The sequence below is a fragment of the Coregonus clupeaformis genome, chromosome 24 (assembly GCF_020615455.1).
Source record: "Coregonus clupeaformis isolate EN_2021a chromosome 24, ASM2061545v1, whole genome shotgun sequence".
Taxonomy (NCBI): Eukaryota; Metazoa; Chordata; class Actinopteri; order Salmoniformes; family Salmonidae; genus Coregonus; species Coregonus clupeaformis.
Window position 1 is genome coordinate 19420472 of NC_059215.1, and position 51616 is coordinate 19472087.

At 42.2% G+C, this 51616-nt stretch overlaps 1 protein-coding gene across 2 annotated transcripts; it reads right to left on the bottom strand.

Annotated features, from left to right (window-relative positions):
• Positions 1–13210: 13210 nt before the first annotated feature.
• LOC121537964 (nuclear factor of activated T-cells, cytoplasmic 2) lies at positions 13211–51406 on the bottom strand. 2 transcript variants are annotated; one of them, XM_041845646.1, is made up of 10 exons: positions 50973–51406; positions 49064–49997; positions 48670–48838; positions 40462–40664; positions 39958–40130; positions 37523–37663; positions 30134–30189; positions 29792–29924; positions 28841–29557; positions 13211–13791 (listed from the first exon to the last, which is right to left on the bottom strand). In XM_041845646.1, the coding sequence occupies exons 1-10, from the start codon at positions 51115–51117 to the stop codon at positions 13736–13738; spliced, it is 2727 nt and encodes a 908-aa protein (XP_041701580.1). In that variant the 5' UTR covers positions 51118–51406; the 3' UTR covers positions 13211–13735. The 2 variants fall into 2 exon arrangements, with proteins under 2 accessions (XP_041701580.1, XP_041701579.1); XM_041845645.1 differs by having other exon boundaries at positions 28835–29557.
• Between the last annotated feature and the right edge of the window lie 210 nt (positions 51407–51616).

Genomic DNA, 51616 nt, shown 5'->3' on the forward strand with positions numbered 1-51616 from the left:
GAAAATCTGTCTCCCCTTCTATTGTTCCTGTTGAAGTGCTAAGTCAATAGTAGCCAATTCAATTCAAACACAATTTGGATCAAAGGGTTCTACTCTTTCTCCCTCAAGGATTAGTCACGCCTTATCTTCCTCACGCTCAAAGCTGGGACATAGACGTCTGTTAGGCTTCTCTCTCTTTTCTTTATTTCCTCCTACCCTGGGTCTGCATTGAAAAGAGTTATGGCCTGTCTTACCACAGTATCTGCATGGGGCCTCACACTCTCTTGCGAAATGCCCTCCTTTGTTACAGTTGAAGCAATTTCCTCCCCCGCTGTAGCATTCACTTTTCCCTGCCTTATACCCGCTATTTCCCCAAGAGTGACCATTAGGTACTCTGCTCCTTTCTGCTCTTTCTTGGCTCTGTCCTGTCTGTTTTTCTGCTCATGATGGATTGCATGTCTCTCTGAGGCTATTACACAATTCAGTTATTTTTACCTTTATATTCCCAATTTACTATTACTTTAATCATTGCAACCTGTTGCATTGATGTTCTTAAAATATAAACCTATTGTTTAATAACTTCATACTTATAACCAATGTTTATTCAATCCATCATCCTAATAGTAAAAACGATATCCCATTGTTCACGTAACAAAACCAAATTATTTTTTCAGAATTCACCACTTATTTTCATACACCACTCGTGCTACCCAACCTATACAATAAAGTAATAACCATTTTAATTCATCAAAGCACTTCCTTCCAGTCAAGTCTTTAGACCTCTACCTGCCTATTTCCTTCTGTAAAACTTCCCCCTATTTGTTCTCTTTACTGGCCTCCCTACTCTGCCCCCCCTCTTCCCGCCCTTCCAACATTCCGGCTTGGCCGTCATATGGTGGGGGAGGGGCGGGGATCACTCCTAATTTTCTCCTACTCATGACAACGTTATCATCTGGGCTTTCTTTCCAAGCCTGCTCTACCAAAACTGGATATAACCTTTCTGCTCTCTGCTCTGGGGGAGGCACTGAAACCTCAATTTTTACGTCCCTTTCTCTTTGCATATCTAAAAAAAAAATCCTCTCCTTCGCGCTTCCAAAAGCCATACCCTCGCTGTCTCTAGCCCCTCCCCTCGCTGTTTCTTCAAATCCGTTCCACAGTTTACATGCATCTGCCTAATCATAACCTCTAACTTCTCCACATCGAGATGCCCAATAAATCCATACCTCTTCTCCCAAATGGATCCATAAAACATATTTCTTCGATCCCTCCCTAACATATATCTTTCATCCCCCGTTAATTCTCGGACCTCTTTAGAATATTTATTCCCCATGGTAGCAAAATAAGAAATCCCCCCCTTTAGTAATAATTCAATCCAGAATTATTTCCTTTGGGACTTATTAATAGTGCGACTTTTGAAAAATGTTATGATCTGCTTTTGTAATCAACCATTTAAATTATTCAACCCGTAACCCAGAGTTTTTTAAGACAATTATCACGTATTTCGATGGATCATTAGGTCACACATTTATACAACCTTATACGATTTTTTGCTAACACTATCCGTAACCTAGAGGTCGTAACTGCTCCAGTTTTATGAAATAGACAGAGTTAGAGCAAATCCCCAGCTGTATATGACTCTCGACTTGTTTCTATCTATCTCACACGACGATAATTATCCCCCTTCCTGTTTATATTGTAAAGACTGTATCTCGTACAATCTCAATATTAACTAGATTATTTTGGTAATAGCTATTCACCTAGGGTCAATTTCGGACCCCCCTTCCTTCCTTTATAATAATTATTATTTCCTTTGAGATTTTGGTAACTATTCTCTGCCCTTCACAAGAATTACTATTCTTATACAAGTTCAAATAATTACACCAAAATCCATGAATAAAAATTATTGACCTCCTCCTTGCAGTCGGGATTAAATGCTTTTTCAATCTCGTTAACGTCTTTATCGTTCATAAGATTCATCACCGGCCTGTTTATAACCTTAACGTCGAAGGCCAGGACTATTCTCCACGGATGCTATCATCCACCCGTGCACGGTTTCGGTGTCCTTAGAACGACAAAGACGTATTTTTGAGATCCGGCTCGAAGGACCACTTGTCATGAGAATGTATATCTCTAATTCAACCTAAGCTTGAATCATTACCAGGGGTTGTAAAGCTCTGGTTTTAATCATAAATTATTCAAGGTCCACAACCAGCAAGAATAATCTGTATTTTTTATCATGGAGAGCTTTATACCCCTTGACACACAAAGGCACTTTGCTCCGCCCACCTTTAGGAGGCTTTTTTTAACCCGTTTTCTCAGTCCCCTTCACCCTGGAATGTTTAGTCCCGCCCCCCTCTGTTAGTGGGTTGCCACTACATTATAACTCTAACACCGTTCACACATTTATACTGTATTTGGGGTGAAATCCTTTAGTCATTATTCTTAAAATACAAATTAATCTATCATGAACCCGAATAGTATTAGACTGAAACTCAGGCAGTAAAGCATGAATAGTATTAGACTGAAACTCAGGCAGTAAAGCAGGAGTAGTATTAGACTGAAACTCAGGCAGTAAAGCATGAGTAGTATTAGACTGAAACTCAGGCAGTAAAGCATGAGTAGTATTAGACTGAAACTCAGGCAGTAAAGCATGAGTAGTATTAGACTGAAACTCAGGCAGTAAAGCATGAGTAGGATTAGACTGAAACTCGGGCAGTAAAGCATGAGTAGTATTAGACTGAAACTCAGGCAGTAAAGCATGAATAGTATTAGACTGAAACTCAGGCAGTAAAGCATGAATAGTATTAGACTGAAACTCAGGCAGTAAAGCATGAGTAGGATTAGACTGAAACTCAGGCAGTAAAGCATGAGTAGGATTAGACTGAAACTCAGGCAGTAAAGCATGAGTAGGATTAGACTACTATAGGGCTATAAACGTGGGTAAAGCAACGTTTTAAAAATGTTATGTCATTGGCTTTGATACTCAGATTGGCTAGAGACGATCCAATCGGCGATGACTTTTTTGGACATCACCACAAACGACTTCAACGATGGCAGTCTCAGACTGAAGTACGTAGCGGACATAGAGCAGCGGATGAGTTCATTTTGAGTCGTAAGGTAACTATATTTCCGCAATAAGAATAGAATCCAGCCATAAGTTAGCACTTCAAAACTACTGTCAACTCTGACCTTGAAGGGAATGAGACTACTGAATGGTAATAATAATGAACCATTCTAACAGCATACCTACAGTACAGTTATAAAGCACATAATGTGACCAATAGATAGGACAAATGCAATTGCTCAAAGGAAAATAATTGAGTGAACAGTCTCAATTCGTCGGGGCATGGATTCTACAAGGTGTCCACAGGGATGCTGGCCCATGTTGACTCCAATGCTTCCCACCACAGCTGTGTCAAGTTGGCTGTATGTCCTTTGCGTGGTGGACCATTCTTGATACACATGGGAAACTGTTGAGTGTGAGAAACCCAGCAGCGTTGCAGTTCTTGACACACTCAAACCGGTGCGCCTGGCACCTACTACCATACCCCGTTCAAAGGCACTTAAATATTTTGTCTTGCCCATTCACCCTCTGAATGGCACACATACACAATCCATGTCTCAATCCTCCCCTTCATCTACACTGATAGAAGTGGATTTAACAAGTGACATCAATAAGGGATCATAGCTTTCACCTGGTCAGACTATGTCATTGAAAGAGCAGGTGTTCTTAATGTTTTGCATACTCAGTGTGTAGTAAACTGTACAAATGGGGCTTCTGTGAAGGGTTTCAGTATTTGAATAGGCCTACTTATTCTTGTCTTACAGATTATACAGTGCAATTGTATGTTCTCATACAACATTCATAATTTCTTCACAAGAGAAAATGTTCACGGTAAATACATTTTGCAACTTGCAAAATTCCATTCAGACAGATAATAGCATATTACAACAGGACATCACAAAAATAATGTCACCAGGCAATCCTTTTTCTGTTTATTCCATAGAAATGAATGTTGTGCATATGGGAGAGGCTATAAGGACATTGGTGATCTGCAAAACGACTAACCAAAATCTAAAACTGACCCTTACCTTAACCAATTCTGAAATTAAATATCGGTTTTCAGGTCAGGAGTGTCCTATAGCCTTTTCCTGTGAATACAGCCCCGTTGCACAAGTTAACATCTCCCTCTACTGGGCATGTTCAGAATATCAGGCCTCAGGTTAGTCTTCTCAGTATTCTACTCTAGTTTTTTTTTTACATTTTAGTCATTTTAGCAGACACTCTTATCCAGAGCAACTTACAGTTAGTGAGTGCATACATTATTATTTTTTTCCCCCGTGGGAAACAAACCCACAACCCTGGCGTTGCAAACTGCCAGGTCGCAGTTGTAAATGAGAACTTGTTCTCAACTGGCTTACCTGGTTAAATAAAGGTTAAATAAATAAAAAAAGTCTGAATCTGCATTCGAAGAGTTCATTGAGGAAGTACTCTACATGACTGTATGTTAGAAGTCTTCATAGTAAAGTTCTTTTTCAATTCGATTTGACATCCCATTGGTAAACTCTTGGGATGTTCATTGATGGGCTGCCATGGAGACCTGACAGCAGAAATTCACATATTTTAGTTTTCAAAGTAACAAAAAAATAAAAAAAATCTATATATACAGTGGGGAGAACAAGTATTTGATACACTGCCGATTTTGCAGGTTTTCCTACTTACAAAGCATGTAGAGGTCTGTAATCGTTATCATAGGTACACTTCAACTGTGAGAGACGGGATTCAAAACAAAAATCCAGAAAATCTTATAGTATGATTTTTAAGTAATTAATTTGCATTTTATTGCATGACATAAGTATTTGATACATCAGAAAAGCAGAACTTAATATTTGGTACAGAAACCTTTGTTTGTAATTACAGAGATCATACGTTTCCTGTAGGTCTTGACCAGGTTTGCACACACTGCAGCAGGGATTTTGGCCCACTCCTCCATACAGACCTTCTCCAGATCCTTCAGGTTTCGGGGCTGTCGCTGGGCAATATGGACTTTCAGCTCCCTCCAAATATTTTCTATTGGGTTCAGGTCTGGAGACTGGCTAGGCCACTCCAGGACCTTGAGATGCTTCTTACGGAGCCACTCCTTAGTTGCCCTGGCTGTGTGTTTCGGGTCGTTGTCATGCTGGAAGACCCAGCCACGACCCATCTTCAATGCTTTTACTGAGGGAAGGAGGTTGTTGGCCAAGATCTCGCGATACATGGCCCCATCCATCCTCCCCTCAATACGGTGCAATCGTCCTGTCCCCTTTGCAGAAAAGCATCCCCAAAGAATGATGTTTCCACCTCCATGCTTCACGGTTGGGATGGTGTTCTTGGGGTTGTACTCATCCTTCTTCTTCCTCCAAACACGGTGAGTGGAGTTTAGACCAAAAAGCTCTATTTTTGTCTCATCAGACCACATTACCTTCTCCCATTCCTCCTCTGGATCATCCAGATGGTCATTGGCAAACTTCAGACGGGCCTGGACATGCGCTGGCTTGAGCAGGGGAACCTTGCGTGCGCTGCAGGATTTTAATCCATGACAGCGTAGTGTGTTACTAATGGTTTTCTTTGAGACTGTGGTCCCAGCTCTCTTCAGGTCATTGACCAGGTCCTGCCGTGTAGTTCTGGGCTGATCCCTCACCTTTCTCATGATCATTGTTGCCCTACGAGGTGAGATCTTGCATGGAGCCCCAGACCGAGGGTGATTGACCGTCATCTTGAACATCTTCCATTTTCTAATAATTGCGCCAACAGTTGTTGCCTTCTCACCAAGCTGTTTGCCTATTGTCCTGTAGCCCCTGATGTCCTTACACAGCTCTCTGGTATTGGCCATTGTGGAGAGGTTGGAGTCTGTTTGATTGAGTGTGTGGACAGGTGTCTTTTATACAGGTAACGAGTTCAAACAGGTGCAGTTAATACAGGTAATGAGTGGAGAACATGAGGGCTTCTTAAATAAAAACTAACAGGTCTGTGAGAGCCGGAATTCTTACTGGTTGGTAGGTGATCAAATACTTATGTCATGCAATAAAATGCAAATCAATTACTTAAAATCATACAATGTGATTTTCTGGATTTTTGTTTTAGATTCCGTCTCTCACAGTTGAAGTGTACCTATGATAAAAATTACAGACCTCTACATGCTTTGTAAGTAGGAAAACCTGCAAAATCGGCAGTGTATCAAATACTTGTTCTCCCCACTGTATATATTACTTATTCAAGGCGAATGAAAGTATTAATCAATGGTGGAAAAAGTACCCAATTGTCATACTTAAAGTAAAGATACCTTAATAGAAAATTACTCAAGTAAAAGTGAAAGTCACTCAATAAAATGCTACTTGAGTAAAATTCTAAAAGTATTTGATTTTAAATATACTTACGTATCAAAAGTAAATTTATAAATAATTTCAAATTCCTTATATTAAGCAAACCAGACGGCACCATTTTCTAGTTTGTATTTATTTACGGACAGCCAGGGGCACACTCAGACATAATTTACAAACAAAGTGTGTGTGTTTAGTGAGTCCACCAGATCAGAGGCAGTAGGGATGACCAGGGATGTTCCCTTGATAAGTATGTGAATTGGACCATTTTCCTGTCCTGCTAAGTATTAAAAATGTAACGAGTACTTTTGGGTGTCAGGAAAAATGTATGGAGTAAAAAGTACATTATTTTCTTTAGGAATATAGTGAAGTAAAAGTAAAAGACAAATGGTAAAGTAAAGTACAAATACCCCCAAAACTACTTAAGTAGTACTTCAAAGTATTTGTACTGAAGTACTTTACACCACTGGAATTCATACTGGATAATTTTTGTCAATTAAATCAGTTGTGAAGGCTAACTAACTTCTCCACAGTTTAGTGTTTTTTTTGTTTTGTTTGTTTTTTGTCATTTTTAGCAGACGCTCTTATCCAGAGCGACTTACAGTTAGTGAGTGCATACATTTTCATACTGGCCCCCCGTGGGAAAAGAACCCACAACCCTGGCGTCGCAAGCGCCATGCTCTACCAACTGAGCTACAGGGGACTTGTATGTGTACACATCTTACGTACGTGTGTATGCCTGTAAGCCATGCAGGAAACTGACTCTGTCTGTCTCTGAGGGAGAACATGATGCAGGTATGTGAGGGTTGTGTTTGGCAAGGGCACTGCCATTTTTATAGACAGAAATTCTGGCCACTGAGTTTTGTCTGAGTAGTAACATACCTGACCCGTCGTACATGACCAAGCTCGGATATGAACTGAAAATGTACTATTGATGGTCATTGACACTCAACTAATGTAAAAACAAAAGTTTATATCTTAATTACTTACATTTCTATTACATTTACTGTATCATACCAGGCACACGAATCAGATACATATTTTCTTAAAAATTTGATTTATACTGAAAGTCACATTGATACCCATATGGAAAAGATATAGAAGTATGTAACATGTTATTTTATTTTACAATGGTAGACAGTGACAAATATCAAAGTTAAGCAGGGATGGGCTTGGTTAAAACCCTGGATGGGAGACAAAGGCATAGCTGTAGATAAATCAACTGTCCAGAAGGAGGTGCTGCCCAGCCTTAACCATGAAAACTCATACATGAAAATGAAAATGCACACTGAGTTTACAAAACATGAAGACCACCTGCTCTTTCCATGACATAGACTGACCAGGTTAATCCAGGTGGAAGCTATGATCCATAATTGATGGTCACCTGTTAAATCCACTTTAATCATTGTAGATGAAGGGGTGGAGACAGGTTAAAGAAGGATTTGTAAGCCTTGAGACAATTGAGGGGGGCGGTGAAACTCAATATTAGGAAAGTATTCTTAATGTTTGGTATACTCGATGTGTATACAAATATTGTATTTTTCTTATAGTATACAAATACACCACTGACATTTTAACGAAAAACATACAAAATCATACCAGATCCTTATTAGCTTAATTATTAGATTTTTGTCAAAATCTTCTTCTGCCATACAAGATTCTTATCTGATTTTCATGATTATTTTCCATGTGGGTAATGGTGATGTACACTGCTCAAAAAAATAAAGGGAACACTAAAATAACACATCCTGGATCTGAATGAATGAAATAATCTTATTAAATACTTTTTTCTTTACATAGTTGAATGTGCTGACAACAAAATCACACAAAAATTATCAATGGAAATCAAATTGATCAACCCATGGAGGTCTGGATTTGGAGTCACCCTCAAAATTAAAGTGGAAAACCACACTACAGGCTGATCCAACTTTGATGTAATGTCCTTAAAACAAGTCAAAATGAGGCTCAGTAGTGTGTGTGGCCTCCACGTGCCTGTAAGACCTCCCTACAACGCCTGGGCATGCTCCTGATGAGGTGGCGGATGGTCTCCTGAGGGATCTCCTCCCAGACAGTCTGTGGTGCAACGTGGCGTTGGTGGATGGAGCGAGACATGATGTCCCAGATGTGCTCAATTGGATTCAGGTCTGGGGAACGGGCGGGCCAGTCCATAGCATCAATGCCTTCCTCTTGCAGGAACTGCTGACACACTCCAGCCACATGAGGTCTAGCATTGTCTTGCATTAGGATGGACCCAGGGCCAACCGCACCAGCATATGGTCTCACAAGGGGTCTGAGGATCTCATCTCGGTACCTAATGGCAGTCAGGCTACCTCTGGCGAGCACATGGAGGGCTGTGCGGCCCCCCCAAAGAAATGCCACCCCACACCATGACTGACCCACCGCCAAACCGGTCATGCTGGAGGATGTTGCAGGCAGCAGAACGTTCTCCACGGCATCTCCAGACTCTGTCACGTCTGTCACGTGCTCAGTGTGAACCTGCTTTCATCTGTGAAGAGCACATGGCGCCAGTGGCGAATTTGCCAATCTTGGTGTTCTCTGGCAAATGCCAAATGTCCTGCACGGTGTTGGGCTGTAAGCACAACCCCCACCTGTGGACGTCGGGCCCTCATACCACCCTCATGGAGTCTGTTTCTGACCGTTTGAGCAGACACATGCACATTTGTGGCCTGCTGGAGGTCGTTTTGCAGGGCTCTGGCAGTGCTCCTCCTGCTCCTACTTGCACAAAGGCGGAGGTAGCAGTCCTGCTGCTGGGTTGTTTCCCTCCTACGGCCTCCTCCACGTCTCCTGATGTACTGGCCTGTCTCCTGGTAGCGCCTCCATGCTCTGGACACTACGCTGACAGACACAGCAAACCTTCTTGCCACAGCTCGCATTGATGTGCCATCCTGGATGAGCTGCACTACCTGAGCCACTTGTGTGGGTTGTAGACTCCGTCTCATGCTACCACTAGAGTGAAAGCACCGCCAGCATTCAAAAGTGACCAAAACATCAGCCAGGAAGCATAGGAACTGAGAAGTGGTCTGTGGTCACCACCTGCAAAACCAGTCCTTTATTGGGGGTGTCTTGCTAATTGATTATAATTTCCACCTGTTGTCTATTACATTTGCACAACAGCATGTGAAATGTATTGTCAATCAGTGTTGCTTCCTAAGTGGACAGTTTGATTTCACAGAAGTGTGATTGACTTGGAGTTACATTGTGTTGTTTAAGTGTACCCTTTATTTTTTTGAGCAGTGTATTATCAATTTTGCGTAAGGCTAACTCAGTATAGTCTACTGAGTTTAGTAATGACATCAGAGTGTAATGAATTAAATTCCAATCGCTTTAAGGCTCTCATGATTCTTTTGTCAATCTCACATAGTCAATCAGTACTATAGCGGTCGGATCTCATTATTGACCCATTTGGAGAGAAAGGGTACATGAGTCACACGGCATATCTCTAAGAGTGGGGGTGAAAAACGCTCATTCAGCTAGCGAGCCCATCTAGTCCACATGCTGTGTTTTCTCACACGTGTTATGATGTCATAGGCAGAGACTTCCTGAACTCAGAGTGCATTTACAGAGTCCTCCTCCAGCGGCAACTCCAGCCACCAAAATGAGGCTTCAAACATGCTGTCTCCTGGCAACAGGGCTTACAGGGCTATAGTGAAGCCCTTTGTTGTTATTTGTTTGAGGGAAGGGTGGGGTTATGTGTGTGTGTGTGTGTGTGTGAGTGCGTGCGTGCGTGCGTTTTTAACTATAGTTGTGGGGACCAGAAATCCCCACAAGAATAGTAAACAAACCTCAATTTAACCAACTGGGGACACTTTGTTAGTCCCCACAAGGTCAAATGCTATTTCTAGGGGGGTTAGGGTTAGAATTAGAAACTAGGGTTAGGAGCTAGGGTTAGGTTTAGGGCTAAGGTTAGGGTTAGGGGTTAGGGAAAATAGGATTTTGAATGGGACTGAATTGTGTGTCCCCACAAGGTTAGTTATACAATAAAGTGTGTGTGTGTGTGAGGTGTCACTGAGTTTGTCTAATAGGTGAAGCTGTGGTAAAAATGTACACAAAGAAAGGATAACAGAAACGGTAACCTCATTGATGTGCCAGGCAGGAGGAGAGGGGGAGAGGAGAGGAAAGGAAGGAGAGAGGGTTGGGCCTAGGTTAAGATATTTCTTCAACCTACTGTAGTATGAGTCACAGATTTTTAGTGTCTGCTGATTTCTATGTTCCCCTCACGGTCTAAAGAGAGACATCAGTGACTATTACCTAGCTAGCCAACAACCAATAGAGGAAGCAAACATAAGAAAAATAATGAAACTGATGTTAAACTGATGTTCTGGAATTGCAGAAAAACTGTACACAAAAATGACAAGAACTGTAGAATTCTTTGTTTGTGATTTATTGCTAGTTTAAAAATACAAGTTTTGCCTGGAAAAATAGAGATGAATATGCCAGAGTTTTAAGGAAACATACATCTGATATATAACAGAAAACGTACAGTACGGATCGTCAAGCTGCATAAAGACTATGGGGAATATGATTGCCTTCACTCAAGATGCACAGATTTGTTTATAAACCTTGTAAGACATCTGAAACAAAAATATAATCTGTTTCTCTAAAGCAAACGTTATTTCAACATCACTTTGAACATAAACAGAGTATAATGCTAAGTTTTGACAGCTATATATGGCTTTTTGCATATTACTAAGACACTGGATTAACAAAACTAATGAAAAGACAGAAAACAACTGATGCAGTTCATAAAACACATTTTTCTACTATACGCTATAACTACAAATAAAAAAAGAGGACTACCAGAAGCATTTATACAGTTGTAAGCAATTATCTATTTACAATTAAGGGGGGAAAAAGCTGTTAAGTTTACATTCAGGATATTTCAAACATACTGTTTTCAGTACATTGAGAGAATGGCTCAATTAAAAAAGTTAGATATATTAGCTATTAACTATTACTATCTATAACTTTTCATTGCACATAAAAAAAATGAATATAAAATCTGTTGTATGAAATTAGTTAAAATGACATATTGAGCAGGCAGATTCAGTCTCTGGATCATTAACGTTTAAATCTTTGTACATGGTCAGGTTTACACTTTTTAAACAATTTGTAAAGCGTATTTTGTGGGGTGGGGGGGAGGGACGACGACGACATTGAACATATTTTATTTGATATGTAACAAAACACCTACTTTCTGCACCAATCTAAGCTATCCCCTCTTACAATATAAAAGCAATTTGAGCACTTGGGAAAGTGGTAGTCTATATACATGCAGTACATCATATTGATTATTATGCAACACCGATCATTTAGCTCCAAAAAGCCTTTTCATGTTTGAATGTACATCAAATACACATATAATGACAGTTACACTGAACAAAGAAAGCATAGCTCGTCTTAGAAATGTGGGATGATCTTGGAAATGTAAGGCACAGTATGTAAAGTACAAGTAAGAATATCTGCATATATAGCATGTTGTTCATTGTCATTACGGAAAAACTCAATTATATTAATTACACCCAATAGAAATAGGTAGGTTATAATATGTTATACACATATTATGAACATTTTGCTCTCTGTTGTAACCAAACATGCCACAGATTTGGATAAATGTTACAATCAAATAGGCTACTAATAAATTGGGCACCCATGAGCAAGCATAGAAAGACTATCCCTTTTAAGACCTGAATGTAGTCAAATGCATTGTAGGCATGCAACACTCAAAAAAATTGCCTGCTTAGACATCTTCAGAACCTGCTAATTTTGTAATTTGTAATTGCATTTCCCACTGATATTTTCCTGTGTAAGGATTTAGCATATCATTATTTGAATGTAAGCCTTTTGAGGCTAATTCAATATCCAATAATTCATTGAGAAAGGAGAAATATTTTTTTCTCTAAGCAGTATCATCTCTGGCCCAGATGACGCCTCTGGCAAATCAACTGCTTATACTGTAATATACATTTTAGTTACATTAAGTTCATCACATGACCCAAACACAATTAGGAAAACATTTAAACAATGGAATAAAGACAACACACCATGTAGGTATACACATACATAAAGATTCCCCTACTAAACAGTGCATATAACACTCAAATTCAAATAACTTTTATTTCCTGGGAGGGAACATCATTTGTGGTGACGAATTGATACATAACAACATAGAACACAAAAACATGTAGGCAAGAAAAACAAAAATATGGAGAGGTGAAATTACAAGCCAATATTTATTTGGTTATTAGCATGGCAGTGTTCGTCTCCTTTAGAGTAGCGAGATGATCAAAGTAAGCTCAAATTGCATAACACAATACACATATCACAGTGAAGTGTTGACATGTTGGCATATTTTATTAATGGTGTCATTGGTAGAAGTGTCAACAAGATGGGTAAGAGAGTTACAATTATTTGAAAGGTTTGCATATAGGCAGTGGTGTAAAGTACTTAAGTAAAAATACCTTAAAGTACTACTTAAGTCGTTTTGGGGGGGTATCTGTACTTTACTATTTATATTTTTGACAACTTTTACTTTTACTTCACTACATTTGTAAAGAAAATAATGTACTTTTTACGACATACATTTTCCCAGACACCCAAAAGTACTTGCTACATTTTGAATGCTTAGCAGGACAGGAAAATTGTCCAATTCACACACTTATCAAGAGACTCACACATGCTGTAAATGATGTCTGAGTGTTGGAGTGTGCCTCTGGCTAACCATAAATAAAATAAAAAAACAAGAAAATGGTGCCATCTGGATTGCTTAATATAAGGAATTTTAAATTATTTATACTTTTACTTTTGATACTTAAGCATATTTTAGCAATTACATTTACTTTTGATGCTTAAGTATATTTAAAATCAAATACTTTTAGACTTTTACTCAAGTAATATTTTACTGGGTGACTTTCACTTTTACTTGAGTGATTTTATATTAAGGTACAGTATCTTTACCTTTACTTAAGTATGACATGGGTACTTTTTCCACCATTGGTTTAACACCAAGTATTGTTACAGCTACTGCCATGATTGTGACTTGTTTCTGAATTTTCACCCTCTCTTATTCATTGTACAAAAAAACATCCCTTTGAATCCCATAAACCTAAGTAGTAATAAAACAAGGCACAATCTAGTTTCTGTTGGGCCTGAAAACTAAGAAGATTGTCTTTGGCAGAACATTCTTTGGCATTGGGTAAAAGGCAGAGAATATTTTAGCTGAGAAACAGTTATTTGAAGGAAACGGGCAGAGCAGCCAAACTGCTGGTGGCTGGGGTTGATATAGGGTTGCTATGGAGATGGGCACACAGGGAAGAGGAAGAGGTTCTCATGGCGACGAAGAGTGAGCTGCAGCTGTCCACTTCCTGTTTCCTGTCGTCTAAGTCTGACCTCTGGCCTGCACGCCGGTCAGATCCTTCCTTATAATCTCGTTTACTGCCGGGAGGAGAAGAGAAACAAGTACAGGCTGTTAGTTAATCAGAGCATCAAAAGTGTTTGATGTAATACTGTACTGTCGTCTGTTCTTCCCAGGCAGCATTTCACAGCTCCAGGGAGGGCAATTTTCACTTCTGGCCTTTTCATATCTTCCTTTCTCTTTCAACAAACACTTACAAAAGGTACAGTATATTACACAGTAGAAAAGGGCATAACATCTTGACAAAAACATACTGATCCTACAGTAAAACATCACCAAGGGAAACATAACACTAAGAACTGCTGATTACTCTGTGTGCAAGTTGGCTGTAGTAGCGATACCAGAAGATGTCACTACAGTGAGCTGCATTGGCACTGAGTGTCCACTAGGTGGACCTTAGTGTTCCATTTCTACAGCTCTTTTTATATCCCCATCACTTCCTGTTGTTCTTCTGACAGCCAGGTGACACAGCACAGCGGGTATAAATGGAAACTTTTACAGCTTCAGCGTTCTAAAAATAGACTCAGTCAAGGTGTGTGGAGTGCTTACACAGTGCACACACCACGTCATGTATAAGGTGGGGGAAACACGTTTTAGACACATTGTGATGAGATTAAACCTGTCCAAAGTTAAAATGTCAAGGAGTTCTTGTCTGGGACCTCTGTGATAAGGCTAAATATAGACTGTATTAAATTAAATTCAAATTACCATCATGAAGTAATTCAGATATATTACTATTTGAAAAGTCTACATACATTGAATGTAGGGTTTCCTGTTTAGCTTTCCATGATCCGTGTTTTAATGTATGGGGACTATAACAACATATGTATAGGCCTATTGTGAATGATAAAAAATGATGCCTATACTGGCAAGGTGTCAAACGGAATAATGTCTCTCATTCATTACTAGAGCCAGATGTTTACATGAAAATTAACAGTGATTATATGACCTCACAAAAGCAATGAGAGTGCTACTGTAGCCATAACTTACACTGCAACAGACGATGGGGGAAACCTGCAGTAAGCTTAAAGGAATGTCCAGTATGTTGAACATGTACTGCACTGTAGTCTGTCCACATCATCCGTACTGCAGACGGTCTGTCTTTATCAGTAACTAACAGCTCCAACAGGCCTGGAAGCACACTGTGTATACTGGCACTATGACATAAGAGCCTATGGTTTCTTGTTGTGACTTTTAGGGAACACATACATTTTAAGACATGCCCAAAATGGAGGGAATGTGAAAAAAAGTGTGAGAATGACAATGACATCAATTGAGTCAAAATGCCTTTTATTCATTGATGTAGTATATAAAAGCTAACCATATTCATGTTTACGTGCTGCATACTATAGCAGCATGTTTTAAACATTCACAGGGAGGTTGTGTCTCACTTAATACAGTAGTTTCACAGAGCAAACTCTGCTGATATGAAGCATCCTAAAATATATTAAAATATGATCAATCTTTTCACTTCAAAGGGATGAATGAGTTAAGATAGAATGAGTGAGATAGTAAGCAGCACCATGGTATGTATTGTGTGTTGTTTTAGAGTCTGGTTTAGGGGAACTCAATATCCAACAGGCTTTTAGGAGGCCTATTTAAAGGTCCAATGCAGCTGTTTTTATCTCAATATCAAATAATTTCCAGGTAACAATTACGTACCTTACTGTAATTATTTTAAATTAAAATGGTCAAAAAGAAACAAAAATAGCTTCTTAGCAAAGAGGAATTTCTCAAGCAAGAATTTTGCTAGGACAGTATGGGAGTGGTGTGACTTGGGAGGGCAAAACTGAAAACTTGCTATTATTGGCAGAGAGGTTTGGAACTCTCTTTCTTAATGGTCTATTAACTCATTTAAGGATCTATATTGTGGGACAAGGGAAATGGTGTCACCTTTAAACAGCAAGTTAAGCGAACAGACACACTGATCCATGGCTGAGCATTATATATACTATTTATGTGTGTACCAAAGTAACCCCCTCAGAGATGGACATAACAGCCCTCACCCCAAACATCTCCAGTTCAACAGATACAAAGATGCAGAGGGATACTCAGTGAAACTGCTATCCACTAATACTGGCACCCTGTTTTTTAGGTACAGTTGGAATGAGATAAAACATTCTAAGTTATTGCAAGTCACTGAGTTATTTATCAGATGTGGGAGTTAGAAAGTATTTTGCCTGATAAACAACCCATAAACTGAGCTAAACCATTGGCAGCTCAGCAAGCTGCAGACCTTTTTCTATCATTAAGAGTAGCAGCAAGTCTATCCTCCTCCTCCTTTTGACTCCCTCTGTCTCTGATCATCTGCAGATGTGAAAGAGAAATAAACCTTGGCCTTTTATAACAGCTCAAAACCAAGCACACTCTATAGAGCAGAGCAGAGCAGAGCTGCATCTGAAACAGGGAGGGAGGCAAACCAACTAGTGGCCAAACAGGTCCGGGTGCTCCAGCTCTCTCTGCTGTCGTCAAAACCACAATCTAAACGTCCATATTTATTTTAGTCTCTAGTGGAATTCCCTTTGACACCTAATGCCTTAAATAAACGTTCATCTCCCCAATGGTGCCACAGGATTTTCCTGAGTATAAAAAAGGGGTTTAGAGAGGCGAGTGGTGCTCCAGAGCAGTTATACAGTAGAGAGCTTTAACGGAGCCTCATGAAGGGTTGGCATGGCCATTTGAGGCTGGCCCAGGGAACACTCAGACTTGACCATACAATAGGTGAGTGTCTGCCTTTAGCGTCCTGCACCAATGAACGTGTTTGTTTACCAACCAGCGGTGGGAGAGAGAGAGACACACACTCATACACACACAGTACAGTACTGTAGCTGATTCAGTCACTTCACATTGCCTACTGTGAGGTGGTGGAGTAATGTGTGTGTGTGTCTGAGAGGTGTTGCCTGGGGGACTCTGTTGGCAACATGAGAAGAATCAACCCACAGAGCAAGTGGCATGGGTAGACAGACAGACAGACAGACAGACAGACACCAGACCTGACCACCAGACCTGACCACTAGACCTGACCACTAGATCTTCTACCTTCAACTGCCAGAGAGCAAATAAAGTATATGATGTTATACAAGTTTCCATTACACTTGAGTATCAATCATAGCCATTCAAAAGTGTTGCTATAGTTGCCTTTCCTCTGCTCGCTGGTAAGTGGGACATCAGTGACCTGAAACTAATGTGTGTTCAACAAGCTGTTTTCCTGTGTGCTTTATCTCTGAACGGGAGCTCTCTCTCTCTCCTTCTGCCCGCTGGAATAATTTCACCTGCTCTACTGCCTTCACCTGCTCCACTGCCTCTGGGGTTAATTCCAGTCAGTTTCACTACAGCTACAACATGGAAAGCTGCAGGTAATAGAGTGTGTCCCGACTCCCATCCTTCACAAGGAAATCACTTTCTAGGTTGTAGACAGCACCCTTACAGTATAAGAACGTTGTAGGCCTATATACACACAAAGACCCTAGCTTCTGATAAAGGCCTTTTGAGTACAGTATGAACTGTGAAGCCCATTCCATGTTTTGGTTTTACTCATAGTGAAATACATTACTTTCTTCTGTTGTCCTTTACCTCGGTGATGCCACAGAGAGCAGCGCTACCCCGATGACACTTTTCAAAATGAGCAAAGTGTGAAAGGTACTCAAGAGTGACTCATTTGATAATTGTATTTCTCGGAAAAGATAGTTCTGATGTTGAAATAAATGAATGTTTTGGTCATAAAACACAACTTGACATCTTAGTAGAGAAAGACCAATGGGGCTTTCTGCATTGCTCTGTCTTCCTGTGCTGTGTTTGAACTTTGAAGAGAAGGTTTGAAGGTGAGGTGAGGAGGCATGTCCTATCCCACTTCTACAGCGACAGTACATAACTACCACTTGTATTGGGTGGGTGGATTCACACCCTATACAACATAACTGACAAATGTTTCTGAGTAAAAAGATTATTCTGATGCTCTGTCTCAAAGTGCACCTATAGCTGTACCTTTTTGAAATATGATATAGGGTGTCCTCCCACTCTGCCTAGAGTGGCTGAAAATGTGCTAGGGTGATGAAATCTCACTTCCTTATGTTATAAAATACATTTTACCAAGGCAAATATGATTATTCATGAATTTCTCTAACAAAAGTATTCATCCCCCTTGGCGTTTTTCCTATTTTGTTGCATTACAACCTGTATTTTAAATGGATTTTTATTTTTATTTCATGTAATGGACATACACAAAATAGTACAAATTGGAGAAGTGAAATGAAAAAATAAAATAACGGAAAAGTGGTGCGTGCGTATGTATTCACCCACTTTGCTATGAAGCCGCTAAATAAGATCTGGTGCAACCAATTACCTTCAGAAGTCACATAATTAGGTAAATAAAGTCCACCTGTGTGCAATCTAAGTGTCACATGATCAGTCACATTATCTCAGTATATATAAACCTGTTCTGAAAGGCCCCAGAGTCTGCACCATTTAAATCCATTATAAAAAAATGGAAAGAATATGGCACCACAACAAACCTGCCAAGAGAGGGCCGCCCACCAAAACTCACGGACCAGGCAAGCAGGTCATTAATCAGAGAGGCAACAAAGAGACCAAAGATAACCCTGAAGGAGCTGCAAAGCTCCACAGCGGAGATTGGAGTATCTGTCCATAGGACCACTTTAAGCCGTACACTCCACAGAGCTGGGCTTTATGGAAGAGTGGCCAGAAAAAAGATATTGCTTAAAGAAAAAAATAGGCAAACACGTTTGGTGTTCGCCAAAAGGCATGTGGGAGACTCCCCAAACATATGGAAGAAGGTACTCTGGTCAGATGAGACTAAAATTGAGCTTTTTGGCCATCAAGGAAAACACTATGTCTAGCACAAACCCAACACCTCTCATCACCCGGAGAACACCATCCCCACAGTGAAGCATGGTGGTGGCAACATCATGCTGTGGGATGTTTTTTATCGGCAGGGACTGGGAAACTGTTCAGAATTGAAGGAATGATGGATGGCGCTAAATACAGGGAAATTCTTGAGGAACCTGCTTCAGACTTCCAGAGATTTGAGACTGGGACGGAGGTTAACCTTCCAGCAGGACAATGACCCTAAGCATACTGCTAAAGCAACACTTGAGTGGTTTAAGGGAAACATTTAAATGCATTGGCATGGCCTAGTCAAAGCCCAGACCTCAATCCAATTGAGAATCTGTGGTATGACTTAAAGATTGCTGTACACCAGCGGAACCCATCCAACTTGAAGGAGCTGGAGCAGTTTTGCCTTAAAGAATGGGCAAAATTCCCAGTGGCTAGCCAAGCTTATTGTGACAAACCCCAAGAGACTTGCAGCTGTAATTGCTGCAAAAAGGTGGCTCTACAAAGTATTGACTTTGGGGGGTGAATAGTTATGCACACTCAAGTTTTCTGTTTTTTTGTCTTATTTCTTGTTTGTTTCACAATAAAAAATATTTTGCATCTTCAAAGTGGTAGGCATGTTGTGTAAATCAAATGATACAACCCCCCCAAAAATCAACTTTAATTCCAGGTTGTAAGGCAACAAAATAGGAAAAATGCCAAGGGGGGTGAATACTTTCACAAGCCACTGTATCATTAACATTATATCCAAAAAGTTTGATTGCGTTACGCAACCGATAATACATACGATAATAAGCACGAGTTCTGTTGACATCGCGGTGCAGGTTTCTTATAACAACTTTTGAGGATTTAACATTTTGTGGTTGTCGTCTTCAAAGTTGTTTCAGCGGGTCGCAAAAAGCTAAATTAGCATGACACGAGCTGAATTAAATGTAAAAGGTTTTGGAGAAAAAAAAGCTTGGTATTCCCTGTGCTCCATTGACATTTCACAGAGATACGCTTGTTTTTGTGAGAAACCATTGGCAGCTCAGCAAGCTGCAGACCTAATTTCAAATTAATATAAAAAGCGTATACTAAAATATGAAAATACTACATGTCATGTCTCAAAATCAATATCCAACTTAACTTTATATTGTTTTATGTCCTGTGGATTTGAGAAGAAAGAGGACGAGGTCAATGGGAAAGTGATCCTGTCAGGTAGCCAGTAGCCTTATTTCTAGCACAGAATCCAGCCTAACTGACCCAATGCAATTTTCCTTATTTTTGACCCCTCTTTTTCTCTGGCCTCCATTGATTTAGTCACCCTAATTCTGGCCATCCTACAAGGGTAAACACTCCAATAACGTTTGAACCGATTATGATACAGACATGAGGTTTGGACCATTGGTTTTCTCAGAGGACTATCTAAACAATTAACTTTGTTTTACCCATTGGTCAAAAGATGCGTTTTGATTCTCAATATTCTCAATATTATATCAATGATTATGTTGTCTTTATTGTTTTATAAGCTTTACATAATGTGTTCTGAATTTATAATTTACAATGCTTTGGGATTAAAGAGGGCACTTAAATTCAGTACTTGTGAATTCCCCAATTAATATGTTTTATGAGATTTCCAGGGAGATGGTGAATTGTTCTAGTAGCTACCAGAATAGAGGGAAGGCATTACATGGAAGGATCTTGGTAGGGAGCTCTGAGATCAACACAATGTTAGGAAGGAGGATCAAACACAGTCCATCCAGTATGACTCTCCCAGTTAGTCTGTGTTAATTCAGAAACAGTAAACGCTGTTGCTGTTTACTGAGGGAAACCCTATTAGGCCATCCAAAACTAAATTCCACTCGTTCACTCCTGGCCCCTTTTTCTCAGTTTCATTTTTTCCATCCGAACTCGGCCGCTTCCCTCTTCCTGCTGCTGCCTTTCTCCCGACTCCCACACTTAGAGCTATCTTACGGAGATCAGGCTGGATTTTCTGGAAGAGAGCAGCTGCAAATAGGAATTTCTTGTGCCAGATTGGCAGAATCCTGGGCAGGAGATGGAAAAAAGCAAATCCTCCAGTGGGTTCCCCCACAGAATTGAGGGGTGTGGGGCCAAAGAGAAACCCTGGCCAAGTACAACAAACAAAGAGGCTTTCCCCGGCTCTCCGAGGCAGCCCGTTCCACTGTTTGACAATGGTTGCCATGGAACTTGTTTTTCAGATCATAACAGTGTCAACATATCCAGGCGATTGGTCAGGAGAGCTGGCGGCTTCCTTTTTCTCTCTTTTTATTTCAGAGGATGAAACAGAAAAAAGTCTAATTTCATGGTGTGTGGCGATGCCAGAGAAACCAATCTCTCTCTCTGACTGGGTTGTCCTTCAGACCACAGATCACCAGGGTTACAACCGTTCAACATGGTCTGGGACCTGCCCTGACACTGACGAGGACTAGCTACCTCTCCATCCCAATACAGAGAGGACTAGCTACCTCTCCATCCCAATACAGAGAGGACTAGCTACCTACTTCTCCATCCCAACCAGAGGTTTAAAAGGACACCATCATCATCAGGTCTGGCGATCACACTGCAACAACATGTCGTTTGGATTGGAAGAGGATCAACATAATGAAGGGGTGTAAGACCATGACTTCTGGATGTGGTCTGTTTTTCTGATCTCACTGGGTAATAATATTAATAATGAGGCTGACACGGGTTCAGTATAAATATATGACTCATAATCCATGTTATTTCCACCTTGAGTGGAAAACTTAAGAGGAACATACGTAACTACATTTCCTGGCCATTTCCTATTGGGGGGGGTAGACAACATTCGGAAACGGTAGTCACTGCAGCCTAAGTTCATTTAACTCATGCCTGTTTGCAAAACAAAATAGACCATTGTGAACAGAGCGCACATTACTTTGTAGGCTACTGCATGACAACGGGTGTGTGAGACAGAGAGAAGACGAGAGGGGTGTTGTAATTCAATTAGTAAACACAAGATTGTGGCTATTAAAACTGAGCACAAATGGACAGCTATGCGATCCATTGTAGAGAAAAGCGCTCAATCACGCAGCCGCCACTCGCTGGGCCGCACCCAATACTGTGTTGCTTGCTAGATAGTGGGCTAGTACGCATACATGTTTGACATGGGCAGGAGCAGGCCTGCGAGTCGAGGGCGAGAGAATGCCATGTTCCTTATTTAATATTGTTTTCATTCCCTTCTCGCCAACTTTAGAATCTTAAACTAATAGAAAATAGAAGTGGAAGACTATTTGCGAGCACTGCTCCAGATCACTTGATATTCACCACATTAGTCAAAACAGGAACATATTACATCTGGCTAGAAATTAATAAGGACATTATCTCAACAGAGAAAAATGTCCTCATGTGTGTTTCCCCCCTGTATATAGCCTCCCTACTGTTATTTTATTTTACTTCTGCTCTTTTTTTCTCAACACTTTTTTGTTGTTGTTGTTTTATTTTACTTTTTTATTTAAAAATAAATGCATTGTTGGTTAAGGGCTGTAAGTAAGCATTTCACGGTAATGTCTACACCTGTTGTATTCGGCGCATGTGGCAAATAAAATGTGATTTGATATATCCCCCCAATAGAATCCCCATACTTTAACGATGACAGCTTCTCCATCCTAGAAGGGGAGATCAACCATTTCCAGGCCCAGGGACATGTACTAGTCTGTGGCGACCTAAATGCCAGAACTGGACAAGAACCTAACACTCTCAGCACACAGGGGGACAAACACCTACCTGGAGGTGACAGTATTCCCTCCCAAATATGCCCCCCTAGACACAACTATGACAAAACAACCAACAAAAACGGGTCACAACTCCTGAAGCTCAGTCGCATGCTGGGTCTGTACATAGTCCATGGTAGGCTTTGAGGAGACTGCTATGGTAGGTACATACACCTACAGCTCATCCCATGGCAGTAGTACTGTAGATTACTTTATCACTGACCTCAACCCAGAGTCTCTCAGAGCATTCACAGTCAGCCCACTGACACCCCTATCAGATCACAGCAAAATCAGAGTCTACTTGAACAGAGCAATACTCAATCATGAGGCATCAAAGCCAAAGGAACTACACAATATTAAGAAATGCTAGAGATGGAAGGAAAGTAGTGTAGAAACCTACCAAAAAACAATTAGGCAACAAATTCAATCCCTTTTAGACAACTTCCTGGACAAAACATTTCACTGTAATATTGAAGGTGTAAACTTGGCAGTAGAAAGCCTAAACAGTATATTTAACCTTTCAGCTTGCCTATCAAATCAAACAATTTCAAGCAGACAACCTAAGAAAATTAAAAACAATGGCAAATGGTTTGATGAAGAATTCAAAAACTTAAGAAAGAAATTGAGAAACCTACCCAACCAAAAAACATAGAGACCCAGAAGTCTACTTCTTCACTATGGTGATTCACTAAAACAATACAGAAATACACTACGGAAAAAGAAATCAGCTCAATGTAATTTAATAATCTATAGAATCTTACCACTTCTGGGAAAATTGGAACACACTAAACAAACAACAACATGAAGAGTTATCTATCCAAATGGAGATGTATGGATAAACCGCCTCTCCATTCTTTTTGGCTCTATAACAAAGAACAAACAGCAAAAACATAGAAATGATCAATTATAAGTCTTAGAATCAGCTATCAAAGACTACTAGAACACAATGGATTTTCCAATTACATTGAATGAACTACAGGACAAAATACAAACCCTCCAATCCAAAAAGCTCTGGCATCTTCCCCAATATTTGGAACCAAAGACTGATCACAATTTGACCCCAATAACTACCGTGGGATATGCGTCAACAGCAACCTTGGTAAAATCCTTTGCATTATCATTGACAGCAGACTCGCACATTTCCTCATCGAAAACAATGAACAACTGAGCAAATGTCAAATTGGCTTTTTACCAAATGACCATACGACAGACCACGTATTCACCCTGCACACCCTAATTGGCAAACAAACAAACCAAAACAAAAGCAAAGTCTTCTCATGCTTTGTTGATTTCAAAAAAGCTTTTGACTCAATTTGGCATGAGGGTCTGCTATACAAATTGATGGAAAGCGGCGTTGGGGGAATAAAACATTATAAAATCCAACAAGTGTGCGGTTAGAATTGGCAAAAAACACACCCATTTATTACCACAGGGCCGTGGGGTGACACAGGGATGCAGCTTGAGCCCCACCCTCTACAACATATATATGAACGAATTGGTGAGGGCACTAGAACAGCCTGCAGCACCAGGCCTCACCCATGTCTACTGTTTGCTGATGATCTGGTACTTCTGTCCCCAAACAAGGAGGGCCTACAGCAGCACCTATATCTTCTGCATAGATTCTGTCAGACCTGGGCCCTGACAGTAAATCTCAGTAAGACAAAAATAATGGTGTTCCAAAAAAGGTCCAGTTGCCAGGACCGCAAATACAAATTCCATCTAGACACCGTTGCGCACAAAAAACGATACCTACCTCGGCCTAAACATCAGCACCACAGGTAACTTCAACAAAGTTGTGAACGATCTGAGAGACAAGGCAAGAAGGGCCTTCTACGCCATCAAAAGGAACATAACATTTGACATCCATATTAGGATCAGTTAGTTGAATCAGTTATAGAACCCATTACCCTTTATGGTCTGGGGTTTACTCACCAACCAAGAAGCCGTTAAATTCTACAATCACCTAAAAGGAAGCGATTCCCAAACCTTCAATAACAAAACCATCACCTACAGAGAGATTAAGCTAGAGAAGAGTCCCCTAAGCAGGCTGGTCCTGGGGCTCTGTTCACAAACACAAACAGACCCCACAGAGCACCAGGACAGCAACAGCAACACAATTAGACCCAACAAAAACATGAAAAAACAAAAAGATAATTACTTGACACATTGGAAAGAATTTACCAAAAAACTGAGCAAACTGGAATGATATTTGGCCCTAAGTAGACAGTGGCAGAATACCTGACCACTTTGACTGACACAAAATTAACGAAAGCTTTAACTATGTACACTCAGTGAGCATAGCCATGCTATTGAGAGAGGCCGCCGTAGGCAGACCTGGCTCTCAAGAGAAGACAGGCTATGTGCACACTGCCCATAAAATGAGGTGGAAACTGAGCTGCACTTCCTAACCTCCTGCCAAATGTATGACCATATTAGAGACACATATTTCCCTCAGATTACACAGACCCACAAAGAATTTGAAAACAACTCCCATATCTATTGGGTGAAATACCACAGTGTGCCATCACAGCAGCAAGATTTGTGACCTGTTGCCACAAGAAAAGGGCAACCAGTGAAGAACAAACACCATTGTAAATACAAGCCATATTTATGTTTATTTATTTGCACATCGTTATAACACTCTACATAGCAATAATATGACATTTGAAATGTCTCTATTCCTTTGGAACTTTTGTGAGTGTAATGTTTACTGTTCATTTTTGATTGTTTATTTCACTTTTGTTTATTATCTATTTCACTTGCTTTGGCAATGTAAAGATATGTTCGCCATTACATTTTTACATTTACGTCATTTAGCAGACACTCTTATCCAGAGCGACTTACAAATTGGTGCATTCACCTTATAGCCAGTGGGATAACCACTTTACAATATGTTATTTTTTTGGGGGGGGGGAAGAGGGGGTAGGAAAGGATTACTTTATCCTATCCCAGGTATTCCTTAAAGAGGTGGGGTTTCAAGTGTCTCCGCCATGCCAATAAAACCCTCACATTTAATTGAGAGAGAGAAGAGAGAGAAGAGGGGCAGGGTGGCGTGTCCAATAGTAAAAAAGTTAATTGAATTAAATTACCTAAATTATATAATTACTCCTGTCTATACAATCATTCAAAATAGGCTAGTACACCAGCAAGCATGATTTGGCGGCAGATGATCATTCGCTTCTTTAAAAAAAAAAAAAAATGTTTTCAATCACAAGCGCATAGCCTACAGTTGGAAGGCCCACAATTTGGGCAGCGCTGGCGGCAAATACCAAATAAATGATTGTTGAGTTGCGATTATCAGTGAATAGCAGCTAAAATAGGCCCAGGTATATCGCAATATTTCAAAATACAATTGCGGGAAAACATAGTTTGGAAAGCAATACTAATCTGTCTTTTAGTTATCAAAATTCTCAATTTGAGCGAATAGTTGCATTTACATTTACATTTACATCATTTAGCAGACGCTCTTATCCAGAGCGACTTACAAATTGCATCATATTGGCACCAGTGGAGAGCATCATCCTTATCCCCAGTGAGTGTGCATATTCACTCTTTATCATTGGGTCAGTGAGTGCCATTTGAAACTTTGTCTTTGGACAATAATTTCCTCCTCCAGGTTAGATAGACGTCATATTGTACAATTAGTGTCTCCCCTTTTCGTAGGGCTAGATTAGATGGTTGCATACAAGACATACACTACCGGTCAAAAGTTTTAGAACACCTACTCATTCAAGGGTTTTTCTTTATTTTTACTATTTTCTACATTGTAGAATAATAGTGAAGACATCAAAACTATGAAATAACACATATGGAATCATGTATTAACCAAAAAAGTGTAAACAAATCAAAATATATTTTATACTTGAGATTCTTCAAATAGCCACGCTTTCCTTTGATGACAGCTTTGCACACTCTTGGCATTCTCTCAACCAGCTTCATGAGGTAGTCACCTGGAATGCATTTTAATTAACAGGAATTTATTTACTTCTTAATGCGTTTGAGCCAATCAGTTGTGTTGTGATAAGGTAGGGGGGTATACAGAATATGTTATGGCAAGAACAGCTCAAATAAGCAAACAGAAACGACAGTCCATCATCACTTTAAGACATGAAAGTCAGTCAATTCATAACATTTCAAGAACTTTGAAAGTTTATTTAAGTGCAGTCGCAAAAACCATCAAGCGCTATGATGAAACTGGATCTCATGAGGACTGCCAGAGGAATGGAAGACCCAGAGTTACCTCTGCTGCAGAGGATAAGTTCATTAGAGTTACCAGCCTCAGAAATTGCAGCACAAATAAATGCTTCACAGAGTTCAAGTAATAGACAAATATCAACATCAACTGTTAAGAGGAGACTGTGTGAATCAGGCCTTCATGGTCGAATTGCTGCAAAGAAACCACTACTAAAGGACACCAATAAGAAGAAGATACTTGCTTGGGCCAAGAAACACGAGCAATGGACATTAGACTGGTGGAAATTTGTCCTTTGGTCTGGAGTCCAAATTGGAGATTTTTGGTTCCAACCGCCATGTCTTTGTGAGACGTGGTGTTGGTGAACGGATGATCTCCATGTGTATTTCCCACCGTAAAGCATGGAGGAGGAGGTGTTATGGTGTGGGGGTGCTTTGCTGGTGACACTGTCTGTGATTTATTTAGAATTCAAGGCACACTTAACCAGCATGGCTACCACAGCATTCTGCAGCGATACCCCATCCCATCTGGTTTGGGCTTAGTGGGACTATCATTTGTTTTTCAACAGGACAATGACACAACACACCTCCAGGCTGTGTAAGGGCTATTTTACCAAGAAGGAGAGTGATGGAGTGCTGCATCAGATGACCTGGCCTCCACAATCCCCTGACCTCAACCAAATTGAGATGGTTTGGGATGAGTCGGACCACGGAGTGAAGGAAAAGCAGCCAACAAGTGCTCAGCATATGTGGGAACTCCTTCAATACTGTTGGAAAAGCATTCCAGGTGAAGTTGGTTGAGAGAATGCCAAGAGTGTACAAAGCTGTCATCAAGGCAAAGGGTGGCTATTTGAAGAATCTCAAATATAAAATATATTTTGATTTGTTTACACTTTTTTGGTTAATACATGATTCCATATGTGTTATTTCATAGTTTTGATGTCTTCACTATTATTCTACAATGTAGAAAATAGTAAAAATAAAGAAAAACCCTTGAATGAGTAGGTTTTGTAAAACTTTTGACCGGTAGTTTAGCTGCGGGAATTTGTTTTGAGTAGGGGGTGCTGACCGATCACCTTTATAATAAAGCAATGCATGCATCTATGCAGACTAACAAAATCAAATTCCTAATGTGATGACTAGCCTAAGCATAGGACAATATTTGGTAACAGCATCACTGCAGCCTAAGTTCATTTAACTAATGGCTGTTTGCAAAAAAGCATGTTGTGAACAGCACACACATTTCTTTGTAGGCTACTGCATAATTTACAACGAGAGAGAGAGAGAGAGAGAGAGAGAGAGAGAGAGAGAGAGAGAGAGAGAGAGAGAGAGAGAGAGAGAGAGAGAGAGAGAGAGAGAGAGAGAGAGAGAGAGAGAGAGAGAGAGAGAGAGATTATTCCCAAAGTTTAGATGTGTTAACAAAGACAAAATACTCTTGGTCATATATATTTTAATATCCCGTGTTTCTTCTCTCCTCTACCCCCAATTTAATCACAGTAAAACATTGTTTGGAAAGCAAATTGCTATTGCTGTAAAGAGAAGACAATAAAAATACTCTAATCTGTCTTTTACAGTAGTTATAAACATTCGCAACTTGAGTGATCTTATTGGCACCAGCGGAGAACATCGGCCATATCCCCTGTGAGTGCGCTATGCACATATTAACGTTCTATAATTGGGTCAGTGCCACTTGAAACTTTGTTTTGGATGATAATTTCCTCCTCCAGGTTAGATGAACTTCATATTGTACAATTTGTCAGAGTCAGCAGTAGCCTATAGGCCTACATTGCCATGTCATTTTTGTTGTATTAAAAAAGATTCTGCTAATGTCTCCAGACATAAGGTGTAGTAGAATTGTATGAAATGTGTTTATAAACACAAAAAGAAAGGAGAAGATACGTATCTGACATAGCCCTACTCTATGCCACTACACACTCAGCCATGCATTGAACACTGCAGTCTTTTTTGAGAACAGTGATTATTATTAGTCTAAATTATGACTATCCAATCTACTCATCACCTTAGGCGTAGTACGCTATCTTACATACTGTAAGTCTGCAAATGCGATGATAGATGCGTCGAATGCTTTATTATAAAGGTACATTTTTATGGTGAACATTTACTTCCCCAAACTTGAAACTCACCCGCCGCTTATGGGAGACATATTCACTGGCTACAACTCATGCTGCTGTGATTCAGATAATAAATAAAAAAACATGGATGTTACACCACCATGCATCATTCAAGAGCATTAATTCTATTGATGTATAAAAGCCTGGCACTAACTTACACTCACCGTCATCAAGGTACATCTGATCCAGGTTCTCCTCCTTGACCGTGACATGTCCTCCAGGGAGGCTGGCTCTCTGCTCCTCTCCAGGGGGGCATCTCTGGGCCTCCATCCCCCCAGGGGAAGACCTGCCCTTGGGCACCACCTTGGGCACGTAGGGCTGCTGCTGGATCACCGTGGTGGGGTAATGCTGGGGGGAGTGGGCCGCGACGGGGGAGTGAGCTTGGGCTCCAGCCTGCTGAGGGTAGCCATCACAGTAGATGATGTGCTGCTGGTTGTCAGGCTGGAGAGGTGGAGGGTCGCCTCCCCTGAGCAGGTGTTGGTTGGTGGGAGAGAACTGGATGATGGAGGGGTGTTGGCCCTGGCCCCCTCCGTGTTGCTGCTGGGCTGGGGAGCCCGTGTGGACCAGGACAGAGCGGTGTGGGTCGGGCATCATCCCCATCCCTCCAGTCTGCTGGTAGAGCCCTCCGGGGCTGCCATTCAGACTCTTGCCCCCGCGGGAGTACACAATGGCTGGGCTCTGTTGCTGGAAGCGGGTGTCTGGGCCGGGGGTGGGGAGGCCGGATCTGACCTGCTGGCATGAGGCCATGCTGGAGACCAGGCCGTTGTCTGGGTGAATGATCCCCACAGGACTGTGGTGGTAGTAGGACTGCGGGGAAACACCTAGGATCTGGGGCATTGCGAAAGGATAGTCATCCACAGGCTCTGTTTTAATGGAGGGAACTGTTGGGGAGACAGAAGACAACAGAGATATGAGTGGGGGTTAAGTCATATTGCTTAAAGTAACTATAGTCTACTACACCAAGCATATCCAAGTGACATACTAATGACATGGAATAACATATTACTTGATATCATTCCTACATCATTGTATTGTTCTTTCAGAGCACCTAAAGTGGCACACATTACTCTCGTGATGGGTATTGCCTCCTTATTGCTGATGCTTATGGTACCTACCTGCCAGTGGGGTGAATGTGAAGTGCTGTGGCTGGCTGCGCTTCCTCTTCCCGTTGATGACATAGAAGTTCACTTTGGCAGGATGGCAGATAGACGGGTCACGATAGGAGGGGATTTCAACGAACAGCAGACTCTACAAAATGACATTGTTTTCAGTTCATATTAATCTGTCACATTATTATTTAAGATTATAATTGGAGTTGATAAAGTAGGACATTATTATTTTAAAACAAATGAGAAAAAAAACTAAGACAAACAATCCACACAGTATAATCAGTGACTGGTTTGACCACTGTTTCAGACATGGAGAAGTGGGCCATCTATGAAAGGACTGGTACTCACAGGCTGACATTTATCTTTGTCTACTGTTGTCTCTATCTCCCAAATCTGCTGTCCATCTGCAGAGACAGAGAAGGGATGGGTTGTTTCAGGTCAAATCAATAATTCAGGATATATTTCAACACCCTGTTGGACACAGCAAATACAGGAACACAGTACAGGGAGAGGTGATCTAAAACCAATGGTAAAATAATGTGTGCTACTGGTACTATTCTTTTGATTCGTTGCAAACATGATCAATTGCTAACCAATGAAAAATGTACTCTAACCAATAAAAATGAACTATCCCAGCTGTGTGTCTATTGTCTCTTCAACAGGTTGAGACAGTGTCATGAATTCCTCTGAAGCTGCCTCCTCTCCTTGTTCGGGCAGGCTTCAGCGTTCGTCATCACCGGCCTTCTAGCCTCTGCCGCTCCTCATCTCATCATTCCATTTGTTTTGTCTTGTTTATTACACACACCTGTATAAGTGTTCCCTCTGCCCCCTTGTCTTTGTGTGTGATTGTTTATTGTGGAGGTTAGTTTAGCTCGGTGGAGCTCCGTGTATTTTGTTTCGCCGGGATATTTCACCCGTTTGCCTTGTTGTTTACCAGTGCGCCTGATTACGCACTGGAGTATTTGACGCATTGTTGCGTACCGCTGTGCCTTCGGAATAAACCCTTTAATTCTGTGATTTACCCTCCTGCGCCTGACTCCTTCCAAATCACCATGCCACAGACAATGCAGGAGGGGATTCTCCACATGTCTCAACGCCTAGTTTTACCCATCACATCACTGTCTGCCTGCCACTAACCCATAGGCCATATGATTAACATGGAGTTAGAGAAGGCTCTTTGTGTCACATAGATTATATCTATTTTCTAACCACTTCCCCTTCCACCATTCTGCTCACCTACAGCCAGAGACAACTATGCCTTCGGAAAGTATTCAGACCCCTTGACTTTTTCCACATTTTGTTAGGTTACAGCCTTATTCTAAAATTGATTCAATAGTTTTTTTTCCCTCATCAATCTACACACAATACCCCATAATGACAAAGCAAAAACAGGTTTTTAGAAACTTTTGCAAATGTATGAAAAATACAAAAAACTATAACATTTACATAAGTATTCAGACCCTTTACTCAGTACTTTATTGAAGCACCTTTGGCAGCGATTACAGTCTCGAGTCTTCTTGGTTATGACGCTACAAGCTTGGCACACCTGTATTTGGGGAGTTTCTCCCATTCTTCTCTGCAGATCCTCTTAAGCTCTGTCAGGTTGGATGGGGAGCTTTGCTGCACAGCTATTTTCAGGTCTCTCCAGAGATGTTCGATCGGGTTCAAGTCCGGGCTCTGGCTGGGCCACTCAAGGACATTCAGAGACTTGTTCTGAAGACACTCCTGCGTTGTCCTGTTGGAAGGTGAAGCTTCACCCCACTCCGAGGTCCTGAGCACTCTGGAGCAGGTTTTCATCAAGGATCTCCCTGTACTCTGCTCCGTTCATCTTTGCCTCGATCCTGACTAGTGTCCTGGTCCCTGCCGCTGAAAAACATCCCCACAGCATGATGCTGCCACCACCATGCTTCACCGTAGGGATGGTGCCAGGTTTCCTCCAGACGTGACGCTTGGCATTCAGGCCAAAGAGTTCAATCTTGGTTTCATCAGACCAGAGAATCTTGTTTCTCATGGTCTGAGAGTCTTTAGGTGCCTTTCGGCAAACTCTGAGCGGGCTGTCATGTGCCTTTTACTGAGGAGTGGCTTCCGTCTGGCCACTCTACCATAAAGGCCTGATTGGTGGAGTGCTGCAGAGATGGTTGTCCTTCTGGAAGGTTCTCCCATCTCCACAGAGGAACTCTAGAGCTCTGTCAGAGTGACCATGGGGTTCTTGGTCACCTCCCTGACCAAGGCCCTTCTCCCCCGATTGCTCAGTTTGGCCGGGCGGCCAGCTCTAGGAAGAGTCTTGGTGGTTCCAAACTTCTTCCATTTAAGAATGATGGAGGCCACTGTGTTCTTGGGGACCTTCAATGCTGCAAATAAAATGTGGTACCCTTCCCCAGATCTGTGCCTCGACACAATCCTGTCTCGGAGCTCTACGGACAATTCCTTTGACCTCATGGCTTGGTTTTTGCTCTGACATGCACTGTCAACTGTGGGACCTTATATAGACGGGTGTGTGCCTTTCCAAATCATGTCAAATCAATTGAATTTACCACAGGGGGGAATTCCGGGGACTCTCCCAACAAATCACAAGGCAAACATGCCAGAACGTCATGATTCAAAACCTTTGCAGTGGTTTTAGTTGATAATAACTAGCCACTTGCGAAATGCACCCATTAAAAATAACTTCCGTGATCTCCATCTTGCTAGCTACTATTTTGTATTTTATTCAAGCGGATAAAGTAGTGGCGTACGCAGTGACGCAGTTCCTCTATGCCAAAGGAGTCCATCATTGAAACCAGACCCTAGTCACCGTGTTTCCTAGGGTCAGGTTTTTCGAGACTGAAACCTGTTTGGGTATGAAGAGATTTTAGAGGAGATACTACCTCACTTGTGTTATGTATACCAGTACTCTGATATTGTTACTTTTGACAACTGTCATACTGCAAGGCATTGCTTGAAACTCAAGGTTAGGTCTTGCTCAACAATGTAACATTTATGTGTTGAACATATTTTATGTGCTGGGAACCTCCCATCATAGGCTGCTATCTGCATTTAGCTGCTAACGTTTCATTTTATTTTCTTATTATATTGCGGTAATTTAAAACGGGAGAAAGATGATAGGTCAACAACTTACAGTGGGGAAAAAAAATATTTAGTCAGCCACCAATTGTGCAAGTTCTCCCACTTAAAAAGATGAGAGAGGCTTGTAATTTTCATCATAGGTACACGTCAATTATGACAGACAAAATGAGATTTTTTTTTCCAGAAAATCACATTGCAGGATTTTTTATGAATTTATTTGCAAATTATGGTGGAAAATAAGTATTTGGTCAATAACAAAAGTTTCTCAATACTTTGTTGTATACCCTTTGTTGGCAATGACACAGGTCAAACGTCTTCTGTAAGTCTTCACAAGGTTTTCACACACTGTTGCTGGTATTTTGGCCCATTCCTCCATGCAGATCTCCTCTAGAGCAGTGATGTTTTGGGGCTGTCGCTGGGCAACACGGACTTTCAACTCCCTCCAAAGATTTTCTATGGGGTTGAGATCTGGAGACTGGCTAGGCCACTCCAGGACCTTGAAATGCTTCTTATGAAGCCACTCCTTCATTGCCCGGGCGGTGTGTTTGGGATCATTGTCATGCTGAAAGACCCAGCCACGTTTAATCTTCAATGCCCTTGCTGATGGAAGGAGGTTTTCACTCAAAATCTCACGATACATGGCCCCATTCATTCTTTCCTTTACACGGATCAGTCGTCCTGGTCCCTTTGCAGAAAAACAGCCCCAAAGCATGATGTTTCCACCCTCATGCTTCACACTAGGTATGGTGTTCTTTGGATGCAACTCAGCATTCTTTGTCCTCCAAACACGACAAGTTGGTTTGGTTTCATCTGACCATATGACATTCTCCCAATCCTCTTTTGGATCATCCAAATGCACTCTAGCAAACTTCAGATGGGCCTGGACATGTACTGGCTTAAGCAGGGGGACACGTCTGGCACTGCAGGATTTGAGTCCCTGGCGGCGTAGTGTGTTACTGATGGTAGGCTTTGTTACTTTGGTCCCAGCTCTCTGCAGGTCATTCACTAGCTCCCCCTGTGTGGTTCTGGGATTTTTGCTCACAGTTCTTGTGATCATTTTGACCCCACGGGGTGAGATCTTGCGTGGAGCCCCAGATCGAGGGAGATTATCAGTGGTCTGTCTTCCATTTCCTAATAATTGCTCCCACAGTTGATTTCTTCAAACCAAGCTGCTTACCTATTGCAGATTCAGTCTTCCCAGCCTGGTGTAGGTCTACAATTTTGTTTCTGGTGTCCTTTGACAGCTCTTTGGTCTTGGCCATAGTGGAGTTTGGAGTGTGACTGTTTGAGGTTGTGGACAGGTGTCTTTTATACTGATGACAAGTTCAAACAGGTGCCATTAATACAGGTAACGAGTGGAGGACAGAGGAGCCTCTTAAAGAAGAAGTTACAGGTCTGTGAGAGCCAGAAATCTTGCTTGTTTGTAGGTGACCAAATACTTATTTTCCACCATAATTTGCAAATAAATTCATTAAAAATCCTACAATGTGATTTTCTGGATTTTTTTTCTCCATTTGTCTGTCATAGTTGACGTGTACCTATGATGAAAATTACAGGCCTCTCTCATCTTTTTAAGTGGGAGAACTTGCACAATTGGTGGCTGACTAAATACTTTTTTTCCCCACTGTACGTATTGGAAATGATGCTGATGATAAGTTCTTGTCACTAGGCAGGTTTCCATTGACAGGTTTATTTGACAAAAGCAACGTTGCAAAAGAAAACATTGCAACGTATTATGGAAACGGCAGATGTAGGAGATATTTTTTAAAGATCTAATACATTTTTATCAGTTCGACAAGGGTGGCATTGTATTTAGTCTAACTTTCTTTATCGCAACAAATTATTATGGAAATTGTGTTTTTTGAATAGATTATGATTGCTGAATACTGTAATTTTGAAGCTATGCGGGGCATGTGATGTTTTCAACTATAACGCTCCACTCCACATTTCATTTGAAATACCTACTGCTTGCAAAATCCATTTATTCAACAATAAAGATCATGTTTCTTTGCAGCACAAAGATTGTCTTGACTTTCAAGAATGCCTGAATTTTTTCACATTGGAAATTGAAGTTTCACCATCACATTTTTCAGATCATGGGCCTGCGTGAGTGCAAGTTACACTATGGCACGGACCGTGGCGATCAGTAGGCACATGAGAATTATTAGAATATGGCAAATATTAGTCAATTCTTGCATTCTATCCATGCTGGCTTTTGCGAGCTACCTGAGACATGAAAGATAGGACACTTTATGTTCCAAGATTAATTCCTCTCCAAAACACGCAAATAACCAACAAAAAAACATTGTTTTCAACATTTTCAACATTTATACTAGATTGACCACCTTTTCAAAATAAACAGCATACGTATTTTCTCAAATGGAAATAAATCCAGTATTCAGCAGCCTGATATCTTTTTAATGCTGTGTGGGAAACCCCATGGCAGACCGCAAATGAAACGCATATGGCTGAAATGAGTCAGCAGGAGAAAGGTGGATTCCATGAATCTTGCCAAGATTTATTTCTTTTATTTTTTCTCTTGTTTTATGGTCAACTCGCTCCATTTCAGTACACAGTAACGACAGGTGATGAGTGCTGCTGTCTTGGTGTTTATATGTTTATATTTGTTTGCGTTTTGTTCCAAAACTACTCTACTACTCTACAGGATACCTCTAGTATTTTCTTTTATCTCTGGTAATTAGGAATGGAGGCAGTCAGAAAGAGTTGAGCAGGCCTAGCTTGGCTTCTGTCTGAACCACAAATAAAAACCTAGATGTGATTTATGGAAGGTGATTAACAAAACCTGGATGGCCAAGCTATGTATAACAAAACCTAGACAACATAACACAACAGCTAACCAGGAATAAATAGTTACATTAAAATAGTCCCTAGGTTGTGCATCTGGTTTAATAAGAGCTGATGTTATGGTTAGTGTTTGGGTGACGACTGCCAAAGTAAACCAAGTAGCTGCCGTAAGTGCTGTAGATGAATCAATGAGACTCTTCCCTGCGGACTCAGTATTGAGGATATTGAGTTGCAATTAGGGGACATAAATTGTACATCCTTTCTACACAGTGGCTGCGTTTACACAGGCAGCCCAGTTCTAATATTTTGCCCATTAATTGGCAAAATATCGGATCTGATTGGTCAAAGACCAATTAGTGGCTAAAGATCAGAATCGTCTGCTTGTGTAAATGCATCTAGACAGTCTGTGTTGAGACCGAACTCTGTGACTAACAACTTCCTAGGGCGGCAGGTAGCTTAGCGGTTAGAGCGTTGGGCCAGTGACCGAAAAGTTGCTGGTTCGAATACCTGAGCCGACAAGGTGAAAAATCTGTCAATGTGCCCTTGAGCAAGGCACTTAACCCTCATTTACTCCAGGGGTGCCGTACTTGTACGGCTGACCCTGTAAACCAACACACTGCACCTATCTGGTGTATGTGACAATAAAACATATTTGTTTACTATGACAAACAGAGTACATCTCTTAAGTACAGTATACAATCCTGTAAGCTGTCAGTGAAGAACATGAACAATCTGCACACGATACTAATACTGTCAGCTTGTTGAATAATTGGGTGAAGTCTAAAATAAACCTACAACAAAACCTTGCTGTGATAAGCTTCTTATCCTAAAAAGGACGCCAATATTTAGTATCAGGAGGAATCTGAATGTCATGCAAATATCTGAGCGGTGGGTGAGGAGGAAAGGTCAGGATTCAAATGACAGACAGAAAGTACGGTGGCCTTTACTATTACTCAGTCGCATTGATTCATACAGCAATATCTGACACCATCTGTGTTGTAATGGTGATTCTGCCCTTCCGTTGTACAAGTTAAGATCTTTAAATAGTTGTGTCACAAGGCCTAACTAAGACTGGATTGAGCAGACCAATAAGAATGCAGTAGTAGAATTATTGTACTGGGATGTCACAAGCAAGGCTAGTAGCTCATATTTATTTTCCTAATGTACTGAGGTATTTGAAGCTTGTCTACAGATGTGTGTACATACAACATGCAACAGAGGTCCTATTCTATGCACAACAAAAGAAACAGCATAATGATAACATAACACATGGATAACAGGCGGGGAGGAGAGGGCACAGGAGAGTGAGGCTTCTGCCTTATCTGATGGATCATGCAAACTATTGATAGGTTAAACGTAGCATGGCATAGCTATACATTAGTTTAAAAGTGGTGCTGCGGTAGTGAGTTTTGAAACTGTGTAGCTGAATATGTGGGGGCATGGTCAACAAGATAGCAGGGTTGTGGTCAATTCCATTTCAATTCCAGTAAATTCAGGAAGTACACTGAAATTCAAATTCCAATTCTCTTCAATGCTTTTCAATGAGGAAAATTTAGAATTGGAATTTGGTTTACTTTCTGAATTGAATGGAATTAAAATGGAATTGCAAAAGGCATGGGTAATTACTATACATCTGATTATCATGGCTGGTTTATGAGGGTAAATACTTTTGCAAACCTTCTGGCACATAATGCAAAAGGTTTTTCTTCAACAGAATCTGGCAACTGTCAGAAGAAAACTGCCAAACATTTTCCTGGAGCAAAATAACCGTAACATTTTAAATAGATGAGGCGGCACATCATACAGCATATGGACCATGCCACTATCATATCCTCCCTCCCCCAGAGGTGTTGACTGAATACTCACCATGGGTTTTCTCCATAAAGATGACTTTGGAGTCGGAGCTGAAGTTCTGTCCCGTCAAGATCATCTGCTGACCTCCCAGGACAGAGCAGCTATCCATGTCTTGTTTCTCCACCATTGGCAGCTCATGGGCCGACCGCTGGGCTGTGGGATGGAAGAGAGAACATGACGTTACACACTCTGTGGTACTGATAGGTCATGTTGGCGTAGTGGGTAGAGGACTGGCCGCCGGGCTGTAGGACAGGAGACGGAGCATAGTATTATTATGACGTGACGTTACACACTCTGTGGTAGGTCAGTTTGATCTCAGGTTGATGTTTGCTTTGAACTCACAAGGTAATTATTGACAGATTGCAATGAATGAGGCTTGTACCGACTTCACTTCAAAACCATGCTTCCTCATTGTGTATTTCAAATATTTGTCTAAATATTAGATTTGTGTAAACATTAATATGGGCCAATGACTTGGTACAGTACAGTACATTTGGTGCAGTGGGAGGATATGAATGAAGGTTGTAATGTAAATTGCGGCTAAACACTAGAGGCCTGGACACACAGAGCACATCATGGAAGTGGGACTCTGTCCAGTGGAAACAAATGACAGTGTGCAGTAACCTACAGTACAGAAAAGGGGCAGAGGGGAGGAGGGGGAAGGAATATGGAGGATGGACCTCTCCAACGCTATCATCATTACGCAATGGAGCGTATGTTGGCATATGTTCAACAAACCCTGTGACCTGTCCGTGAAGTAGACGCTGAACGGCTACTGTACTGTATTCTCTCCCGGTACGGTAGATTTATGTTACAGCATTAAATGACTCAGCGCTTCTCTTGCTATCTATAGTGACTGATCATATTTCTCTGGATCAACTGTCAGCAGTCTGAAGCTGATTCATGCCAGCTAGCCAGCTTGGGTTACAAAGGGGCCAAATTAATCACTTGGAATAAATGGGAAGGGCAGTTGCCCTCGTTTTAGCCGGTTCATGTTTACTACTAGAGAAGTTTGGCAATTACATTTAAAAACATTTAGTACACTAAATGAATGGCGTAGTTACTTCCTCAAGCTTATCGTCGTCGTCCTTAATTACTGAAATTCAATCTCCACTGAGGCTTGTGAAGTGACCTTTGGACAGTCTACTATACTGTGAGTAAACAATGAGGATGATACCTGGAGGCTAGTCTCTTCAAACACATCACTGACGGACAGTTTCATTTGCTTATCGGCCATTTTGACCGATGTGCTGAGGGTGTTATAGTACGATTGTTCAAACACAACTTTGCACCTGATTTTGGGGGGGGTTCGGTGACTCCAGCACTACATAATCATGAACACACACATACATATACAGTGCTGAGGGTTGAGAGAATCAAATGAAATTTGTCACATGCACCAAATACAACAGGGAAAGGGAAAGTTGATACCTAGTCAGTTGTACAACTGAAAGCATTCAACCAAAATGTGACTTCTGCATTTAACCCAACCCCTCTGAATCAGACCACCGCGGGGGGCTGCCTTAATCAACATCATAAGGCACCCAGGGAGCTGTTGTTGGGGGTTAACTGCCTTGCCTGCTCTGGGATTTGAACCAGCAACCTTTTGGTTAATAGCCCAACATGCTTAACCACTAGGCTACCTGCCGCCCAACAGGTTTAGACTTTACCGTGAAATGCCTACTTACGAGCCCTTTCCCAACAATGCAGAGTTCAAAAGTAAGAAAAATGTGCACACTAAAATAACAATAACGAGGCTATATATAAGGAGTACCAGTACCGAGTCAATGTGCAGGGGTACGAGGTAATTGAGGTAATATGTACATGTAGGTAGGGGTTAAAGTGACTAGGCAATCAGGATAGATAATAAACAGAGTAGCAGCAGCGTATGTGAAGAGTGTGAAAGTGTGTCAATGTGTGAGTGAGCGTGTGTATGTGTGAGTGTGGCGTCAATATGCGTGTGTGTGTGTTTTGTGTGTGTGAGCATATGTAGTCTGTGTGTGTGTGTGTGTGTGTGTGTTGGAGTGTCGGTGTAGTATGTGTGAGTGTGTGGGTAGAGTCCAGTGAGTGTGCATAGAGCCGGTGCAGGAGAGTCAGTGCAAATAAAAAGGGGGTCAAGCCTAATCATAAAAGAGGCTTTGTATGTCCGTGTGCCTGGACTCTCAGCACTACTCCCAGCTCATTTCAATTAGCAATGTTTACTATGTGTGTTACCTCTGGTTAATGTCAGTCCAATGAAAACAGGCAAGAAGAAACATAGGTGGAAATATACTGCACTGTGTAAAATCAACATATAAGCTCATGTTAAACCTAAGCCACCCTTTAGGACACATCTATAACAGGCTATAGAAGGTATAGACAGAATTATACATAGAATAAAATCATAGAATCATAGAACATAGGTTTATGATATATAGAATGATATGTGTTGGATCTATAGTACTTACAGCACTCGATTGGATGGGAGGCCACTTGCAGTGAGATGTGTTGCCCATTGGGTTGGGGTATGTGGACACGGAACACCAGACGCACACGAGTGTTCTTCCGTCCGATGTCTGTCTCGCCCTTCCTCAGCTCAATGTCAGCATTCCTGAGCTTCAGGATCCCAGCACAGTCGATTCTGTGAGAAACACACCAATATGAACTACTGTAAATCCTGTACCGGTACACAAATGTTGTATTATGATTACAACTGATATGGCTAATTACATCAGACCTGTGTTCAATTAGTATGCTATTTTTCATTCAAATACTTGATTGACCTTGCCTGGCACAATGGAACAAATGGAATAGTCTCATCAGTGCAAATCCATCCTGCCCATCTTGTGGCACTGGAGACAGGCTGAGTAAACATGCTCAAAAAGTTAAATACTATCTGAACCCAGGTCTGCAAAGGACACTGCTTTGTATGGGTGGTGTTTGGCATGTGTCACTACTCTAGCTACTCTCACATTGCTTTCATGTTGTTCTTGGGCTCCAGAGGGATCTCCAGGACCTTGGTGGAGTTGATGATCTTCTCGTAGCTGGTGGTGGTGACCGTCTTGCCCGTGATGCGGTGAACCTGGTAGAAGGCGTGAGGCTTCAGGACCCTGTCATCTGCAGTCCCGATGAAGATATGAAGGCCCAGGGGCTCCTTACCCCTGTAGCCATGCAACTGGAAGAAACACCAGAGGAAACTTCAATAAAAAAAATGTTCACATGAAGTCAAGGGCGGCAGGTAGCTTAGTGGTTAAGAGCGTTGTGCCAGTCCCCGAGCCGACTAGGTGAAAAATCTGTCGATGTGCCCTTGAGCAAGGCACTTAACCCTAATGGCTCCTGTAAGTCGCTCTGGATAAGAGCGTCTGCTAAATGACTAAAATGTAAATGTCAAGATGTTCACACACTTTATAATGTGTCATTTTTCAATTTAAAGAACATTTCTACTCTGCCTGTTCTTTTTCACTCCTTATATACTGCACACACACTGGTAGGTACCCAGTGTTTTATTACATAGTTGAATATATATAATTATAGTTTTTTGTCATTATTCTGCCTATAACTATATGTATTTTTTTGCCAGTTTGCTGCTAACAGTTTTGGCTGAACATGAAGCTAACACCTTGGTAGACACACACTGCTGGAAACATTAGTATTCTCCAGTCCTCAACATTAGAATTCAGTCAGAGTCTCAATTTACTGTTGAGAGAATAGTAGAATACACAAGGTGCAATTTCAAAACTTTGTTGCAGCAGTTTTCCTCTTGTTATATGTCACTCACTGACAGTCACTCAATTAGCCCATATCAGTTAAAATAATTTAGATTGGTAAATGAGTCTGCTTAGTCTAGCCAGCTATCTACACTTGTAGTAATTTTTAACATTTAACATTTAAGTCATTTAGCAGACGCTCTTATCCAGAGCGACTTACAAATTGGTGCATTCAACTTAGGAAAGCCAGTGGGACAACCACATCTTGATCACAGTAAGCACACTTCTTCAAACATCATGGCCGAATTACCGACCGGCCCCCATTGATTTTGTTAGTCGCTCTCACTCAGATATCATATTAACCTGGCATAAGACATGGCAAAATGTGTAGAATTGCAGGAAATTTGCTATAAAACTTTTTTTTTTTTTTTTCTACAAAGCAAACTTATTTGTTTACCTTTTGTTAATAAAATACATTTTCTGCTAACAGATAACTCAGTATGTATTAAATTACCGTTTTTAATCCCGGTGCTGAGTTTAGGTAAATGTTATTTGATAAAATATAGAATTTGGCCTTTACTACAATAGCCCATAGAATCGCATTGAATAACACATTCATAAATGGCAAAAAATACAGTCAAAAAATGTATCATATGGTATAAGGTTTTTAAGTGTCTGTCCTATATCTAGGAGATATAAAAAAGCTCAGTAAATATTTGTGCTTTTTTGGACACATATTTAACCCCTTATTTTTGTTGGCACAAAACTACCTCCATACTTCCATTCATTTGTGTGGGTTACATTCAGACAAGTCCTGTGACACTGGTGGGTGTCACGCCCTGGCTCTGGGGACTCTTAAATGTTGAGCCAGGGTGTGGATTTTCTATGTTTAGTTTTCTATGTTTTTGTTCTAGATCGTGTTGATCTATGTTGGCCAGGGTGGTTCCCAATCAGAGACAGCTGTAGCTTGTTGTCTCTGATTGGGGACCATACTTAGGCAGCCTGTTGGCACCAGTTAGTTTGTGGGATCTTGTTCCGTAAAGGTTTGTGTTGTGTAACCTCAGGACTTCACGTATCGTTTTGTTGTTTTGTTCTTGTGTTGTGTACGAAATAAAATGTACGCTTATCACGCTGCGCCTTGGTCCGCCTCTTCCTGTAACGATCGTGACAGAAGATCCCACCTAAAGAGGACCAAGCAGCGTGTCCAGGAACAGACAGCCTGGACTTGGGAGGAGATCCTGGACGGGAAGGGATCCTGGACTTGGGAAGAGATTCAGGCCGGAATGGATCGCCGTCCTTGGGAGGAGACTGTGGAGGCGCGCTACAGAGAGGAGCAGTGGCAACGCAGAGGGTACCGGCCGAGGAGGAAGTCCGAGAGACAGCCCCAAGAAAAAAAAATTTGGGGGGCTAAAAGGGTGGTTGGCGGAGCCTAGAGTTAGAGCAGAGCCAACTCCCGGTACTCAGGCTAGGAAGCGTGAGACTGGGCAGGCTCCGTGTTATGCGGAGCCACGTACTGTGCCGCGATTGTTCCGGCACAGTCCTGTAAGTCCGGTGCTAGCACCACGCACGTGTCATGCTAAGATGGGCATGCAGCCAGGACAGGGTGTGCCGGCTCAACGCTCGTGGCCTCCAGTACGCCTCCTCGGTCCCGTATATCCTGCGCCAGTACGAGTGCACAGCCCTGTACGTCCTGTGCTGATGCCTCACACATATTGTGTGGAAATAGGCATTCAGCCAGGACGGGTTGTGTCAGCTCTCCGCTCCAGACCTCCAGTCAGCCTCCACAGTCCGGCCCGGCCCGTTCCGGCTCCCCGCACCAAGCCAGTGGTGCGTGTTCCCAGTCCAGCCCGGCCTGTTCCTTCTCCCCGCACCAAGCCAGTGGTGCGCGTCGCCAGCCCGGTCCGGCCTGTTCCTGTCCCTCGCACCAAGCCAGTGGTGCGCGTCGCCAGCCCGGTCCGGCCTGTTCCTGCCCCTCGCACCAAGCCAGTGGTGCGCGTCGCCAGCCCGGTCCGGCCTGTTCCTGCTCCCCGCACCAAGCCAGTGGTGCGCGTCGTCAGCCCGGTCCGGCCCGTTCCTGCTCCCCGCACCAAGCCAGTGGTGCGCATCGTCAGCCCGGTCCGGCCCGTTCCTGCTCCCCGCACCAAGCCAGTGGTGCGTGTGTCCAGTCCGGCACGGCCCGTGCCTGTTCCACCGGTGCCTGGTCCGGCACCGGTTAGCTGCTCCACTCCGGAGTCAGAGCAATCCGCTCCACCGGGGTCCGGTCCAACTCCAGTCAGCGGATCCACTCCGGAGCCAGAGCAATCCGCTCCACCGGTGTCCAGTCCAGCTCCGGCCAGCGGCTCCAGTCCGGAGCCGGTAAGGTTTGGTCCACCGTCATCGGGTCCAGCTCCAGTCAGCGGGGCCAGACCAGACCAGGGGCGCAACGGGGAGGTGGAGAAAAGGTGGTGGTCACGCCCGGAGCCGGATCCGCCTCCGAGGCGGAATGCCCACCCGGCCCCTACCCTCTTGTGTTTGTGTGGCGCGGTCGCAGTCCGCGCCTTTGGGGGGGGTACTGTCACGCCCTGGCTCTGGGGACTCTTAAATGTTGAGCCAGGGTGTGGATTTTCTATGTTTAGTTTTCTATGTTTTTGTTCTAGATCGTGTTGATCTATGTTGGCCAGGGTGGTTCCCAATCAGAGACAGCTGTAGCTCGTTGTCTCTGATTGGGGCCAATACTTAGGCAGCCTGTTGGCACCAGTTAGTTTGTGGGATCTTGTTCCATAAAGGTTTGTGTTGTGTAACCTCAGAACTTCACGTATCGTTTTGTTGTTTTGTTCGTGTGTTGTGTACGAAATAAAATGTACGCTTATCACGCTGCACCTTGGTCCGTCTCTTCCTGTAACGATCGTGACAGTGGGGGTCGTAGAGCAAAACGGAGAACACCATCATGTTCGTGAGAGTCTCCCCTTTCCATAGAGGGGTCATAACCGTTCGGACGCTACAGATGTTTTCGTGAGAAGACCGATTAGATTTTTGTCATGGTCTGACAAACACCGCTGAAGCTCGGCCAACTTCCACCGCAGATGTGGAAGGCCGACATAGACGGATGATATCTCTAGCTTAAACTGACGGATTGTGATGGCTATTTTTTTATTATTTTACTTAGATTGACGCATGGGTGCGTGAATAGCCTCTTAAGGATGAATGTGTAGCGGCTAATTGTATAGCTAATAGGCTATGTGTTTGTAGATCAACTGAGGTGAATGAAGCTAGAGCAACCAGTGTTATAATGAATGACTGGGGGCATTTTTGCTTGTTTTCTGCTGTTCTCCAAATAGCATTTTAGAGTTTTTAAATTGTATATAAATGCAGTAAATGAGCATGACCTTTCAACCCCAAAAAAATTGGACAGGCCTGTCGGAGGACACTAGTCACAGATGGTTTCTTTTTGTCCTAAAGTAATTAGAATTGAAAGGAATTACGTAGGAATAACTATCATTCACTGGCATGCTTGTTAGATGAGCAGAAAATGAGACTGCCAAGGCCTTAGCTTGGCCACATGAGCCAATGTTCCACGGACACTTTCAAGACAAAAGACAGAAAGCACGGTCTACGTTCATTCCAGTACTTCTCAAGTTTTTATACAGGGGAGGGGTCTGGAGAATTGAAGGTGGCAACATAGAAAATACATGTTTATAAAATGACGTAAAAATCCTATTCATAAATGTTTATCAAAATCAATACATACAATTGCAAATAAGCTGTAGGCCTAGTTGTCGCCAATGTTCAGCTAAATAATAAAAGTATGCTTGCAACCTTGTCAGACGTCTACACGTTACGTACTTCTCTTTTAACTCATACCACTAAAACCCCCTATGTATCTGTCACACACACATACACACACACGCACACACAGTGTCAAGCTCATGATTTTTCAGACAGATACTTTTAGTTGCAAGTTCACGCTTTGTGGTTTTTGCATGTTTCCTTCCAAGGTAGTCTCCGGTCTCTCCACTAATCTGCATCTGTGTGTGTGGTGGGTGTATATACACTGAGTGTACAAAACATTCCTAATATTGAGTTGCACCCCCTTTTGCCCTCAGAACAACCTCAATTCGTTGGGGCTTGGACTCCACAAGGTGTCGGAAACTATTGAGTGTGAAAAACCAAGCAGTGTTGCAGCTCTTGACACACTAAAACCTACTACCATACCCCGTTCAAAGGCTCTTAAATATTTTGTCTTGCCCATTCACCCTCTGAATGGCACACATACACAATCCATGTCTCAATTGTCTCAAGGCTTAAAAATCCTTCTTTAACCTGTCTCCTCCCTTTCATCTACACTGATTGAAGTGGATTTAACAAGTGACATCAATAAGGGATCATAGCTTTCACCTGGATTCACCTGGTCAGTCTATGTCATGGAAAGAGTTCTTAATGTTTTGTAAACTCAGTGTATTTTGTGTGTTGTGAATTATTTCAAACCAAGTGTCATGGAAACATTTGTCTTCTTGCTAAGAAACACAGCACTGTGGTACCCCTCACAGCCCCATGTTTTCAACCACAAGCAGACTTCTGTTCATTTGGTCCTTGGTGGCCCCTTTACACACTGGTCCCATGACAGTGTCTCGGGAGACAGGATTGATGAGCTTTAAGTCAGGCATACTCATATGAAAAACAGAAATGTAAAGTTTCGTTACATTTTGACACAATTTATACATGCTGTATACAGCTAGTAGCATTTCTTGTGTAAGCTGAACTTAAAGCGCAGCTGAAGGCAAGAAACAACTTCTCTGATTGAAAACGGCCTATGTGGCATCAATATTGTTCAGAAACATTTATTCTAGTGTCAAAATTGACTACAAAGTGTAAATAGGATAATTTTTGTCATAAAGTCAGTTTCGTTCAAAACTAAGTTTTGTAAGTGAGTTCGTCATGACTTGAGGGTTGGGTTTTGATTTCGACAATGCTCACTTGCCCACTAACACAGGATACACAGCTGAGGTGATTGCACTCTATCCAATCCTACTGCAGAACACACAGATACTGAGACAGACTGCCCAGCAGCGCAGCGGATCGGACTTTGTTTACATAAGACATGACACACATTTTTTTACTTGAGAAATACTCTACCAGACACCTTAGCTAGATGTACAATTTCCCAACTAAACCTCCTCAGCAAAAACGTCTCAATTAATGATCAGATTTCATTAGTTATCTTAGATTCAGTCTGACTATTTTGAGGAAGTGATACTGGCTTTGTTCCTATGGTGTCTCATTGGGGACAAACATTAGTAACTGCCACATCGAACTACATCCCCAAGACTAAAATCTTGTTTTCTTAATGAGCAACAGAAAAATACATGTGGAATCGATGCGTTCAGACGCTCTTTCATAAAAGGCATTTCCACGTCTGTATATTTTAAGCAGGGCCTATAATTTTCAGTTCATATTTTAATGTTTCCACGGCAACGTCTTGAAAGCTTCCTTGTTGTTGTTGATTGTCAGAACCTGGCCTGGCGGAAATTAAGCATTTCTCACTTTCCATTTTCTGTCTCTCACGGTCAGCGAACTGTGCCTGGTGTTGTCCAATCATGTGGCTGGCTTCCTCCCAGTCCCAGACTCTGAACTCTCTCCACTTTACTTTTCCCAGTCCCCCTCGCTCTGACTCACTCATTGCAACCATGGCAACCGGCTTCTCAAATGGCCTGTTTAGTATTTGCAGCAGTATACTATTTTACTCACTGTGTCAGACTCAGCTACCTGTGTTCAACACCACGTATTCATGTCACTATAGTTTCTGCCTACATTCAACAGTTGTTAGTAGTTCCATGTAAACAAAGTCAGATCCGCTGCACTGCTGGGCAGTCTGGCTCACTGTCTGTGTGTTCTGCAGTAGGATTGGATAGAGTGCAATCGCCGCAGCTTTGTATCCGTGTTAGTGAGCAAGTGAGCATTGTCGAAATCAAAACCCAACCCTCAAGTCATGACGAACTCACTTACAAAACTTAGTTTTGACGAGACTGACTTTATGACCAAAATTATCCTATTTACACTTTGTAGTCAATTTTGACACTAGAATAAATGTTTCTGAACAATATCGATGCCACATAGGCCGCTTTCTCTTAGATAAGTTATTTCTTGCCTTCAGTTGCGCTTTAAGTTCAGCTTACATTTCTGTTTTTCATTTTTGCATTCAGTATGCCTGACTAAAAGCTCACCACTCCTGTCTCCTGAGACCACTGTCATGAGACCAAATAAAAATAAATCTGCTTGTGGTTGAAAACATGGGGCTGTGAGGGGTACCACAGTGCTGTGTTTCTTAGCAAGAAGACAAATGTTTTCATGACACTTGGTTTGAAATAATTCACAACACACAAAATACACTGAGTGTACAAAACATTAAGAACTCTTTCCATGACATAGACTGACCAGGTGAATCCAGGTGAACGCTATGATCCCTTATTGATGTCACTTGTTAAATCCACTTCAATCAGTGTAGATGAAGGGCAGGAGACAGGTTAAGGAAGGATTTTTAAGCCTTGAGACAATTGAGACATGGATTGTGTATGTGTGCCATTCAGAGGGTGAATGGGCAAGACAAAATATTTAAGTGCCTTTGAACGGGGTATGGTAGTAGTTGCCAGGTGCACCGGTTTGAGTGTGTCAAGGACTGCAATGCTGATGGGTTTTTCACGCTCAACAGTTTCCTGTGTGTATCAAGAATGGTCCACCACCCAAAGGACATCCAGCCAACTTGACACAACTGTGGGAAGCATTGGAGTCAACATGGGCCAGCATCCCTGTGGAACGCTTTCGACACCTTGTAGTGCCCATGCCCCGACAAATTGAGGCTGTTCTGAGGGCGAAAGGGATATTCTTAATGTTTGGTATATTCAATGTATATTGTTCATAGAAAATTAAATAAATAATAGCCTAGAAGGGTTTTACTGTAGTAATGTCTGGAATTCAAGTATGGGAGTTGATGTGAGGATACAGTAGCTACCATGTGTAAGATATCAGTGCACGTTCTAACTAATTTCAGTGAGTGTGGCAGGCTGCTAGGGAAAAAGAGAGGAGGAGTGAGAGAGATAGGGAGAGATAGTGAGAGAAAGGATGAGGTAAAGGATGACAGATAGAACGTACACAGTACCACACAGTAGTCATTTTCCTAAGCCAGGCCCTGGGGCAGTAGAACAACATGCTATAATGATGACTAGGAAATACCATTACACGTAACAGGCCTTCCTACTCAGACTGTCCTACACTAAAAGGGGCTACCTAGAACCATAAAGGGTTATTCGCCTGTCCCTCTTTGGTTCTAGAATATATATTAACCTTTTTGGTTAAAGGTACTGTAGATTCCTTTCACTAAAGGGTTCCTAAAGGGTTCTTTGATGGTTCTTCATTGGGTGAAAAGGTTCTACATGGAACCAAAAAAGGTTCCCAAAAAGCATCTTATTTTCTAAGAGTGATACAGAGCCAGCAGCATACCTGGACAACAGGATGACCTCCAGTGGGGGCTTTGACCGCTCCCCTGCTCCCCTCTGTCTCATAGTGGGCTCGGTGGTGAGGCTTGGGCTGCACGTCAACGTGGAGCTCGTACTGGTCTGTATGGCTGGGGACAGGCCATTCCAGAGGGGGCAGAGAAGACACTGGGATGCTACAGGAAATAAGAGTTGGAAAAAAGGGTTAATTTTCTGTGCAATGTTTAGGCTACTTAAAGTGTGGTTCCTAAGGTGGTCATATAACTCATGTAATACAATGTAATAGACACTAAATCTGATTCATAATATGGGTGTGTCCCTGGCTATGCAGAAAGTAATCCAGTACTGGCCTACTAACTGCACCCTTTACCTATACAGTACAGGCTTCCTACACCATTCACCTGCAGAGGTTGGGGACCAGCTGCTTGGTCCAGATGGGAGGGATCACAAAGAAGGACTCCGCCCCAGTTTTACTCTTAACGTCCTGCTCACAGGACACCAGGTAGTTCACCTCCCTGTGGTTCTCTGGGTAGAGGGCGTACGCCTGGTTGGCCGTCTTCACTACCTTGGTGGGGATCAGATCAGGCTGGACAGTGCCGTAGCCGTTCATGGCCTCAGCCAGACTGTTGGGGGTCCCGTAGTGGGCACCTGCATTCTGTTGGGGGTGCTCCCCGTGGCCCCCGTGGGGGGAGGGACTGCGGGAGCGGATCCCGGTGACCAGGCTGGGGTTCCTGTACATGTCGTATGTGCGCTTGCCCTGTGGGGAGGTGGAGCGGGATCCTGGCCTGATGGATGGGGAGGGCGAACGGGGGCCGAGGCAGCCGTCCTCGGTGCGGGGGGAAGTTCCCGGGGAGGTGCGGGGGGAGCCGGTGTGGATGTTCTGGAAGCGGGGGCAGAGGTCTCCGGCCCCGGTCTGGCCACTACTAGGGGACACGCAGGGGGAGGCCCAGGGGGAGTAGCTCTCCGAGTGCCAGCTGGTGGAGGAGTTGCTGCTGGCTGGGCTCAGGCACAGGGGCTCGCGGTATGCCAGGCTGTCGTGGCCCGGGACGGTCAGAGTGGGCCGGGGGCTGATGTTCAGAGGGTGGTTCTGCAGGGAGTCTTGTCCATGGCTGTAGTGCTCACGCGACGGTGTGATCTCGATCCTGGGGCTCAGGGCGATGCCCCCAGGCCTAGTGTGGTCCAGGTAGTTTTTAGCCTCCAGGTGTTCATAACCAGAGAGGCTCTCTGGGTTGTGCTCGCTGCACTTGATGTCGTAGGGGGAAGCCTCCTCCAGGGGGTAGGCCAGACCAGATGCAGGACTGAGGACTCTCTGTGAGGAGAGATGTGGCTCATCTACTGAGAGGGAGATAGAGGACAAGGAAGAGAAATCATCAAAACAAAATATATTATTTATAAAGGGACTGTCCATAGTCTGTAAAATCATTTCTCACTAAAGATATGACGTTTTCTCAGAAATCACACATCTTTCTTTGGCTCCATGTTTGCAATACAGATCAGAGCCACATTAAATAGAAATTGCTAGCTGTGCCACTAGAGATCCTGGTTCGAATCCAGCCTCTGTCGTAGCCGGCCGCGACCGGGAGACCCATGGGCGGCGCACAATTGGCCCAGCGTCGTCCAGGGTAGGGGAGGAAATGGCCGGCAGGGATGTAGCTCAGTTGGTAGAGCATGGCGTTTGCAACGCCAGGGTTGTGGGTTCGATTCCCATGGGGGGCCAGTATGATTATTTAAAAAAATAAAATAATGTATGCACTCACTAACTGTAAGTCGCTCTGGATAAGAGCGTCTGCTAAATTACTAAAATGTAAATGTAAAATGATGTATTCTTTGAATTCAACAAACAACAATTTCAAATAATGTTGTTAATAATTTTTATTCAATCCCTTTGATCAGATTGATTAATAATCATAGAAAACTAAAGGCTTAGGTGTGGGAACTATTCACATCATCAAAAGGGTCCCCTTGTGAATGTTATAATATTTGTAAACATTAACCCATTATGTACATAAAACAAATGACAGATGATGTTTTCCAGTTAGAACGTGTGTTGAAACAAGCTAGCCATGATTATACAATGTATAACAAATGCAGGATCAATTGTTTCATTTTTGTCAAAAGTTTTAAATTTCCTTTTAGTAATGTTTACTAGAACTAGAAGTGGAATGACAATAACATTCTGTCAAAATCACATCTCTGTTTATTTGTTTTCAGTGACGCCACTGCATTTAACGTTTTTGTCTGAAAAGTAATATAATGCACATAAAAAGTAAAGAAAAGCGCGCGGGAGACTTGACAAGCCATTGGACAAACCTTGATCTTCCCCGGGAAAGTTGTTGCAAGGTGGTTCATATTCAAACAAGTAATCAAACTCCAACTCATCTTGGCAGTTTACTTGATTCAGTTCCTCTTCCAACCCTAACTCACTAGGGTATTTTCCGTCGTAAAACGAGCTCATCTGTCTGACTTGAAACAATCTACTTATAATAAAAATGAAAGTAAGCAGATCGTTTGTAGAATCAATGATGTTACTCTGGCTGTTCTCTTCATCCACTAAGGCCTGCGATGTCAGAGGCCTTGATGCAGATGGATAGGCTATGATAGAATATTCACTTGCTCAATTGAAGCGATAATGCGTCCCTGATGCCTCAATAAAAATAAAAATAAACTGCGAAAAGAATGAGCAGCAAGTGCAACGTAATAGCAGCTAAGCTTCTTCTTTCAAACTAAACCGCATGTAGAGATAAGGCGTGTCTATTTTCATATCGTATCCCTAAATAAATACGATGCGAGGTGTCAAAGGCAGAGTGATCACGCCTCCTTATGATCACTGCAGGTGCACAACTTTATAGTGATAAGTTGCATCAGTGGTACAGTTGATGTGCTGCTGCCCCCGGGTGTCTGGCATCAAGCAATTACGCATGGCATATAGGGGTATCTTACTGTAACTTTGAATT

Excerpts from the sequence above, each read along its gene's own strand:
- LOC121537964 (XM_041845645.1), bottom strand. The coding sequence starts at position 51,117 with ATGAGCTCGTTTTACGACGGAAAATACCCTAGTGAGTTAGGGTTGGAA. Across the intron at positions 40,131-40,461 it reads AAGAACAACATGAAAGCAAT|AATCGACTGTGCTGGGATCC; the intron begins GTGAGAGTAGCT and ends TGTTTCTCACAG. Across the intron at positions 29,925-30,133 it reads ACAAAGATAAATGTCAGCCT|AGTCTGCTGTTCGTTGAAAT; the intron begins GTGAGTACCAGT and ends GTCATTTTGTAG.